Below are 72,089 nucleotides of genomic sequence, written 5' to 3'. Positions count from 1 at the left end.
TTGAAAAATCCACCCAAAACCTAAAAAAATTGAAATTTTTATATGAAAAACTTCTTTTGCCCATATCTCCTTAAATATGCGTCCTAGAGCGAAAAGGACTTTAATTCGTGACCACCCCCAAAAAATTGAAAAATCCACCCAAAACCTAAAAAAATTGAAGTTTTTATATGAAAAACTTCTTTTGCCCATATCTCCTTAAATATGCGTCCTAGAGCGAAAAGGACTTTAATTCGTGACCACCCCAAAAAATTTAAAAATCCACCCAAAACCTTAAAAAAATTGAAATTTTTATATGGAAAACTTCTTTTGCCCATATCTCCTTAAATATGCGTCCTAGAGCGAAAAGGACTTTAATTCGTGACCACCCCCAAAAAATTGAAAAATCCACCCAAAACCTAAAAAAAATTGAAATTTTTATATGAAAAACTTCTTTTGCCCATATCTCCTAAACTAAGCGTCCTAGAGCGAAAAGGACTTTAATTCGTGACCACCCCCAAAAAATTAAAAAATCCACCCAAAACCTAAAAAAATTGAAATTTTTATATGAAAACCTTCTTTTGCCCATATCTCCTTAAATATGCGTCCTAGAGCGAAAAGGACTTTAATTCGTGACCACCCCCAAAAAATTTAAAAATCCACCCAAAACCTAAAAAAATTGAAATTTTTATATGAAAACCTTCTTTTGCCCATATCTCCTTAAATATGCGTCCTAGAGCGAAAAGGACTTTAATTCGTGACCACCCCCAAAAAGTTGAAAAATCCACCCAAAACCTAAAAAAATTGAAATTTTTATATGAAAAACTTCTTTTGCCCATATCTCCTTAAATATGCGTCCTAGAGCGAAAAGGACTTTAATTCGTGACCACCCCAAAATATTGAAAAATCCACCCAAAACCTAAAAAAAATTGAAATTTTTATATGAACAACTTCTTTTGCCCATATCTCCTTAAATATGCGTCCTAGAACGAAAAGGACTTTAATTCGTGACCACCCCCAAAAAATTGAAAAATCCACCCAAAACCTAAAAAAATTGAAATTTTTATACGAAAAACTTCTTTTGCCCATATCTCCTTAAATATGCGTCCTAGAGCGAAAAGGACTTTAATTCGTGACCACCCCCAAAAAATTGAAAAATCCACCCAAAACCTAAAAAAATTTAAATTTTTATATGAAAAACTTCTTTTGCCCATATCTCCTTAAATATGCGTCCTAGAGCGAAAAGGACTTTAATTCGTGACCACCCCCAAAAAATTGAAAAATCCACCCCAAAAAACCTAAAGAAATTGAAATTTTTATATGAAAACCTTCTTTTGCCCATATCTCCATAAATATGCGTCCTAGAGCGAAAAGGACTTTAATTCGTAACCACCCCAAAATATTGAAAAATCCACCCAAAACCTAAAAAAAATTGAAATTTTTATATGAAAAACTTCTTTTGCCCATATCTCCTTAAATATGCGTCCTAGAGCGAAAAGGACTTTAATTCGTGACCACCCCAAAAAATTGAAAAATCCACCCAAAACCTAAAAAAATTGAAATTTTTATATGAAAAACTTCTTTTGCCCATATCTCCTAAACTAAGCGTCCTAGAGCGAAAAGGACTATAATTCGTGACCACCCCAAAAAATTGAAAAATCCACCCAAAACTTAAAAAAATTGAAGTTTTTATATGAAAAACTTCTTTTGCCCATATCTCCTTAAATATGCGTCCTAGAGCGAAAAGGACTTTAATTCGTGACCACCCCCAAAAAATTGAAAAATCCACCCAAACCCTAAAAAAATTGAAATTTTTATATGAAAACCTTCTTTTGCCCATATCTCCTTAAATATGCGTCCTAGAGCGAAAAGGACTTTAATTCGTGACCACCCCCAAAAAATTGAAAAATCCACCCAAAACCTAAAAAAATTGAAATTTTTATATGAAAACCTTCTTTTGCCCATATCTCCTTAAATATGCGTCCTAGAGCGAAAAGGACTTTAATTCGTGACCACCCCCAAAAAATTGAAAAATCCACCCAAAACCTAAAAAAATTGAAATTTTTATATGAAAAACTTCTTTGGCCCATATCTCCTTAAATATGCGTCCTAGAGCGAAAAGGACTTTAATTCGTGACCACCCCCAAAAAATTGAAAAATCCACCCAAAACCTAAAAAAATTGAAATTTTTATATGAAAAACTTCTTTTGCCCATATCTCCTAAACTAAGCGTCCTAGAACGAAAAGGACTATAATTCGTGACCACCCCAAAAAATTGAAAAATCCACCCAAAACCTAAAAAAATTGAAGTTTTTATATGAAAAACTTCTTTTGCCCATATCTCCTTAAATATGCGTCCTAGAGCGAAAAGGACTTTAATTCGTGACCACCCCCAAAAAATTGAAAAATCCACCCAAAACCTAAAAAAATTGAAATTTTTATATGAAAACCTTCTTTTGCCCATATCTCCTTAAATATGCGTCCTAGAGCGAAAAGGACTTTAATTCGTGACCACCCCAAAATATTAAAAAATCCACCCAAAACCTAAAAAAAATTGAAATTTTTATATGAAAAACTTCTTTTGCCCATATCTCCTTAAATATGCGTCCTAGAGCGAAAAGGACTTTAATTCGTGACCACCCCCAAAAAATTGAAAAATCCACCCCAAAAAACCTAAAGAAATTGAAATTTTTATATGAAAACCTTCTTTTGCCCATATCTCCATAAATATGCGTCCTAGAGCGAAAAGGACTTTAATTCGTGACCACCCCAAAAAATTGAAAAATCCACCCAAAACCTAAAAAAATTGAAATTTTTATATGAAAAACTTCTTTTGCCCATATCTCCTAAACTAAGCGTCCTAGAGCGAAAAGGACTATAATTCGTGACCACCCCAAAAAATTGAAAAATCCACCCATAACCTAAAAAAAAATTGAAATTTTTAAATGAAAAACTTCTTTTGCCCATATCTCCTTAAATATGCGTCCTAGAGCGAAAAGGACTTTAATTCGTGACCACCCCCAAAAAATTGAAAAATCCACCCAAACCCTAAAAAAATTGAAATTTTTATATGAAAACCTTCTTTTGCCCATATCTCCTTAACTATGCGTCCTAGAGCGAAAAGGACTTTAATTCGTGACCACCCCCAAAAAATTGAAAAATCCACCCAAAACCTAAAAAATTGAAATTTTTATATGAAAACCTTCTTTTGCCCATATCTCCTTAAATATGCGTCCTAGAGCGAAAAGGACTTTAATTCGTGACCACCCCAAAAAAATTGAAAAATCCACCCAAAACCTAAAAAAACTGAAATTTTTATATGAAAAACTGCTTTTGCCCATAACTCCTAAACTAAGCGTCCTAGAGCAAAAAGGACTATAATTCGTGACCACCCCAAAAAATTGAAAAATCCACCCAAAACCTAAAAAAATTGAAGTTTTTATATGAAAAACTTCTTTTGCCCATATCTCCTTAAATATGCGTCCTAGAGCGAAAAGGACTTTAATTCGTGACCACCCCCAAAAAATTGAAAAATCCACCCAAAACCTAAAAAAATTGAAATTTTTATATGGAAAACTTCTTTTGCCCATATCTCCTTAAATATGCGTCCTAGAGCGAAAAGGACTTTAATTCATGACCACCCCCAAAAAATTGAAAAATCCACCCAAAACCTAAAAAAAATTGAAATTTTTATATGAAAAACTTCTTTTGCCCATATCTCCTAAACTAAGCGTCCTAGAGCGAAAAGGACTTTAATTCGTGACCACCCCCAAAAAATTAAAAAATCCACCCAAAACCTAAAAAAATTGAAATTTTTATATGAAAACCTTCTTTTGCCCATATCTCCTTAAATATGCGTCCTAGAGCGAAAAGGACTTTAATTCGTGACCACCCCCAAAAAGTTGAAAAATCCACCCAAAACCTAAAAAAAATTGAAATTTTTATATGAAAAACTTCTTTGGCCCATATCTCCTTAAATATGCGTCCTAGAGCGAAAAGGACTTTAATTCGTGACCACCCCCAAAAAATTGAAAAATCCACCCAAAACCTAAAAAAATTGAAATTTTTATATGAAAAACTTCTTTTGCCCATATCTCCTAAACTAAGCGTCCTAGAACGAAAAGGACTATAATTCGTGACCACCCCAAAAAATTGAAAAATCCACCCAAAACCTAAAAAAATTGGAGTTTTTATATGAAAAACTTCTTTTGCCCATATCTCCTTAAATATGCGTTCTAGAGCGAAAAGGACTTTAATTCGTGACCACCCCAAAAAATTGAAAAATCCACCCAAAACCTAAAAAATTGAAATTTTTATATGAAAACCTTCTTTTGCCCATATCTCCTTAAATATGCGTCCTAGAGCGAAAAGGACTTTAATTCGTGACCACCCCAAAATATTAAAAAATCCACCCAAAACCTAAAAAAAATTGAAATTTTTATATGAAAAACTTCTTTTGCCCATATCTCCTTAAATATGCGTCCTAGAGCGAAAAGGACTTTAATTCGTGACCACCCCCAAAAAATTGAAAAATCCACCCCAAAAAACCTAAAGAAATTGAAATTTTTATATGAAAACCTTCTTTTGCCCATATCTCCATAAATATGCGTCCTAGAGCGAAAAGGACTTTAATTCGTGACCACCCCAAAATATTGAAAAATCCACCCAAAACCTAAAAAAAATTGAAATTTTTATATGAAAAACTTCTTTTGCCCATATCTCCTTAAATATGCGTCCTAGAGCGAAAAGGACTTTAATTCGTGACCACCCCAAAAAATTGAAAAATCCACCCAAAACCTAAAAAAATTGAAATTTTTATATGAAAAACTTCTTTTGCCCATATCTCCTAAACTAAGCGTCCTAGAGCGAAAAGGACTATAATTCGTGACCACCCCAAAAAATTGAAAAATCCACCCATAACCTAAAAAAATTGAAATTTTTATATGAAAAACTTCTTTTGCCCATATCTCCTTAAATATGCGTCCTAGAGCGAAAAGGACTTTAATTCGTGACCACCCCCAAAAAATTGAAAAATCCACCCAAACCCTAAAAAAATTGAAATTTTTATATGAAAACCTTCTTTTGCCCATATCTCCTTAAATATGCGTCCTAGAGCGAAAAGGACTTTAATTCGTGACCACCCCCAAAAAATTGAAAAATCCACCCAAAACCTAAAAAAATTGAAATTTTTATATGAAAACCTTCTTTTGCCCATATCTCCTTAAATATGCGTCCTAGAGCGAAAAGGACTTTAATTCGTGACCAACCCAAAAAAATTGAAAAATCCACCCAAAACCTAAAAAAATTGAAATTTTTATATGAAAAACTTCTTTTGCCCATATCTCCTAAACTAAGCGTCCTAGAGCGAAAAGGACTATAATTCGTGACCACCCCAAAAAATTGAAAAATCCACCCAAAACCTAAAAAATTGAAGTTTTTATATGAAAAACTTCTTTTGCCCATACCTCCTTAAATATGCGTCCTAGAGCGAAAAGGACTTTAATTCGTGACCACCCCCAAAAAATTGAAAAATCCACCCAAAACCTAAAAAAATTGAAATTTTTATATGGAAAACTTCTTTTGCCCATATCTCCTTAAATATGCGTCCTAGAGCGAAAAGGACTTTAATTCGTGACCACCCCCAAAAAATTGAAAAATCCACCCAAAACCTAAAAAAAATTGAAATTTTTATATGAAAAACTTCTTTTGCCCATATCTCCTAAACTAAGCGTCCTAGAGCGAAAAGGACTTTAATTCGTGACCACCCCCAAAAAATTAAAAAATCCACCCAAAACCTAAAAAATTTAAATTTTTATATGAAAACCTTCTTTTGCCCATATCTCCTTAAATATGCGTCCTAGAGCGAAAAGGACTTTAATTCGTGACCACCCCCAAAAAATTTAAAAATCCACCCAAAACCTAAAAAAATTGAAATTTTTATATGAAAACCTTCTTTTGCCCATATCTCCTTAAATATGCGTCCTAGATCGAAAAGGACTTTAATTCGTGACCACCCCCAAAAAGTTGAAAAATCCACCCAAAACCTAAAAAAATTGAAATTTTTATATGAAAAACTTCTTTTGCCCATATCTCCTTAAATATGCGTCCTAGAGCGAAAAGGACTTTAATTCGTGACCACCCCAAAATATTGAAAAATCCACCCAAAACCTAAAAAAAATTGAAATTTTTATATGAACAACTTCTTTTGCCCATATCTCCTTAAATATGCGTCCTAGAACGAAAAGGACTTTAATTCTTGACCACCCCCAAAAAATTGAAAAATCCACCCAAAACCTAAAAAAATTGAAATTTTTATATGAAAAACTTCTTTTGCCCATATCTCCTTAAATATGCGTCCTAGAGCGAAAAGGACTTTAATTCGTGACCACCCCCAAAAAATTGAAAAATCCACCCAAAACCTAAAAAAATTGAAATTTTTATATGGAAAACTTCTTTTGCCCATATCTCCTTAAATATGCGTCCTAGAGCGAAAAGGACTTTAATTCGTGACCACCCCAAAAAATTGAAAAATCCACCCAAAACCTAAAAAAATTGAAATTTTTATATGAAAAACTTCTTTTGCCCATATCTCCTTAAATATGCGTCCTAGAGCGAAAAGGACTTTAATTCGTGACCACCCCAAAAAATTGAAAAATCCACCCAAAACCTAAAAAAAATTGAAATTTTTATATGAAAAACTTCTTTTGCCCATATCTCCTTAAATATGCGTCCTAGAGCGAAAATGACTTTAATTCGTGACCACCCCAAAAAATTGAAAAATCCACCCAAAACCTAAAAAAATTGAAATTTTTATATGAAAAACTTCTTTTGCCCATATCTCCTTAAATATGCGTCCTAGAGCGAAAAGGACTTTAATTCGTGACCACCCCCAAAAAATTGAAAAATCCACCCAAAACTTAAAAAATTGAAATTTTTATATGAAAACCTTCTTTTTCCCATATCTCCTAAACTAAGCGTCCTAGAGCGAAAAGGACTTTAATTCGTGACCACCCCCAAAAAATTGAAAAATCCACCCAAAACCTAAAAAAATTGAAATTTTTATATGAAAAACTTCTTTTGCCCATATCTCCTAAACTAAGCGTCCTAGAGCGAAAATGACTTTAATTCGTGACCACCCCCAAAAAATTGAAAAATCCACCCAAAACCTAAAAAAATTGAAATTTTTATATGAAAAACTTCTTTTGCCCATATCTCCTTAAATATGCGTCCTAGAGCGAAAAGGACTTTAATTCGTGACCACCCCCAAAAAATTGAAAAATCCACCCAAAACCTAAAAAAATTGAAATTTTTATATGGAAAACTTCTTTTGCCCATATCTCCTTAAATATGCGTCCTAGAGCGAAAAGGACTTTAATTCGTGACCACCCCAAAAAATTGAAAAATCCACCCAAAACCTAAAAAAATTTAAATTTTTATATGAGAAACTTCTTTTGCCCATATCTCCTTAAATATGCGTCCTAGAGCGAAAAGGACTTTAATTCGTGACCACCCCAAAATATTGAAAAATCCACCCAAAACCTAAAAAAAATTGAAATTTTTATATGAACAACTTCTTTTGCCCATATCTCCTTAAATATGCGTCCTAGAGCGAAAAGGACTTTAATTCGTGACCACCCCCAAAAAATTGAAAAATCCACCCAAAACCTAAAAAAATTGAAATTTTTATATGAAAAACTTCTTTTGCCCATATCTCCTAAACTAAGCGTCCTAGAGCGAAAAGGACTATAATTCGTGACCACCCCAAAAAATTGAAAAATCCACCCAAAACCTAAAAAAATGGAAGTTTTTATATGAAAAACTTCTTTTGCCCATATTTCCTTAAATATGCGTCCTAGAGCGAAAAGGACTTTAATTCGTGACCACCCCAAAAAATTGAAAAATCCACCCAAAACCTAAAAAAATTGAAATTTTTATATGAAAAACTTCTTTTGCCCATATCTCCTTAAATATGCGTCCTAGAGCGAAAATGACTTTAATTCGTGACCACCCCCAAAAAATTGAAAAATCCACCCAAAACCTAAAAAAATTGAAATTTTTATATGAAAAACTTCTTTTGCCCATATCTCCTTAAATATGCGTCCTAGAGCGAAAAGGACTTTAATTCGTGACCACCCCCAAAAAATTGAAAAATCCACCCAAAACCTAAAAAAATTGAAATTTTTATATGAAAAACTTCTTTTGCCCATATCTCCTTAAATATGCGTCCTAGAGCGAAAAGGACTTTAATTCGTGACCACCCCCAAAATTGAAAAATCCACCCAAAACCTAAAAAAATTGAAATTTTTATATGGAAAACTTCTTTTGCCCATATCTCCTTAAATATGCGTCCTAGAGCGAAAAGGACTTTAATTCGTGACCACCCCAAAAAATTGAAAAATCCACCCAAAACCTAAAAAAATTGAAATTTTTATATGAAAAACTTCTTTTGCCCATATCTCCTTAAATATGCGTCCTAGAGCGAAAATGACTTTAATTCGTGACCACCCCCAAAAAATTGAAAAATCCACCCAAAACCTAAAAAAATTGAAATTTTTATATGAAAAACTTCTTTTGCCCATATCTCCTTAAATATGCGTCCTAGAGCGAAAAGGACTTTAATTCGTGACCACCCCCAAAATTGAAAAATCCACCCAAAACCTAAAAAAATTGAAATTTTTATATGGAAAACTTCTTTTGCCCATATCTCCTTAAATATGCGTCCTAGAGCGAAAAGGACTTTAATTCGTGACCACCCCAAAAAATTGAAAAATCCACCCAAAACCTAAAAAAATTGGAATTTTTATATGAAAAACTTCTTTTGCCCATATCTCCTTAAATATGCGTCCTAGAGCGAAAAGGACTTTAATTCGTGACCACCCCCAAAAAATTGAAAAATCCACCCAAAACCTAAAAAAATTGAAATTTTTATATGAAAACCTTCTTTTGCCCATATCTCCTTAAATATGCGTCCTAGAGCGAAAAGGACTTTAATTCGTGAACACCCTCAAACAATTGAAAAATCCACCCAAAACCTAAAAAAAATTGAAATTTTTATATGAAAAACTTCTTTTGCCCATATCTCCTTAAATATGCGTCCTAGAGCGAAAAGGACTTTAATTCGTGACCACCCCCAAAAAATTGAAAAATCCACCCAAAACCTAAAAAAATTGAAATTTTTATATGAAAAACTTCTTTTGCCCATATCTCCTAAACTAAGCGTCCTAGAGCGAAAAGGACTATAATTCGTGACCACCCCAAAAAATTGAAAAATCCACCCAAAACCTAAAAAATTGCAGTTTTTATATGAAAAACTTCTTTTAGCCATATCTCCTTAAATATGCGTCCTAGAGCGAAAAGGACTTTAATTCGTGACCACCCCAAAAAATTGAAAAATCCACTCAAAACCTAAAAAAATTGAAATTTTTATATGAAAAACTTCTTTTGCCCATATCTCCTTAAATATGCGTCCTAGAGCGAAAAGGACTTTAATTCGTGACCACCCCAAAAAATTGAAAAATCCACCCAAAACCTAAAAAAATTGAAATTTTTATATGAAAAACTTCTTTTGCCCATATCTCCTTAAATATGCGTCCTAGAGCGAAAAGGACTTTAATTCGTGACCACCCCAAAAAATTGAAAAATCCACCCAAAACCTAAAAAAATTGAAATTTTTATATGAAAAACTTCTTTTGCCCATATCTCCTAAACTAAGCGTCCTAGAGCGAAAAGGACTATAGTTCGTGACCACCCCAAAAAATTGAAAAATCCACCCAAAACCTAAAAAAATTGAAGTTTTTATATGAAAAACTTCTTTTGCCCATATCTCCTTAAATATGCGTCCTAGAGCGAAAAGGACTTTAATTCGTGACCACCCCCAAAATTGAAAAATCCACCCAAAACCTAAAAAAATTGAAATTTTTATATGAAAAACTTCTTTTGCCCATATCTCCTTAAATATGCGTCCTAGAGCGAAAAGGACTTTAATTCGTGACCACCCCCAAAATTGAAAAATCCACCCAAAACCTAAAAAAATTGAAATTTTTATATGGAAAACTTCTTTTGCCCATATCTCCTTAAATATGCGTCCTAGAGCGAAAAGGACTTTAATTCGTGACCACCCCAAAAAATTGAAAAATCCACCCAAAACCTAAAAAAATTGAAATTTTTATATGAAAAACTTCTTTTGCCCATATCTCCTTAAATATGCGTCCTAGAGCGAAAAGGACTTTAATTCGTGACCACCCCCAAAAAATTGAAAAATCCACCCAAAACCTAAAAAAATTGAAATTTTTATATGAAAACCTTCTTTTGCCCATATCTCCTTAAATATGCGTCCTAGAGCGAAAAGGACTTTAATTCGTGACCACCCTCAAACAATTGAAAAATCCACCCAAAACCTAAAAAAAATTGAAATTTTTATATGAAAAACTTCTTTTGCCCATATCTCCTTAAATATGCGTCCTAGAGCGAAAAGGACTTTAATTCGTGACCACCCCCAAAAAATTGAAAAATCCACCCAAAACCTAAAAAAATTGAAATTTTTATATGAAAAACTTCTTTTGCCCATATCTCCTAAACTAAGCGTCCTAGAGCGAAAAGGACTATAATTCGTGACCACCCCAAAAAATTGAAAAATCCACCCAAAACCTAAAAAATTGAAGTTTTTATATGAAAAACTTCTTTTAGCCATATCTCCTTAAATATGCGTCCTAGAGCGAAAATGACTTTAATTCGTGACCACCCCAAAAAATTGAAAAATCCACCCAAAACCTAAAAAAATTGAAATTTTTATATGAAAAACTTCTTTTGCCCATATCTCCTTAAATATGCGTCCTAGGGCGAAAAGGACTTTAATTCGTGACCACCCCAAAAAATTGAAAAATCCACCCAAAACCTAAAAAAATTGAAATTTTTATATGAAAAACTTCTTTTGCCCATATCTCCTTAAATATGCGTCCTAGAGCGAAAAGGACTTTAATTCGTGACCACCCCAAAAAATTGAAAAATCCACCCAAAACCTAAAAAAATTGAAATTTTTATATGAAAAACTTCTTTTGCCCATATCTCCTAAACTAAGCGTCCTAGAGCGAAAAGGACTATAGTTCGTGACCACCCAAAAAATTGAAAAATCCACCCAAAACCTAAAAAAATTGAAGTTTTTATATGAAAAACTTCTTTTGCCCATATCTCCTTAAATATGCGTCCTAGAGCGAAAAGGACTTTAATTCGTGACCACCCCAAAAAATTGAAAAATCCACCCAAAACCTAAAAAAATTGAAATTTTTATATGAAAAACTTCTTTTGCCCATATCTCCTTAAATATGCGTCCTAGAGCGTAAAGGACTTTAATTCGTGACTACCCCAAAAAATTGAAAAATCCACCCAAAACCTAAAAGAATTGAAATTTTTATATGAAAAACTTCTTTTGCCCATATCTCCTTAAATATGCGTCCTAGAGCGAAAAGGACTTTAATTCGTGACCACCCCAAAAAATTGAAAAATCCACCCAAAACCTAAAAAAATTGAAATTTTTATATGAAAAACTTCTTTTGCCCATATCTCCTTAAATATGCGTCCTAGAGCGAAAAGGACTTTAATTCGTGACCACCCCAAAAAATTGAAAAATCCACCCAAAACCTAAAAAAATTGAAATTTTTACACGAAAAACTTCTTTTGCCCATATCTTCTTAAATATGCGTTCTAGAGCGAAAAGGACTTTAATTCGTGACCACCCCAAAAAATTGAAAAATCCACCCAAAACCTAAAAAAAATTGAAATTTTTATATGAAAAACTTCTTTTGCCCATATCTCCTTAAATATGCGTCCTAGAGCGAAAAGGACTTTAATTCGTGACCACCCCCAAAAAATTGAAAAATCCACCCAAAATTTAAAAAATTGAAATTTTTATATGAAAACCTTGTTTTGCCCATATCTCCTAAACTAAGCGTCCTAGAGCGAAAAGGACTTTAATTCGTGACCACCCCCAAAAAATTGAAAAATCCACCCAAAACCTAAAAAAATTGAAATTTTTATATGGAAAACTTCTTTTGCCCATATCTCCTTAAATATGCGTCCTAGAGCGAAAAGGACTTTAATTCGTGACCACCCCAAAAAATTGAAAAATCCACCCAAAACCTAAAAAAATTGAAATTTTTATATGAAAAACTTCTTTTGCCCATATCTCCTTAAATATGCGTCCTAGAGCGAAAAGGACTTTAATTCGTGACCACCCCCAAAAAATTGAAAAATCCACCCAAAACCTAAAAAAATTGAAATTTTTATATGAAAACCTTCTTTTGCCCATATCTCCTTAAATATGCGTCCTAGAGCGAAAAGGACTTTAATTCGTGACCACCCTCAAACAATTGAAAAATCCACCCAAAACCTAAAAAAAATTGAAATTTTTATATGAAAAACTTCTTTTGCCCATATCTCCTTAAATATGCGTCCTAGAGCGAAAAGGACTTTAATTCGTGACCACCCCCAAAAAATTGAAAAATCCACCCAAAACCTAAAAAAATTGAAATTTTTATATGAAAAACTTCTTTTGCCCATATCTCCTAAACTAAGCGTCCTAGAGCGAAAAGGACTATAATTCGTGACCACCCCAAAAAATTGAAAAATCCACCCAAAACCTAAAAAATTGAAGTTTTTATATGAAAAACTTCTTTTAGCCATATCTCCTTAAATATGCGTCCTAGAGCGAAAAGGACTTTAATTCGTGACCACCCCAAAAAATTGAAAAATCCACCCAAAACCTAAAAAAATTGAAATTTTTATATGAAAAACTTCTTTTGCCCATATCTCCTTAAATATGCGTCCTAGAGCGAAAAGGACTTTAATTCGTGACCACCCCAAAAAATTGAAAAATCCACCCAAAACCTAAAAAAATTTAAATTTTTATATGAAAAACTTCTTTTGCCCATATCTCCTTAAATATGCGTCCTAGAGCGAAAAGGACTTTAATTCGTGACCACCCCAAAAAATTGAAAAATCCACCCAAAACCTAAAAAAATTGAAATTTTTATATGAAAAACTTCTTTTGCCCATATCTCCTAAACTAAGCGTCCTAGAGCGAAAAGGACTATAGTTCGTGACCACCCCAAAAAATTGAAAAATCCACCCAAAACCTAAAAAAATTGAAGTTTTTATATGAAAAACTTCTTTGGCCCATATCTCCTTAAATATGCGTCCTAGAGCGAAAAGGACTTTAATTCGTGACCACCCCAAAAAATTGAAAAATCCACCCAAAACTTAAAAAAATTGAAATTTTTACACGAAAAACTTCTTTTGCCCATATCTTCTTAAATATGCGTTCTAGAGCGAAAAGGACTTTAATTCGTGACCACCCCAAAAAATTGAAAAATCCACCCAAAACCTAAAAAAAATTGAAATTTTTATATGAAAAACTTCTTTTGCCCATATCTCCTAAACTAAGCGTCCTAGAGCGAAAAGGACTTTAATTCGTGACCACCCCAAAAAATTGAAAAATCCACCCAAAACCTAAAAAAATTGAAATTTTTATATGAAAAACTTCTTTTGCCCATATCTCCTTAAATATGCGTCCTAGAGCAAAAAGGACTTTAATTCGTGACCACCCCCAAAAAATTGAAAAATCCACCCAAAATTTAAAAAATTGAAATTTTTATATGAAAACCTTGTTTTGCCCATATCTCCTAAACTAAGCGTCCTAGAGCGAAAAGGACTTTAATTCGTGACCACCCCCAAAAAATTGAAAAATCCACCCAAAACCTAAAAAAATTGAAATTTTTATATGAAAAACTTCTTTTGCCCATATCTCCTTGAATATGCGTCCTAGAGCGAAAAGGACTTTAATTCGTGACCACCCCCAAAAAATTGAAAAATCCACCCAAAACCTAAAAAAATTGAAATTTTTATATGGAAAACTTTTTTTGCCCATATCTCCTTAAATATGCGTCCTAGAGCGAAAAGGACTTTAATTCGTGACCACCCCAAAAAATTGAAAAATCCACCCAAAACCTAAAAAAATTGAAATTTTTATATGAAAAACTTCTTTTGCCCATATCTCCTTAAATATGCGTCCTAGAGCGAAAAGGACTTTAATTCGTGACCACCCCCAAAAAATTGAAAAATCCACCCAAAACCTAAAAAAATTGAAATTTTTATATGAAAACCTTCTTTTGCCCATATCTCCTTAAATATGCGTCCTAGAGCGAAAAGGACTTTAATTCGTGACCACCCTCAAACAATTGAAAAATCCACCCAAAACCTAAAAAAAATTGAAATTTTTATATGAAAAACTTCTTTTGCCCATATCTCCTTAAATATGCGTCCTAGAGCGAAAAGGACTTTAATTCGTGACCACCCCCAAAAAATTGAAAAATCCACCCAAAACCTAAAAAAATTGAAATTTTTATATGAAAACCTTCTTTTGCCCATATCTCCTAAACTAAGCGTCCTAGAGCGAAAAGGACTATAATCCCTGACCACCCCAAAAAATTGAAAAATCCACCCAAAACCTAAAAAAATTGAAGTTTTTATATGAAAAACTTCTTTTGCCCATATCTCCTTAAATATGCGTCCTAGAGCGAAAAGGACTTTAATTCGTGACCACCCCAAAAAATTGAAAAATCCACCCAAAACCTAAAAAAATTGAAATTTTTATATGAAAAACTTCTTTTGCCCATATCTCCTTAAATATGCGTTCTAGAGCGAAAAGGACTTTAATTCGTGACCACCCCAAAAAATTGAAAAATCCACCCAAAACCTAAAAAAATTGAAATTTTTATATGAAAAACTTCTTTTGCCCATATCTCCTTAAATATGCGTCCTAGAGCGAAAAGGACTTTAATTCGTGACCACCCCAAAAAATTGAAAAATCCACCCAAAACCTAAAAAAATTTAAATTTTTATATGAAAAACTTCTTTTGCCCATATCTCCTAAACTAAGCGTCCTAGAGCGAAAAGGACTATAGTTCGTGACCACCCCAAAAAATTGAAAAATCCACCCAAAACCTAAAAAAATTGAAGTTTTTATATGAAAAACTTCTTTTGCCCATATCTCCTTAAATATGCGTCCTAGAGCGAAAAGGACTTTAATTCGTGACCACCCCAAAAAATTGAAAAATCCACCCAAAACCTAAAAAAATTGAAATTTTTACACGAAAAACTTCTTTTGCCCATATCTCCTTAAATATGCGTTCTAGAGCGAAAAGGACTTTAATTCGTGACCACCCCAAAAAATTGAAAAATCCACCCAAAACCTAAAAAAAATTGAAATTTTTTTATGAAAAACTTCTTTTGCCCATATCTCCTAAACTAAGCGTCCTAGAGCGAAAAGGACTTTAATTCGTGACCACCCCAAAAAATTGAAAAATCCACCCAAAACCTAAAAAAATTGAAATTTTTATATGAAAAACTTCTTTTGCCCATATCTCCTTAAATATGCGTCCTAGAGCGAAAAAGCCTTTAATTCGTGACCACCCCCAAAAAATTGAAAAATCCACCCAAAACCTAAAAAAATTGAAATTTTTATATGAAAACCTTCTTTTGCCCATATCTCCTTAAATATGCGTCCTAGAGCGAAAAGGACTTTAATTCGTGACCACCCCCAAAAAATTGAAAAATCCACCCAAAACCTAAAAAAATTGAAATTTTTATATGAAAACCTTCTTTTGCCCATATCTCCTAAACTAAGCGTCCTAGAGCGAAAAGGACTATAATCCGTGACCACCCCAAAAAATTGAAAAATCCACCCAAAACCTAAAAAAATTGAAGTTTTTATATGAAAAACTTCTTTTGCCCATATCTCCTTAAATATGCGTCCTAGAGCGAAAAGGACTTTAATTCGTGACCACCCCCAAAAAATTGAAAAATCCACCCAAAACCTAAAAAAATTGAAATTTTTATATGAAAACCTTCTTTTGCCCATATCTCCTTAAATATGCGTCCTAGAGCGAAAAGGACTTTAATTCGTGACCACCCTCAAACAATTGAAAAATCCACCCAAAACCTAAAAAAAATTGAAATTTTTATATGAAAAACTTCTTTTGCCCATATCTCCTTAAATATGCGTCCTAGAGCGAAAAGGACTTTAATTCGTGACCACCCCCAAAAAATTGAAAAATCCACCCAAAACCTAAAAAAATTGAAATTTTTATATGAAAAACTTCTTTTGCCCATATCTCCTAAACTAAGCGTCCTAGAGCGAAAAGGACTATAATTCGTGACCACCCCAAAAAATTGAAAAATCCACCCAAAACCTAAAAAATTGAAGTTTTTATATGAAAAACTTCTTTTAGCCATATCTCCTTAAATATGCGTCCTAGAGCGAAAAGGACTTTAATTCGTGACCACCCCAAAAAATTGAAAAATCCACCCAAAACCTAAAAAAATTGAAATTTTTATATGAAAAACTTCTTTTGCCCATATCTCCTTAAATATGCGTCCTAGAGCGAAAAGGACTTTAATTCGTGACCACCCCAAAAAATTGAAAAATCCACCCAAAACCTAAAAAAATTGAAATTTTTATATGAAAAACTTCTTTTGCCCATATCTCCTAAACTAAGCGTCCTAGAGCGAAAAGGACTATAGTTCGTGACCACCCCAAAAAATTGAAAAATCCACCCAAAACCTAAAAAAATTGAAGTTTTTATATGAAAAACTTCTTTTGCCCATATCTCCTTAAATATGCGTCCTAGAGCGAAAAGGACTTTAATTCGTGACCACCCCAAAAAATTGAAAAATCCACCCAAAACCTAAAAAAATTGAAATTTTTACACGAAAAACTTCTTTTGCCCATATCTCCTTAAATATGCGTTCTAGAGCGAAAAGGACTTTAATTCGTGACCACCCCAAAAAATTGAAAAATCCACCCAAAACCTAAAAAAAATTGAAATTTTTTTATGAAAAACTTCTTTTGCCCATATCTCCTAAACTAAGCGTCCTAGAGCGAAAAGGACTTTAATTCGTGACCACCCCAAAAAATTGAAAAATCCACCCAAAACCTAAAAAAATTGAAATTTTTATATGAAAAACTTCTTTTGCCCATATCTCCTTAAATATGCGTCCTAGAGCGAAAAAGCCTTTAATTCGTGACCACCCCCAAAAAATTGAAAAATCCACCCAAAACCTAAAAAAATTGAAATTTTTATATGAAAACCTTCTTTTGCCCATATCTCCTTAAATATGCGTCCTAGAGCGAAAAGGACTTTAATTCGTGACCACCCCCAAAAAATTGAAAAATCCACCCAAAACCTAAAAAAATTGAAATTTTTATATGAAAACCTTCTTTTGCCCATATCTCCTAAACTAAGCGTCCTAGAGCGAAAAGGACTATAATCCGTGACCACCCCAAAAAATTGAAAAATCCACCCAAAACCTAAAAAAATTGAAGTTTTTATATGAAAAACTTCTTTTGCCCATATCTCCTTAAATATGCGTCCTAGAGCGAAAAGGACTTTAATTCGTGACCACCCCCAAAAAATTGAAAAATCCACCCAAAACCTAAAAAAATTGAAATTTTTATATGAAAACCTTCTTTTGCCCATATCTCCTTAAATATGCGTCCTAGAGCGAAAAGGACTTTAATTCGTGACCACCCTCAAACAATTGAAAAATCCACCCAAAACCTAAAAAAAATTGAAATTTTTATATGAAAAACTTCTTTTGCCCATATCTCCTTAAATATGCGTCCTAGAGCGAAAAGGACTTTAATTCGTGACCACCCCCAAAAAATTGAAAAATCCACCCAAAACCTAAAAAAATTGAAATTTTTATATGAAAAACTTCTTTTGCCCATATCTCCTAAACTAAGCGTCCTAGAGCGAAAAGGACTATAATTCGTGACCACCCCAAAAAATTGAAAAATCCACCCAAAACCTAAAAAATTGAAGTTTTTATATGAAAAACTTCTTTTAGCCATATCTCCTTAAATATGCGTCCTAGAGCGAAAAGGACTTTAATTCGTGACCACCCCAAAAAATTGAAAAATCCACCCAAAACCTAAAAAAATTGAAATTTTTATATGAAAAACTTCTTTTGCCCATATCTCCTTAAATATGCGTCCTAGAGCGAAAAGGACTTTAATTCGTGACCACCCCAAAAAATTGAAAAATCCACCCAAAACCTAAAAAAATTTAAATTTTTATATGAAAAACTTCTTTTGCCCATATCTCCTTAAATATGCGTCCTAGAGCGAAAAGGACTTTAATTCGTGACCACCCCAAAAAATTGAAAAATCCACCCAAAACCTAAAAAAATTGAAATTTTTATATGAAAAACTTCTTTTGCCCATATCTCCTTAAATATGCGTCCTAGAGCGAAAAAGCCTTTAATTCGTGACCACCCCCAAAAAATTGAAAAATCCACCCAAAACCTAAAAAAATTGAAATTTTTATATGAAAAACTTCTTTTGCCCATATCTCCTTAAATATGCGTCCTAGAGCGAAAAGGACTTTAATTCGTGACCACCCCAAAAAATTGAAAAATCCACCCAAAACTTAAAAAAATTGAAATTTTTACACGAAAAACTTCTTTTGCCCATATCTTCTTAAATATGCGTTCTAGAGCGAAAAGGACTTTAATTCGTGACCACCCCAAAAAATTGAAAAATCCACCCAAAACCTAAAAAAAATTGAAATTTTTATATGAAAAACTTCTTTTGCCCATATCTCCTAAACTAAGCGTCCTAGAGCGAAAAGGACTATAGTTCGTGACCACCCCAAAAAATTGAAAAATCCACCCAAAACCTAAAAAAATTGAAATTTTTATATGAAAAACTTCTTTTGCCCATATCTCCTTAAATATGCGTCCTAGAGCGAAAAGGACTTTAATTCGTGACCACCCCCAAAAAATTGAAAAATCCACCCAAAATTTAAAAAATTGAAATTTTTATATGAAAACCTTGTTTTGCCCATATCTCCTAAACTAAGCGTCCTAGAGCGAAAAGGACTTTAATTCGTGACCACCCCCAAAAAATTGAAAAATCCACCCAGAACCTAAAAAAATTGAAATTTTTATATGGAAAACTTCTTTTGCCCATATCTCCTTAAATATGCGTCCTAGAGCGAAAAGGACTTTAATTCGTGACCACCCCAAAAAATTGAAAAATCCACCCAAAACCTAAAAAAATTGAAATTTTTATATGAAAAACTTCTTTTGCCCATATCTCCTTAAATATGCGTCCTAGAGCGAAAAGGACTTTAATTCGTGACCACCCCCAAAAAATTGAAAAATCCACCCAAAACCTAAAAAAATTGAAATTTTTATATGAAAACCTTCTTTTGCCCATATCTCCTTAAATATGCGTCCTAGAGCGAAAAGGACTTTAATTCGTGACCACCCTCAAACAATTGAAAAATCCACCCAAAACCTAAAAAAAATTGAAATTTTTATATGAAAAACTTCTTTTGCCCATATCTCCTTAAATATGCGTCCTAGAGCGAAAAGGACTTTAATTCGTGACCACCCCCAAAAAATTGAAAAATCCACCCAAAACCTAAAAAAATTGAAATTTTTATATGAAAAACTTCTTTTGCCCATATCTCCTAAACTAAGCGTCCTAGAGCGAAAAGGACTATAATTCGTGACCACCCCAAAAAATTGAAAAATCCACCCAAAACCTAAAAAATTGAAGTTTTTATATGAAAAACTTCTTTTAGCAATATCTCCTTAAATATGCGTCCTAGAGCGAAAAGGACTTTAATTCGTGACCACCCCAAAAAATTGAAAAATCCACCCAAAACCTAAAAAAATTGAAATTTTTATATGAAAAACTTCTTTTGCCCATATCTCCTTAAATATGCGTCCTAGAGCGAAAAGGACTTTAATTCGTGACCACCCCAAAAAATTGAAAAATCCACCCAAAACCTAAAAAAATTTAAATTTTTATATGAAAAACTTCTTTTGCCCATATCTCCTTAAATATGCGTCCTAGAGCGAAAAGGACTTTAATTCGTGACCACCCCAAAAAATTGAAAAATCCACCCAAAACCTAAAAAAATTGAAATTTTTATATGAAAAACTTCTTTTGCCCATATCTCCTAAACTAAGCGTCCTAGAGCGAAAAGGACTATAGTTCGTGACCACCCCAAAAAATTGAAAAATCCACCCAAAACCTAAAAAAATTGAAGTTTTTATATGAAAAACTTCTTTGGCCCATATCTCCTTAAATATGCGTCCTAGAGCGAAAAGGACTTTAATTCGTGACCACCCCAAAAAATTGAAAAATCCACCCAAAACTTAAAAAAATTGAAATTTTTACACGAAAAACTTCTTTTGCCCATATCTTCTTAAATATGCGTTCTAGAGCGAAAAGGACTTTAATTCGTGACCACCCCAAAAAATTGAAAAATCCACCCAAAACCTAAAAAAAAATTGAAATTTTTATATGAAAAACTTCTTTTGCCCATATCTCCTAAACTAAGCGTCCTAGAGCGAAAAGGACTTTAATTCGTGACCACCCCAAAAAATTGAAAAATCCACCCAAAACCTAAAAAAATTGAAATTTTTATATGAAAAACTTCTTTTGCCCATATCTCCTTAAATATGCGTCCTAGAGCGAAAAGGACTTTAATTCGTGACCACCCCCAAAAAATTGAAAAATCCACCCAAAATTTAAAAAATTGAAATTTTTATATGAAAACCTTGTTTTGCCCATATCTCCTAAACTAAGCGTCCTAGAGCGAAAAGGACTTTAATTCGTGACCACCCCCAAAAAATTGAAAAATCCACCCAAAACCTAAAAAAATTGAAATTTTTATATGAAAAACTTCTTTTGCCCATATCTCCTTGAATATGCGTCCTAGAGCGAAAAGGACTTTAATTCGTGACCACCCCCAAAAAATTGAAAAATCCACCCAAAACCTAAAAAAATTGAAATTTTTATATGGAAAACTTTTTTTGCCCATATCTCCTTAAATATGCGTCCTAGAGCGAAAAGGACTTTAATTCGTGACCACCCCAAAAAATTGAAAAATCCACCCAAAACCTAAAAAAATTGAAATTTTTATATGAAAAACTTCTTTTGCCCATATCTCCTTAAATATGCGTCCTAGAGCGAAAAGGACTTTAATTCGTGACCACCCCCAAAAAATTGAAAAATCCACCCAAAACCTAAAAAAATTGAAATTTTTATATGAAAACCTTCTTTTGCCCATATCTCCTTAAATATGCGTCCTAGAGCGAAAAGGACTTTAATTCGTGACCACCCTCAAACAATTGAAAAATCCACCCAAAACCTAAAAAAAATTGAAATTTTTATATGAAAAACTTCTTTTGCCCATATCTCCTTAAATATGCGTCCTAGAGCGAAAAGGACTTTAATTCGTGACCACCCCAAAAAATTGAAAAATCCACCCAAAACCTAAAAAAATTGAAATTTTTATATGAAAAACTTCTTTTGCCCATATCTCCTTAAATATGCGTTCTAGAGCGAAAAGGACTTTAATTCGTGACCACCCCAAAAAATTGAAAAATCCACCCAAAACCTAAAAAAATTGAAATTTTTATATGAAAAACTTCTTTTGCCCATATCTCCTTAAATATGCGTCCTAGAGCGAAAAGGACTTTAATTCGTGACCACCCCAAAAAATTGAAAAATCCACCCAAAACCTAAAAAAATTGAAATTTTTATATGAAAAACTTCTTTTGCCCATATCTCCTAAACTAAGCGTCCTAGAGCGAAAAGGACTATAGTTCGTGACCACCCCAAAAAATTGAAAAATCCACCCAAAACCTAAAAAAATTGAAGTTTTTATATGAAAAACTTCTTTTGCCCATATCTCCTTAAATATGCGTCCTAGAGCGAAAAGGACTTTAATTCGTGACCACCCCAAAAAATTGAAAAATCCACCCAAAACCTAAAAAAATTGAAATTTTTACACGAAAAACTTCTTTTGCCCATATCTCCTTAAATATGCGTTCTAGAGCGAAAAGGACTTTAATTCGTGACCACCCCAAAAAATTGAAAAATCCACCCAAAACCTAAAAAAAATTGAAATTTTTTTATGAAAAACTTCTTTTGCCCATATCTCCTAAACTAAGCGTCCTAGAGCGAAAAGGACTTTAATTCGTGACCACCCCCAAAAAATTGAAAAATCCACCCAAAACCTAAAAAAATTGAAATTTTTATATGAAAAACTTCTTTTGCCCATATCTCCTTAAATATGCGTCCTAGAGCGAAAAAGCCTTTAATTCGTGACCACCCCCAAAAAATTGAAAAATCCACCCAAAACCTAAAAAAATTGAAATTTTTATATGAAAACCTTCTTTTGCCCATATCTCCTTAAATATGCGTCCTAGAGCGAAAAGGACTTTAATTCGTGACCACCCTCAAACAATTGAAAAATCCACCCAAAACCTAAAAAAAATTAAATTTTTATATGAAAAACCTCTTTTGCCCATATCTCCTTAAATATGCGTCCTAGAGCGAAAAGGACTTTAATTCGTGACCACCCCCAAAAAATTTAAAAATCCACCCAAAACCTAAAAAAATTGAAATTTTTATATGAAAACCTTCTTTTGCCCATATCTCCTAAACTAAGCGTCCTAGAGCGAAAAGGACTATAATCCGTGACCACCCCAAAAAATTGAAAAATCCACCCAAAACCTAAAAAAATTGAAGTTTTTATATGAAAAACTTCTTTTGCCCATATCTCCTTAAATATGCGTCCTAGAGCGAAAAGGACTTTAATTCGTGACCACCCCCAAAAAATTGAAAAATCCACCCAAAACCTAAAAAAATTGAAATTTTTATATGAAAAACTTCTTTTGCCCATATCTCCTAAACTAAGCGTCCTAGAGCGAAAAGGACTATAATTCGTGACCACCCCAAAAAATTGAAAAATCCACCCAAAACCTAAAAAATTGAAGTTTTTATATGAAAAACTTCTTTTAGCCATATCTCCTTAAATATGCGTCCTAGAGCGAAAAGGACTTTAATTCGTGACCACCCCAAAAAATTGAAAAATCCACCCAAAACCTAAAAAAATTGAAATTTTTATATGAAAACCTTCTTTTGCCCATATCTCCTTAAATATGCGTCCTAGAGCGAAAAGGACTTTAATTCGTGACCACCCCAAAAAATTGAAAAATCCACCCAAAACCTAAAAAAATTGAAATTTTTATATGAAAAACTTCTTTTGCCCATATCTCCTAAACTAAGCGTCCTAGAGCGAAAAGGACTATAGTTCGTGACCACCCCAAAAAATTGAAAAATCCACCCAAAACCTAAAAAAATTGAAGTTTTTATATGAAAAACTTCTTTTGCCCATATCTCCTTAAATATGCGTCCTAGAGCGAAAAGGACTTTAATTCGTGACCACCCCAAAAAATTGAAAAATCCACCCAAAACCTAAAAAAAATTGAAATTTTTATATGAAAAACTTCTTTTGCCCATATCTCCTAAACTAAGCGTCCTAGAGCGAAAAGGACTTTAATTCGTGACCACCCCAAAAAATTGAAAAATCCACCCAAAACCTAAAAAAATTGAAATTTTTATATGAAAAACTTCTTTTGCCCATATCTCCTTAAATATGCGTCCTAGAGCGAAAAGGACTTTAATTCGTGACCACCCCAAAAAATTGAAAAATCCACCCAAAACCTAAAAAAATTGAAATTTTTATATGAAAAACTTCTTTTGCCCATATCTCCTAAACTAAGCGTCCTAGAGCGAAAAGGACTATAGTTCGTGACCACCCCAAAAAATTGAAAAATCCACCCAAAACCTAAAAAAATTGAAGTTTTTATATGAAAAACTTCTTTTGCCCATATCTCCTTAAATATGCGTCCTAGAGCGAAAAGGACTTTAATTCGTGACCACCCCAAAAAATTGAAAAATCCACCCAAAACCAAAAAAAATTGAAGTTTTTATATGAAAAACTTCTTTTGCCCATATCTCCTTAAATATGCGTTCTAGAGCGAAAAGGACTTTAATTCGTGACCACCCCAAAAAATTGAAAAATCCACCCAAAACCTAAAAAAAATTGAAATTTTTTTATGAAAAACTTCTTTTGCCCATATCTCCTAAACTAAGCGTCCTAGAGCGAAAAGGACTTTAATTCGTGACCACCCCAAAAAATTGAAAAATCCACCCAAAACCTAAAAAAATTGAAATTTTTATATGAAAAACTTCTTTTGCCCATATCTCCTTAAATATGCGTCCTAGGGCGAAAAAGCCTTTAATTCGTGACCACCCCCAAAAAATTGAAAAATCCACCCAAAACTTAAAAAATTGAAATTTTTATATGAAAACCTTCTTTTGCCCATATCTCCTTAAATATGCGTCCTAGAGCGAAAAGGACTTTAATTCATGACCACCCCCAAAAAATTGAAAAATCCACCCAAAACCTAAAAAAATTGAAATTTTTATATGAAAACCTTCTTTTGCCCATATCTCCTTAATTATGCGTCCTAGAGCGAAAAGGACTTTAATTCGTGACCACCCCAAAAAATTGAAAAATCCACCCAAAACCTAAAAAAATTGAAATTTTTATACGAAAAACTTCTTTTGCCCATATCTCCTTAAATATGCGTCCTAGAGCGAAAAGGACTTTAATTCGTGACCACCCCCAAAAAATTGAAAAATCCACCCAAAACCTAAAAAAATTGAAATTTTTATATGAAAACCTTCTTTTGCCCATATCTCCTTAAATATGCGTCCTAGAGCGAAAAGGACTTTAATTCGTGACCACCCCCAAAAAATTGAAAAATCCACCCAAAACCTAAAAAAATTGAAATTTTTATATGAAAACCTTCTTTTGCCCATATCTCCTAAACTAAGCGTCCTAGAGCGAAAAGGACTTTAATTCGTGACAACCCCCAAAAAATTGAAAAATCCACCCAAAACCTAAAAAAATTGAAACTTTTATATGAAAAACTTCTTTTGCCCATATCTCCTAAACTAAGCGTCCTAGAGCGAAAAGGACTATAATTCGTGACCACCCCAAAAAATTGAAAAATCCAACCAAAACCTAAAAAAAATTGAAATTTTTATATGAAAAACTTCTTTTGCCCATATCTCCTATACTAAGCGTCCTAGAGCGAAAAGGACTTTAATTCGTGACCACCCCCAAAAAATTGAAAAATCCACCCAAAACCTAAAAAAATTGAAATTTTTATATGAAAACCTTTTTTTGCCCATATCTCCTTAAATATGCGTCCTAGAGCGAAAAGGACTTTAATTCGTGACCACCCCCAAAAAATTGAAAAATCCACCCAAAACCTAAAAAAATTGAAATTTTTATACGAAAAACTTCTTTTGCCCATATCTCCTTAAATATGCGTCCTAGAGCGAAAAGGACTTTAATTCATGACCACCCCCAAAAAATTGAAAAATCCACCCAAAACCTAAAAAAATTGAAATTTTTATATGAAAACCTTCTTTTGCCCATATCTCCTTAAATATGCGTCCTAGAGCGAAAAGGACTTTAATTCGTGACCTCCCCAAAATATTGAAAAATCCACCCAAAACCTAAAAAAAATTGAAATTTTTATATGAAAAACTTCTTTTGCCCATATCTCCTTAAATATGCGTCCTACAGCGAAAAGTACTTTAATTCGTGACCACCCTCAAACAATTGAAAAATCCACCCAAAACCTAAAAAAATTGAAATTTTTATATGAAAAACTTCTTTTGCCCATATCTCCTAAACTAAGCGTCCTAGAGCGAAAAGGACTTTAATTCGTGACCACCCCAAAAAATTGAAAAATCCACCCAAAACCTAAAAAAATTGAAGTTTTTATATGAAAAACTTCTTTTGCCCATATCTCCTTAAATATGCGTCCTAGAGCGAAAAGGACTTTAATTCGCGACCACCCCAAAAAATTGAAAAATCCACCCAAAACCTAAAAAAATTTAAATTTTTATATGAAAAACTTCTTTTGCCCATATCTCCTAAACTAAGCGTCCTAGAGCGAAAAGGACTTTAATTCGTGACCACCCCAAATTATTGAAAAATCCACCCAAAACCTAAAAAAAATTGAAATTTTTATATGAAAAACTTCTTTTGCCCATATCTCCTAAACTAAGCGTCCTAGAGCGAAAAGGACTTTAATTCGTGACCACCCCAAAAAATTGAAAAATCCACCCAAAACCTAAAAAAATTGAAATTTTTATATGAAAAACTTCTTTTGCCCATATCTCCTTAAATATGCGTCCTAGAGCGAAAAGGCCTTTAATTCGTGACCAGCCCCAAAAAATTGAAAAATCCACCCAAAACTTAAAAAATTGAAATTTTTATATGAAAACCTTCTTTTGCCCATATCTCCTAAACTAAGCGTCCTAGAGCGAAAAGGACTTTAATTCGTGACAACCCCCAAAAAATTGAAAAATCCACCCAAAACCTAAAAAAATTGAAATTTTTATATGAAAAACTTCCTTTGGCCATATCTCCTAAACTAAGCGTCCTAGAGCGAAAAGGTCTATAATTCGTGACCACCCCAAAAAATTGAAAAATCCACCCAAAACCTAAAAAAAATTGAAATTTTTATATGAAAAACTTCTTTTGCCCATATCTCCTAAACTAAGCGTCCTAGAGCGAAAAGGACTTTAATTCGTGACCACCCCCAAAAAATTGAAAAATCCACCCAAAACCTAAAAAAATTGAAATTTTTATATGAAAACCTTTTTTGCCCATATCTCCTTAAATATGCGTCCTAGAGCGAAAAGGACTTTAATTCGTGACCACCCCCAAAAAATTGAAAAATCCACCCAAAACCTAAAAAAATTGAAATTTTTATACGAAAAACTTCTTTTGCCCATATCTCCTTAAATATGCGTCCTAGAGCGAAAAGGACTTTAATTCATGACCACCCCCAAAAAATTGAAAAATCCACCCAAAACCTAAAAAAATTGAAATTTTTATATGAAAACCTTCTTTTGCCCATATCTCCTTAAATATGCGTCCTAGAGCGAAAAGGACTTTAATTCGTGACCACCCTCAAACAATTGAAAAATCCACCCAAAACCTAAAAAAATTGAAATTTTTATATGAAAAACTTCTTTTGCCCATATCTCCTTAAATATGCGTCCTAGAGCGAAAAGGACTTTAATTCGTGACCACCCCCAAAAAATTGAAAAATCCACCCAAAACCTAAAAAAATTTAAATTTTTATATGAAAAACTTCTTTTGCCCATATCTCCTAAACTAAGCGTCCTAGAGCGAAAAGTACTTTAATTCGTGACCACCCCAAAAAAATGAAAAATCCACCCAAAACCTAAAAAAATTGAAATTTTTATATGAAAAACTTCTTTTGCCCATATCTCCTTAAATATGCGTCCTAGAGCGAAAAGGACTTTAATTCGTGACCACCCCAAAAAATTGAAAAATCCACCCAAAACCTAAAAAAATTGAAATTTTTATATGAAAAACTTCTTTTGCCCATATCTCCTTAAATATGCGTCCTAGAGCGAAAAGGACTTTAATTCGTGACCACCCCCAAAAAATTGAAAAATCCACCCAAAACCTAAAAAAATTGAAATTTTTATATGAAAACCTTCTTTTGCCCATATCTCCTTAAATATGCGTCCTAGAGCGAAAAGGACTTTAATTCGTGACCACCCCCAAAAAATTGAAAAATCCACCCAAAACCTAAAAAAATTGAAATTTTTATATGAAAACCTTCTTTTGCCCATATCTCCTAAACTAAGCGTCCTAGAGCGAAAAGGACTTTAATTCGTGACAACCCCCAAAAAATTGAAAAATCCACCCAAAACCTAAAAAAATTGAAATTTTTATATGAAAAACTTCTTTTGCCCATATCTCCTAAACTAAGCGTCCTAGAGCGAAAAGGACTATAATTCGTGACCACCCCAAAAAATTGAAAAATCCAACCAAAACCTAAAAAAAATTGAAATTTTTATATGAAAAACTTCTTTTGCCCATATCTCCTATACTAAGCGTCCTAGAGCGAAAAGGACTTTAATTCGTGACCACCCCCAAAAAATTGAAAAATCCACCCAAAACCTAAAAAAATTGAAATTTTTATATGAAAACCTTTTTTTGCCCATATCTCCTTAAATATGCGTCCTAGAGCGAAAAGGACTTTAATTCGTGACCACCCCCAAAAAATTGAAAAATCCACCCAAAACCTAAAAAAATTGAAATTTTTATACGAAAAACTTCTTTTGCCCATATCTCCTTAAATATGCGTCCTAGAGCGAAAAGGACTTTAATTCATGACCACCCCCAAAAAATTGAAAAATCCACCCAAAACCTAAAAAAATTGAAATTTTTATATGAAAACCTTCTTTTGCCCATATCTCCTTAAATATGCGTCCTAGAGCGAAAAGGACTTTAATTCGTGACCTCCCCAAAATATTGAAAAATCCACCCAAAACCTAAAAAAAATTGAAATTTTTATATGAAAAACTTCTTTTGCCCATATCTCCTTAAATATGCGTCCTACAGCGAAAAGTACTTTAATTCGTGACCACCCTCAAACAATTGAAAAATCCACCCAAAACCTAAAAAAATTGAAATTTTTATATGAAAAACTTCTTTTGCCCATATCTCCTAAACTAAGCGTCCTAGAGCGAAAAGGACTTTAATTCGTGACCACCCCAAAAAATTGAAAAATCCACCCAAAACCTAAAAAAATTGAAGTTTTTATATGAAAAACTTCTTTTGCCCATATCTCCTTAAATATGCGTCCTAGAGCGAAAAGGACTTTAATTCGCGACCACCCCAAAAAATTGAAAAATCCACCCAAAACCTAAAAAAATTTAAATTTTTATATGAAAAACTTCTTTTGCCCATATCTCCTAAACTAAGCGTCCTAGAGCGAAAAGGACTTTAATTCGTGACCACCCCAAATTATTGAAAAATCCACCCAAAACCTAAAAAAAATTGAAATTTTTATATGAAAAACTTCTTTTGCCCATATCTCCTAAACTAAGCGTCCTAGAGCGAAAAGGACTTTAATTCGTGACCACCCCAAAAAATTGAAAAATCCACCCAAAACCTAAAAAAATTGAAATTTTTATATGAAAAACTTCTTTTGCCCATATCTCCTTAAATATGCGTCCTAGAGCGAAAAGGCCTTTAATTCGTGACCACCCCCAAAAAATTGAAAAATCCACCCAAAACTTAAAAAATTGAAATTTTTATATGAAAACCTTCTTTTGCCCATATCTCCTAAACTAAGCGTCCTAGAGCGAAAAGGACTTTAATTCGTGACAACCCCCAAAAAATTGAAAAATCCACCCAAAACCTAAAAAAATTGAAATTTTTATATGAAAAACTTCCTTTGGCCATATCTCCTAAACTAAGCGTCCTAGAGCGAAAAGGTCTATAATTCGTGACCACCCCAAAAAATTGAAAAATCCACCCAAAACCTAAAAAAAATTGAAATTTTTATATGAAAAACTTCTTTTGCCCATATCTCCTAAACTAAGCGTCCTAGAGCGAAAAGGACTTTAATTCGTGACCACCCCCAAAAAAATTGAAAAATCCACCCAAAACCTAAAAAAATTGAAATTTTTATATGAAAACCTTTTTTGCCCATATCTCCTTAAATATGCGTCCTAGAGCGAAAAGGACTTTAATTCGTGACCACCCCCAAAAAATTGAAAAATCCACCCAAAACCTAAAAAAATTGAAATTTTTATACGAAAAACTTCTTTTGCCCATATCTCCTTAAATATGCGTCCTAGAGCGAAAAGGACTTTAATTCATGACCACCCCCAAAAAATTGAAAAATCCACCCAAAACCTAAAAAAATTGAAATTTTTATATGAAAACCTTCTTTTGCCCATATCTCCTTAAATATGCGTCCTAGAGCGAAAAGGACTTTAATTCGTGACCACCCTCAAACAATTGAAAAATCCACCCAAAACCTAAAAAAATTGAAATTTTTATATGAAAAACTTCTTTTGCCCATATCTCCTTAAATATGCGTCCTAGAGCGAAAAGGACTTTAATTCGTGACCACCCCCAAAAAATTGAAAAATCCACCCAAAACCTAAAAAAATTTAAATTTTTATATGAAAAACTTCTTTTGCCCATATCTCCTAAACTAAGCGTCCTAGAGCGAAAAGTACTTTAATTCGTGACCACCCCAAAAAAATGAAAAATCCACCCAAAACCTAAAAAAATTGAAATTTTTATATGAAAAACTTCTTTTGCCCATATCTCCTTAAATATGCGTCCTAGAGCGAAAAGCCTTTAATTCGTGACCACCCCCAAAAAATTGAAAAATCCACCCAAAACTTAAAAAATTGAAATTTTTATATGAAAACCTTCTTTTGCCCATATCTCCTAAACTAAGCGTCCTAGAGCGAAAAGGACTTTAATTCGTGACAACCCCCAAAAAATTTAAAAATCCACCCAAAACCTAAAAAAAATGAAATTTTTATATGAAAACCTTCTTTTGCCCATATCTCCTTAAATATGCGTCCTAGAGCGAAAAGGACTTTAATTCGTGACCACCCCCAAAAAATTGAAAAATCCACCCAAAACCTAAAAAAAATGAAATTTTTATATGAAAACCTTCTTTTGCCCATATCTCCTTAAATATGCGTCCTAGAGCGAAAAGGACTTTAATTCGTGACCACCCCCAAAAAATTGAAAAATCCACCCAAAACCTAAAAAAATTGAAATTTTAAATGAAAAACTTCTTTTGCCCATATCTCCTTAAATATGCGTCCTAGAGCGAAAAGGACTTTAATTCGTGACCACCCCCAAAAAATTGAAAAATCCACCCAAAACCTAAAAAAATTGAAATTTTTATATGAAAAACTTCTTTTGCCCATATCTCCTAAACTAAGCGTCCCAGAGCGAAAAGGACTATAATTCGTGACCACCCCAAAAAATTGAAAAATCCACCCAAAACCTAAAAAAAATTGAAATTTTTATATGAAAAACTTCTTTTGCCCATATCTCCTAAACTAAGCGTCCTAGAGCGAAAAGGACTTTAATTCGTGACCACCCCCAAAAAATTGAAAAATCCACCCAAAACCTAAAAAAATTGAAATTTTTATATGAAAAACTTCTTTTGCCCATATCTCCTTAAATATGCGTCCTAGAGCGAAAAGGACTTTAATTCGTGACCACCCCCAAAAAATTGAAAAATCCACCCAAAACCTAAAAAAATTGAAATTTTTATATGGAAAACTTCTTTTGCCCATATCTCCTTAAATATGCGTCCTAGAGCGAAAAGGACTTTAATTCGTGACCACCCCAAAAAATTGAAAAATCCACCCAAAACCTAAAAAAATTGAAATTTTTATATGAAAAACTTCTTTTGCCCATATCTCCTTAAATATGCGTCCTAGAGCGAAAAGGACTTTAATTCGTGACCACCCCCAAAAAGTTGAAAAATCCACCCAAAACCTAAAAAAAATTAAATTTTTATATGAAAAACTTCTTTTGCCCATATCTCCTTAAATATGCGTCCTAGAGCGAAAAGGACTTTAATTCGTGACCTCCCCAAAATATTGAAAAATCCACCCAAAACCTAAAAAAAATTGAAATTTTTATATGAAAAACTTCTTTTGCCCATATCTCCTTAAATATGCGTCCTAGAGCGAAAAGGACTTTAATTCGTGACCACCCTCAAACAATTGAAAAATCCACCCAAAACCTAAAAAAATTGAAATTTTTATATGAAAAACTTCTTTTGCCCATATCTCCTAAACTAAGCGTCCTAGAGCGAAAAGGACTTTAATTCGTGACCACCCCAAAAAATTGAAAAATCCACCCAAAACCTAAAAAAATTGAAGTTTTTATATGAAAAACTTCTTTTGCCCATATCTCCTTAAATATGCGTCCTAGAGCGAAAAGGACTTTAATTCGTGACCACCCCAAAAAATTGAAAAATCCACCCAAAACCTAAAAAAATTTAAATTTTTATATGAAAAACTTCTTTTGCCCATATCTCCTTAAATATGCGTCCTAGAGCGAAAAGAACTTTAATTCGTGACCACCCCCAAAAAATTGAAAAATCCACCCAAAATCTAAAAAAATTGAAATTTTTATATGAAAACCTTCTTTTGCCCATATCTCCTTAAATATGCGTCCTAGAGCGAAAAGGACTTTAATTCGTGACCACCCCCTAAAAATTGAAAAATCCACCCAAAACCTAAAAAAATTGAAATTTTTATATGAAAACCTTCTTTTGCCCATATCTCCTTAAATATGCGTCCTAGAGCGAAAAGGACTTTAATTCGTGACCACCCTCAAACAATTGAAAAATCCACCCAAAACCTAAAAAAATTGAAATTTTTATATGAAAAACTTTTTTTGCCCATATCTCCTTAAATATGCGTCCTAGAGCGAAAAGGACTTTAATTCGTGACCACCCCCAAAAAATTGAAAAATCCACCCAAAACCTAAAAAAATTGAAATTTTTATATGAAAAACTTCTTTTGCCCATATCTCCTAAACTAAGCGTCCTAGAGCGAAAAGGACTATAATTCGTGACCACCCCCAAAAAATTGGAAAATCCACCCAAAACCTAAAACAATTGAAGTTTTTATATGAAAAACTTCTTTTGCCCATATCTCCTTAAATATGCGTCCTAGAGCGAAAAGGACTTTAATTCGTGACCACCCCAAAAAATTGAAAAATCCACCCAAAACCTAAAAAAATTGAAATTTTTATATGAAAAACTTCTTTTGCCCATATCTCCTTAAATATGCGTCCTAGAGCGAAAAGGACTTTAATTCGTGACCACCCCCAAAAAATTGAAAAATCCACCCAAAACCTAAAAAAATTGAAATTTTTATATGAAAAACTTCTTTTGCCCATATCTCCTTAAATATGCGTCCAAGAGCGAAAAGGACTTTAATTCGTGACCACCCCCAAAAAATTGAAAAATCCACCCAAAACCTAAAAAAATTAAAATTTTTGTATGAAAAACTTCTTTTGCCCATATCTCCTAAACTAAGCGTCCTAGAGCGAAAAGGACTATAATTCGTGACCACCCCAAAAAATTGAAAAATCCACCCAAAACCTAAAAAAATTGAAGTTTTTATATGAAAAACTTCTTTTGCCCATATCTCCTTAAATATGCGTCCTAGAGCGAAAAGGACTTTAATTCGTGACCACCCCAAAAAATTGAAAAATCCACCCAAAACCTAAAAAAATTGAAATTTTTATATGAAAAACTTCTTTTGCCCATATCTCCTAAACTAAGCGTCCTAGAGCGAAAAGGACTTTAATTCGTGACCACCCCCAAAAAATTGAAAAATCCACCCAAAACCTAAAAAAATTGAAATTTTTATATGAAAAACTTCTTTTGCCCACATCTCCTTAAATATGCGTCCTAGAGCGAAAAGGACTTTAATTCGTGACCACCCCCAAAAAAATTAAAAATCCACCCAAAACCTAAAAAAATTGAAATTTTTATATGAAAAACTTCTTTTGCCCATATCTCCTTAAATATGCGTTCTAGAGCGAAAAGGACTTTAATTCGTGACCACCCCAAAAAATTGAAAAATCCACCCAAAACCCAAAAAAATTGAAATTTTTATATGAAAAACTTCTTTTGCCCATATCTCCTTAAATATGCGTCCTAGAGCGAAAAGGACTTTAATTCGTGACCACCCCCAAAAAATTGAAAAATCCACCCAAAACTTAAAAAATTGAAATTTTTATATGAAAACCTTCTTTTGCCCATATCTCCTAAACTAAGCGTCCTAGAGCGAAAAGGACTTTAATTCGTGACAACCCCCAAAAAATTGAAAAATCCACCCAAAACCTAAAAAAATTTAAATTTTTATATGAAAAACTTCTTTTGCCCATATCTCCTAAACTAAGCGTCCCAGAGCGAAAAGGACTATAATTCGTGACCACCCCAAAAAATTGAAAAATCCACCCAAAACCTAAAAAAAATTGAAATTTTTATATGAAAAACTTCTTTTGCCCATATCTCCTAAACTAAGCGTCCTAGAGCGAAAAGGACTTTAATTCGTGACCACCCCCAAAAAATTGAAAAATCCACCCAAAACCTAAAAAAATTGAAATTTTTATATGAAAAACTTCTTTTGCCCACATCTCCTTAAATATGCGTCCTAGAGCGAAAAGGACTTTAATTCGTGACCACCCCCAAAAAAATTAAAAATCCACCCAAAACCTAAAAAAATTGAATTTTTTATATGAAAAACTTCTTTTGCCCATATCTCCTTAAATATGCGTTCTAGAGCGAAAAGGACTTTAATTCGTGACCACCCCAAAAAATTGAAAAATCCACCCAAAACCCAAAAAAATTGAAATTTTTATATGAAAAACTTCTTTTGCCCATATCTCCTTAAATATGCGTCCTAGAGCGAAAAGGACTTTAATTCGTGACCACCCCCAAAAAATTGAAAAATCCACCCAAAACCTAAAAAAATTGAAATTTTTATATGAAAACCTTCTTTTGCCCATATCTCCTTAAATATGCGTCCTAGAGCGAAAAGGACTTTAATTCGTGAGCACCCCAAAAAATTGAAAAATCCACACAAAACCTAAAAAAATTGAAATTTTTATATGAAAAACTTCTTTTGCCCATATCTCCTTAAATATGCGTCCTAGAGCGAAAAGGACTTTAATTCGTGACCACCCCCAAAAAATTGAAAAATCCACCCAAAACATAAAAAAATTGAAATTTTTATATGAAAAACTTCTTTTGCCCATATCTCCTTAAATATGCGTCCTAGAGCGAAAAGGACTTTAATTCGTGACCACCCCAAAAAATTTAAAAATCCACCCAAAACCTAAAAAAATTGAAATTTTTATATGAAAAACTTCTTTTGCCCATATCTCCTTAAATATGCGTCCTAGAGCGAAAAGGACTTTAATTCGTGACAACCCCCAAGAAATTGAAAAATCCACCCAAAACCTAAAAAAATTGAAATTTTTATATGAAAACCTTCTTTTACCCATATCTCCTTAAATATGCGTCCTAGAGCGAAAAGGACTTTAATTCGTGACCACCCCCAAAAAATTGAAAAATCCACCCAAAACCTAAAAAAATTTAAATTTTTATATGAAAACCTTCTTTTGCCCATATCTCCTTAAATATGCGTCCTAGAGCGAAAAGGACTTTAATTCGTGACCACCCTCAAACAATTGAAAAATCCACCCAAAACCTAAAAAAATTGAAATTTTTTATATGAAAAATTTCTTTTGCCCATATCTCCTTAAATATGCGTCCTAGAGCGAAAAGGACTTTAATTCGTGACCACCCCCAAAAAAATTGAAAAATCCACCCAAAACCTAAAAAAATTTAAATTTTTATATGAAAAACTTCTTTTGCCCATATCTCCTTAAATATGCGTCCTAGAAAAATCCACCCAAAACCTAAAAAAATTGAAATTTTTATATGAAAACCTTCTTTTGCCCATATCTCCTTAAATATGCGTCCTAGAGCGAAAAGGACTTTAATTCGTGACCACCCCCTAAAAATTGAAAAATCCACCCAAAACCTAAAAAAATTGAAATTTTTATATGAAAACCTTCTTTTGCCCATATCTCCTTAAATATGCGTCCTAGAGCGAAAAGGACTTTAATTCGTGACCACCCTCAAACAATTGAAAAATCCACCCAAAACCTAAAAAAATTGAAATTTTTATATGAAAAACTTTTTTTGCCCATATCTCCTTAAATATGCGTCCTAGAGCGAAAAGGACTTTAATTCGTGACCACCCCCAAAAAATTGAAAAATCCACCCAAAACCTAAAAAAATTGAAATTTTTATATGAAAAACTTCTTTTGCCCATATCTCCTAAACTAAGCGTCCTAGAGCGAAAAGGACTATAATTCGTGACCACCCCCAAAAAATTGGAAAATCCACCCAAAACCTAAAACAATTGAAGTTTTTATATGAAAAACTTCTTTTGCCCATATCTCCTTAAATATGCGTCCTAGAGCGAAAAGGACTTTAATTCGTGACCACCCCAAAAAATTGAAAAATCCACCCAAAACCTAAAAAAATTGAAATTTTTATATGAAAAACTTCTTTTGCCCATATCTCCTTAAATATGCGTCCTAGAGCGAAAAGGACTTTAATTCGTGACCACCCCCAAAAAATTGAAAAATCCACCCAAAACCTAAAAAAATTGAAATTTTTATATGAAAAACTTCTTTTGCCCATATCTCCTTAAACATGCGTCCAAGAGCGAAAAGGACTTTAATTCGTGACCACCCCCAAAAAATTGAAAAATCCACCCAAAACCTAAAAAAAATTAAAATTTTTATATGAAAAACTTCTTTTGCCCATATCTCCTAAACTAAGCGTCCTAGAGCGAAAAGGACTATAATTCGTGACCACCCCAAAAAATTGAAAAATCCACCCAAAACCTAAAAAAATTGAAGTTTTTATATGAAAAACTTCTTTTGCCCATATCTCCTTAAATATGCGTCCTAGAGCGAAAAGGACTTTAATTCGTGACCACCCCAAAAAATTGAAAAATCCACCCAAAACCTAAAAAAATTGAAATTTTTATATGAAAAACTTCTTTTGCCCATATCTCCTAAACTAAGCGTCCTAGAGCGAAAAGGACTTTAATTCGTGACCACCCCCAAAAAATTGAAAAATCCACCCAAAACCTAAAAAAATTGAAATTTTTATATGAAAAACTTCTTTTGCCCACATCTCCTTAAATATGCGTCCTAGAGCGAAAAGGACTTTAATTCGTGACCACCCCCAAAAAAATTAAAAATCCACCCAAAACCTAAAAAAATTGAAATTTTTATATGAAAAACTTCTTTTGCCCATATCTCCTTAAATATGCGTTCTAGAGCGAAAAGGACTTTAATTCGTGACCACCCCAAAAAATTGAAAAATCCACCCAAAACCCAAAAAAATTGCAATTTTTATATGAAAAACTTCTTTTGCCCATATCTCCTTAAATATGCGTCCTAGAGCGAAAAGGACTTTAATTCGTGACCACCCCCAAAAAATTGAAAAATCCACCCAAAACTTAAAAAATTGAAATTTTTATATGAAAACCTTCTTTTGCCCATATCTCCTAAACTAAGCGTCCTAGAGCGAAAAGGACTTTAATTCGTGACAACCCCCAAAAAATTGAAAAATCCACCCAAAACCTAAAAAAATTTAAATTTTTATATGAAAAACTTCTTTTGCCCATATCTCCTAAACTAAGCGTCCCAGAGCGAAAAGGACTATAATTCGTGACCACCCCAAAAAATTGAAAAATCCACCCAAAACCTAAAAAAAATTGAAATTTTTATATGAAAAACTTCTTTTGCCCATATCTCCTAAACTAAGCGTCCTAGAGCGAAAAGGACTTTAATTCGTGACCACCCCCAAAAAATTGAAAAATCCACCCAAAACCTAAAAAAATTGAAATTTTTATATGAAAAACTTCTTTTGCCCACATCTCCTTAAATATGCGTCCTAGAGCGAAAAGGACTTTAATTCGTGACCACCCCCAAAAAAATTAAAAATCCACCCAAAACCTAAAAAAATTGAATTTTTTATATGAAAAACTTCTTTTGCCCATATCTCCTTAAATATGCGTTCTAGAGCGAAAAGGACTTTAATTCGTGACCACCCCAAAAAATTGAAAAATCCACCCAAAACCCAAAAAAATTGAAATTTTTATATGAAAAACTTCTTTTGCCCATATCTCCTTAAATATGCGTCCTAGAGCGAAAAGGACTTTAATTCGTGACCACCCCCAAAAAATTGAAAAATCCACCCAAAACCTAAAAAAATTGAAATTTTTATATGAAAACCTTCTTTTGCCCATATCTCCTTAAATATGCGTCCTAGAGCGAAAAGGACTTTAATTCGTGACCACCCCAAAAAATTGAAAAATCCACACAAAACCTAAAAAAATTGAAATTTTTATATGAAAAACTTCTTTTGCCCATATCTCCTTAAATATGCGTCCTAGAGCGAAAAGGACTTTAATTCGTGACCACCCCCAAAAAATTGAAAAATCCACCCAAAACATAAAAAAATTGAAATTTTTATATGAAAAACTTCTTTTGCCCATATCTCCTTAAATATGCGTCCTAGAGCGAAAAGGACTTTAATTCGTGACCACCCCAAAAAATTTAAAAATCCACCCAAAACCTAAAAAAATTGAAATTTTTATATGAAAAACTTCTTTTGCCCATATCTCCTTAAATATGCGTCCTAGAGCGAAAAGGACTTTAATTCGTGACAACCCCCAAGAAATTGAAAAATCCACCCAAAACCTAAAAAAATTGAAATTTTTATATGAAAACCTTCTTTTACCCATATCTCCTTAAATATGCGTCCTAGAGCGAAAAGGACTTTAATTCGTGACCACCCCCAAAAAATTGAAAAATCCACCCAAAACCTAAAAAAATTGAAATTTTTATATGAAAACCTTCTTTTGCCCATATCTCCTTAAATATGCGTCCTAGAGCGAAAAGGACTTTAATTCGTGACCACCCTCAAACAATTGAAAAATCCACCCAAAACCTAAAAAAATTGAAATTTTTTATATGAAAAATTTCTTTTGCCCATATCTCCTTAAATATGCGTCCTAGAGCGAAAAGGACTTTAATTCGTGACCACCCCCAAAAAAATTGAAAAATCCACCCAAAACCTAAAAAAATTTAAATTTTTATATGAAAAACTTCTTTTGCCCATATCTCCTTAAATATGCGTCCTAGAAAAATCCACCCAAAACCTAAAAAAATTGAAATTTTTATATGAAAACCTTCTTTTGCCCATATCTCCTTAAATATGCGTCCTAGAGCGAAAAGGACTTTAATTCGTGACCACCCCCTAAAAATTGAAAAATCCACCCAAAACCTAAAAAAATTGAAATTTTTATATGAAAACCTTCTTTTGCCCATATCTCCTTAAATATGCGTCCTAGAGCGAAAAGGACTTTAATTCGTGACCACCCTCAAACAATTGAAAAATCCACCCAAAACCTAAAAAAATTGAAATTTTTATATGAAAAACTTTTTTTGCCCATATCTCCTTAAATATGCGTCCTAGAGCGAAAAGGACTTTAATTCGTGACCACCCGCAAAAAATTGAAAAATCCACCCAAAACCTAAAAAAATTGAAATTTTTATATGAAAAACTTCTTTTGCCCATATCTCCTAAACTAAGCGTCCTAGAGCGAAAAGGACTATAATTCGTGACCACCCCCAAAAAATTGGAAAATCCACCCAAAACCTAAAACAATTGAAGTTTTTATATGAAAAACTTCTTTTGCCCATATCTCCTTAAATATGCGTCCTAGAGCGAAAAGGACTTTAATTCGTGACCACCCCAAAAAATTGAAAAATCCACCCAAAACCTAAAAAAATTGAAATTTTTATATGAAAAACTTCTTTTGCCCATATCTCCTTAAATATGCGTCCTAGAGCGAAAAGGACTTTAATTCGTGACCACCCCCAAAAAATTGAAAAATCCACCCAAAACCTAAAAAAATTGAAATTTTTATATGAAAAACTTCTTTTGCCCATATCTCCTTAAATATGCGTCCAAGAGCGAAAAGGACTTTAATTCGTGACCACCCCCAAAAAATTGAAAAATCCACCCAAAACCTAAAAAAATTGAAATTTTTATATGAAAAACTTCTTTTGCCCATATCTCCTAAACTAAGCGTCCTAGAGCGAAAAGGACTATAATTCGTGACCACCCCAAAAAATTGAAAAATCCACCCAAAACCTAAAAAAATTGAAATTTTTATATGAAAAACTTCTTTTGCCCACATCTCCTTAAATATGCGTCCTAGAGCGAAAAGGACTTTAATTCGTGACCACCCCCAAAAAAATTAAAAATCCACCCAAAACCTAAAAAAATTGAAATTTTTATATGAAAAACTTCTTTTGCCCATATCTCCTTAAATATGCGTTCTAGAGCGAAAAGGACTTTAATTCGTGACCACCCCACAAAATTGAAAAATCCACCCAAAACCCAAAAAAATTGAAATTTTTATATGAAAACCTTCTTTTGCCCATATCTCCTTAAATATGCGTCCTAGAGCGAAAAGGACTTTAATTCGTGACCACCCTCAAACAATTGAAAAATCCACCCAAAACCTAAAAAAAATTTAAATTTTTATATGAAAAACTTTTTTTGCCCATATCTCCTTAAATATGCGTCCTAGAGCGAAAAGGACTTTAATTCGTGACCACCCCCAAAAAATTGAAAAATCCACCCAAAACCTAAAAAAATTTAAATTTTTATATGAAAAACTTCTTTTGCCCATATCTCCTAAACTAAGCGTCCTAGAGCGAAAAGGACTATAATTCGTGACCACCCCCAAAAAATTGGAAAATCCACCCAAAACCTAAAACAATTGAAGTTTTTATATGAAAAACTTCTTTTGCCCATATCTCCTTAAATATGCGTCCTAGAGCGAAAAGGACTTTAATTCGTGACCACCCCAAAAAATTGAAAAATCCACCCAAAACCTAAAAAAATTTAAATGAAAAACTTCTTTTGCCCATATCTCCTAAACTAAGCGTCCTAGAGCGAAAAGGACTATAATTCGTGACCACCCCAAAAAATTGAAAAATCCACCCAAAACCTAAAAAAATTGAAGTTTTTATATGAAAAACTTCTTTTGCCCATATCTCCTTAAATATGCGTCCTAGAGCGAAAAGGACTTTAATTCGTGACCACCCCAAAAAATTGAAAAATCCACCCAAAACCTAAAAAAATTGAAATTTTTATATGAAAAACTTCTTTTGTCCATATCTCCTTAAATATGCGTACTAGAGCGAAAAGGACTTTAATTCGTGACCACCCCCAAAAAATTGAAAAATCCACCCAAAACCTAAAAAAATTGAAATTTTTATATGAAAAACTTCTTTTGCCCACATCTCCTTAAATATGCGTCCTAGAGCGAAAAGGACTTTAATTCGTGACCACCCCCAAAAAAATTAAAAATCCACCCAAAACCTAAAAAAATTGAAATTTTTATATGAAAACCTTTTTTTGCCCATATCTCCTTAAATATGCGTCCTAGAGCGAAAAGGACTTTAATTCGTGACCACCCCAAAAAATTGAAAAATCCACCCAAAACCCAAAAAAATTGAAATTTTTATATGAAAAACTTCTTTTGCCCATATCTCCTTAAATATGCGTCCTAGAGCGAAAAGGACTTTAATTCGTGACCACCCCCAAAAAATTGAAAAATCCACCCAAAACCTAAAAAAATTGAAATTTTTATATGAAAACCTTCTTTTGCCCATATCTCCTTAAATATGCGTTCTAGAGCGAAAAGGACTTTAATTCGTGACCACCCCAAAAAATTGAAAAATCCACACAAAACCTAAAAAATTGAAATTTTTATATGAAAAACTTCTTTTGCCCATATCTCCTTAAATATGCGTCCTAGAGCGAAAAGGACTTTTCTTGGAAGTAAATTCCTTATATTTGTTTTTTAAGCGGAACACACAAAGATATTCAATTTTATATCAAAATTTATTATAGAGAAAAACTAAAAACTAGTTGACAAATTAGAAATCAGAAAAAAACAACTACTATCAGGAAAAAAATATTATTTGACATATTCAAATTGCAATACAAATATTTTCAAAAAGAATATGTATGTTGAAATAAACTAAGGCAAAGTATTTTAATACAAAGTGTTTTCCCAACACTCCACCACAACATGCATATTCTGGACATTTTAGAATTACTTTAAATTGATAGAATTCACAAATTTTTGATGTTTAGACTTCGCTAAGTTCTTCGTAAATATGTCGGCTACCATTTCTTCCGTTGGACAATAAACCAATTTTATTGTATTTGATTTAATCAGATCTCTGATATGATGATATTTAACATCCACATGCTTTGTCCTTTTATGGTGTACAGGGTTAGATGCCAATTGCAAAGCTCCTTGGTTATCCACGTTGATTGTAACGCACTCTTCTTTCAAAAAACCAAGTTCACGTAATAATCGGCTTAAATATACTCCTTCCTTTGATGCATTAGAAGTTGATACATACTCCGCTTCCGTACTACTTAAGGCGACCATATCTTGTTTCTTGGATTCCCAGGAAATAAAACAATTTCCAATAGAAAATACTGATCCAGAAAATGACTTTCTATCTGTAGTGCATCCTCCCCAATCAGCATCGGCATAACCAATGAGTTTTCCATTTCCACAAGTAAAATGCAATTTCATATTTTTAGTTCCTTTTAAATATCTCAGAATTTGTTTTGCTGCTGTTAAATGTTCCACGTGCGGGTCTTTGTTTCTTTGAGAAAGCTTGGTAACTGAATGGAGTATATCAGGGCGCGTTGTCAGGGCTACGTATAGCAAGGACCCGATCAATGAGTGGTATTCGGTGGGATCTGTTTTTCTGCAGTCGTTTTCACATTTAACTTGAAAACCAGGAGTTAAAGGTACCGCAGCAGGCTTACAGTTTTCCATACCGTATTCGTTTAAAATTTCATTTATAAGGGTAACTTGACTTATTTCAATATCGCCGGTTTTTCCATCCCTATATACTTCCAATCCCAGGAAATGCTCTAATAATCCCTTATCAGTAACTTCAAATGTCTTTGCAATTTCCTCCTTCAATTTCAAAATTTCTGTTTCACTTTCACATCCAATAATTAAGTCATCCACGTAGACGGCTATTAACATTAAATAACCATTTCGATTTCTCTTGTACAAACAAGGCTCATTGTCACATCTTTGAAATCCAATCTTGCACAAAAAATCATTTAACGTTGAGTTCCATTCCCGACCCGCTTGTTTAAGGCCATAAATGGATTTGTTTAAACGCAGGACTTTATTTTTGTTCTTTTCATCCGCAAATCCTTCTGGTTGACGCATATAGATTTCTTCATTCAATTTCCCATTTAAATATGCTGTGACTACGTCTAGCTGATGCAAGTGCATTTTGTGTTCTACGGCTAATGAAAGTAACAAACGAATAGTAGAATATCTTACTACAGGTGAAAATGTTTCGTTGTAATCTATGCCGAATCTCTGGCTACAACCTTTGGCGACCAGCCTTGCTTTATAGCGCTCCACCTGTCCGTTCTTATTCTTCTTTGTTGAAAAAACCCACTTGCAATTTATAGGCTTACACCCACGAGGAAGATCCATCATTGTCCACGTATTCTTGTGATCATGAGACAGCATCTCATTTTCCATGGCTTGTTTCCATTCTTTACATAATTTACTGGATAATGCTTCTTTACACGTTTTAGGTATAATATCCTCCACCACATTATTCAGTAAGTTATATTCCTTTCGCGGACGACCAGGCTTACCTGTTCTAATAATTTTTGGTCTACCTCGACCTTTTCGTATAGCTGCAGGTTCAGGGATTTCTTGCTCATCTTGAGAAATATGTTCATGAAATTCTTCGGTATCTTGATAGTTTTCATCTGAAATCGATTCTTCCCCATTGTTTTCTTCGTTCATTTCACATATATCTGTCCCGTCCACAGGTTGTTGTGTTTCAAAATTTTCCGGTGGTAAGTAAAAATACATTTCTGGCATTTCCTTTGCAGAATTGTTCGATGTCTTATTTTCATCAAATATTACATCCCGTCTTTCCACAACTTGTTTAGACTTATGGTCGTAGAGCCTATAAGCTTTTGATACTTGTGAATATCCTACCATGACCATTCGCTCACCTTTTGCTTCGAATTTGCCAGCTGCCTTTTTGTTTAGCACAACAGCTAGAGAACCAAAAACTCTCAAATGGTTCACATTTGGTTTCCGACCGGACCATACTTCCATAGGAGTAGTGTTTTCCAAACTTTTTGATGGACATCTATTTCTTAAATGTGCTGCAGTTGCCACTGCTTCGGCCCACAAACTTTGATCTAGTCCAGATTCAATAAGCAAGCAACGCCCCATTTCAACTAATGTGCGATTAGCTCTCTCTGCTATACCATTTTGTTGTGGTGTGTAGGGAACTGTTAATTGCCTTTTGATACCATTATCTTCAAGGTATTTATTGAAGTCATTACTAAGGTATTCCCCGCCATTATCGCTTCTTAAAGCTTTTATTTTGCATCCTGTTTGCAACTCCACCATGGACTTGAAAGCTTTAAACTTTTCAAAAACTTCGGACTTCTTCTTGATAAAATATATAAAAATCCTTCGGGATTTATCGTCAATGAATGTGACGAAGTACTTTGATCCACCTACTGAATCAACTTTCATTGGACCACATACGTCCGAATGAATTACTTCGAGCAAGTCCTTTGATTTACTTTCCGATTGTTTGGGAAACGATGCAACATGTATTTTTCCTCGCATACACACATCACATTTATCGCTAGTGTGGGAATCGAATTTCATTCCATTTACCAAATTCTTAGAGCTTAACTCTTTCAAGCTTTGATAATTGAGATGGCCAAATCTTCTATGCCAAAGATTATCGGAATTATTTATGGAAAAAAGTTGGTTACTTACGGGTTGAGCATTAAAAACGAACAAATCATTTTCCCTGACAGCTCTGAAAATCATACGGCCCTCATCAGTAATTATAGCACCATCTTTATGGAATTTCACCGAACATCCATTTTCCACCATCTTATTAACAGAAATGAAGTTTCCATTTAAATCAGGACAATAAATAACGTTCTTCAGATTAATGTTCGATCCATTTACTCTCAATTTGACATAACCTTTCCCTTCGGCTTTTATGACTTTCTTATCTGCCAACATTATGGTTTCATCTGATTCCTCAAGTCTTGTAAAATAGTTTCTGTGGGAGCACATATGGCTTGTTGCTCCACTGTCAACACACCATTGCATTGAATCACTTTTCCTTTGTGTTCCATCTGCTACAGCGATCATTGTGAATGATTTGTGTGCACTACCTTTGAACTTGCACTTGTTAGCGTAGTAACCCTTTTTGCCACAAACAAAACACGCTCCTTTTTTCTTTATTTTGATCACTTTTCTTACCGCTATTCGTTTTTCCTTTGAATCCAACAGCCCCAAATGCTTGCTGATTTGATGAAATACTTCCACTTGTAGTTTGTTCTCGCCTATCCCATTCTTCCAACAATTTCTGCTTCAACACGATAAGCGAAGGAAGATTATCCCTAGTTTCCATGGCTATAACGAAATTTTCATAATCTTTTTCCAGACTTGACAATAGGATTATTACTAAAAGTTCTTCTTGGATTTGTATTCCAGCCTCGCACAATTGATCTGAAATACTAGAGAATGAGTTCAAATATTCAGCCATATTCTTGCTATCCTTCATGTTAAAATTTAAGAGCTTTTTATATAAGGACACTTTTTGCATGGGACCACTAGGTTTATATATTTCTGTCAGCTTTTTCCAGGCATCATTCGACGTACTGCAATTTTTGATGTAGTTCAGCTGCGACGGCTTCACACAGAGAGTCAAAGACGCAAGAGCTTTCTCATCAACATCATCCCAAGCTTGTTTTTGTTCTGCAGTCCAAGTCGGATCTTTCTTTATATCACCTTTTACGAGTTTCCAGCATCCTGAGTGAATGAGCACACTGCGCATTTGCACGGACCATGTCTCATAATTATTTTCATCTAGCTTCTCTATCTGGAACATTGGAGACGACGCCATTATAAATCGTTCCTTTGTTATTGCGTTAACCACACAATAAAATTCCACTTAAAATTGACCACAACGTCCTGGGCCCATAACCTCTTGGAAGTAAATTCCTTATATTTGTTTTTTAAGCGGAACACACAAAGATATTCAATTTTATATCAAAATTTATTATAGAGAAAAACTAAAAACTAGTTGACAAATTAGAAATCAGAAAAAAACAACTACTATCAGGAAAAAAATATTATTTGACATATTCAAATTGCAATAGAAATATTTTCAAAAAGAATATGTATGTTGAAATAAACTAAGGCAAAGTATTTTAATACAAAGTGTTTTCCCAACAACTTTAATTCGTGACCACCCCCAAAAAATTGAAAAATCCACCCAAAACCTAAAAAAATTGAAATTTTTATATGAAAAACTTCTTTTGCCCATATCTCCTTAAATATGCGTCCTAGAGCTAAAAGGACTTTAATTCGTGACCACCCCAAAAAATTGAAAAATCCACCCAAAACCTAAAAAAATTGAAATTTTTATATGAAAAACTTCTTTTGCCCATATCTCCTTAAATATGCGTCCTAGAGCGAAAAGGACTTTAATTCGTGACAACCCCCAAGAAATTGAAAAATCCACCCAAAACCTAAAAAAATTTAAATTTTTATATGAAAACCTTCTTTTACCCATATCTCCTTAAATATGCGTCCTAGAGCGAAAAGGACTTTAATTCGTGACCACCCCCAAAAAATTGAAAAATCCACCCAAAACCTAAAAAAATTGAAATTTTTATATGAAAACCTTCTTTTGCCCATATCTCCTTAAATATGCGTCCTAGAGCGAAAAGGACTTTAATTCGTGACCACCCTCAAACAATTGAAAAATCCACCCAAAACCTAAAAAAATTGAAATTTTTTATATGAAAAATTTCTTTTGCCCATATCTCCTTAAATATGCGTCCTAGAGCGAAAAGGACTTTAATTCGTGACCACCCCAAAAAATTTAAAAATCCACCCAAAACCTAAAAAAAATTGAAATTTTTATATGAAAAACTTCTTTTGCCCATATCTCCTTAAATATGCGTCCTAGAGCGAAAAGGACTTTAATTCGTGACCACCCCCAAAAAATTGAGAAATCCACCCAAAACCTAAAAAAATTGAAATTTTTATATTAAAACCTTCTTTTGCCCATATCTCCTTAAATATGCGTCCTAGAGCGAAAAGGACTTTAATTCGTGACCACCCTCAAACAATTGAAAAATCCACCCAAAACCTAAAAAAAATTGAAATATTTATATGAAAAACTTCTTTTGCCCATATCTCCTTAAATATGGGTCCTAGAGCGAAAAGGACTTTAATTCGTGACCACCCCAAAAAATTGAAAAATCCACACAAAACCTAAAAAAATTGAAATTTTTATATGAAAAACTTCTTTTGCCCATATCTCCTTAAATATGCGTCCTAGAGCGAAAAGGACTTTAATTCGTGACCACCCCCAAAAAATTGAAAACTCCACCCAAAACCTAAAAAAAATTAAATTTTTATATGAAAAACTTCTTTTGCCCATATCTCCTTAAATATGCGTCCTAGAGCGAAAAGGACTTTAATTCGTGACCACCCCAAAAAATTGAAAAATCCACCCAAAACCTAAAAAAATTGAAATTTTTATATGAAAAACTTCTTTTGGCCATATCTCCTTAAATATGCGTCCTAGAGCGAAAAGGACTTTAATTCGTGACAACCCCCAAGAAATTGGAAAATCCACCCAAAACCTAAAAAAATTGAAATTTTTATATGAAAAACTTCTTTTGCCCATATCTCCTTAAATATGCGTCCTAGAGCGAAAAGGACTTTAATTCGTGACCACCCCAAAAAATTGAAAAATCCACCCAAAACCTAAAAAATTGAAGTTTTTATATGAAAAACTTCTTTTGCCCATATCTCCTTAAATATGCGTCCTAGAGCGAAAAGGACTTTAATTCGTGACCACCCCAAAAAATTGAAAAATCCACCCAAAACCTAAAAAAATTTAAATTTTTATATGAAAAACTTCTTTTGCCCATATCTCCTTAAATATGCGTCCTAGAGCGAAAAGGACTTTAATTCGTGACCACCCCCAAAAAATTGAAAAATCCACCCAAAACCTAAAAAAATTGAAATTTTTATATGAAAAACTTCTTTTGCCCATATCTCCTTAAATATGCGTCCTAGAGCGAAAAGGACTTTAATTCGTGACCACCCCAAAAAATTGAAAAATCCACCCAAAACCTAAAAAAATTGAAATTTTTATATGAAAACCTTCTTTTGCCCATATCTCCTTAAATATGCGTCCTTTTTCAACCGTCGAACTGAACGGACGTGTTTTCTAATAGCGGAGTATTTCATCGTAATAAGTACTTATTACGAATTTCACGTGTGGTGGAAATAATAAACCACCATGCAGCGAAATTCAAAGTCATCCACTGGGTTGCTAACTTCAGGGCCCAGTGGACGGGTAACGACTGAAGTTATAAATTTGGGCAGCGACCAAGAGTCAGGCCCAATTAGTCGACCTGTAGACGGGTCGACTGGCGGTGACACTTTGGCAAGTCGAACCTTTTCTAAGGTGACGACATCAAAAGGAGGCAATCCCTCTCGAAAGAGATTCAAGGAACGAAGAAATGCTTTGTTTATCCTAAAGAAATTAGGATCAGTCGACCCAAGCACGTTGTCGGCTAAGCAAAGCGATTCCTTAAAATGGGCTCAAGGAATTCTTGAAGCTGGAAAAAGGGAACGATCACCGGATGAGCTACCATCCTCTAAACGGGATCAAAGATCGTTTGCCTCAGTTGCAAAAGACAGCCTTGTGATGGCTATTATTAATAAAGGAGCCTTGGACGGTATGATTCCAAGGCAAAAATGGGGGGAAATTGAGAACGCGATGTCTGGTGTCTACTCAGAGGTGCGAAAAAAGTTTCCCGGACCAAGTCCTCGACAGCAAGATGCTGGATGGTATCAAGGACGATATAAGTTAATAGCTTTTGCAGACCAGAGGTCTATGGATTGCTTTAAAGCTGCATTGATGCTAATTGGTGAAGTTTGGGTAGGAGCCGCTTTGGAGTTAGTCGATAAAAAAGACATACCGGCTAAACCTAGAGCACATGCATGGATACCGGCAAACCCTCCTGATCCTGAGTCAATACTAGAGAGACTAAAAGAATGTAACCCAGATCTTCCAACCGCCGATTGGAAGGTTGGTCGTTTGGATGAGGTGGATGGACCAAGACGACATGCGGTGTTTATATTAAACATAGAGTCGCTGCCACATCTAGCCCAGACCCAAGGACGCGTAAGTTATGGCTTTCATGATATCCATATGAAGGTATACAAAAGCGATCAGCCAAAGGATACCGAAACGGACAAGCCACCGGTAGAGTCAGCAATAAAAAAATCTCCTAGCGAATCCGAAGGAGACATAAAACCGGCAGACTATGGCGAAAATCATATGCGGGAAGTTTCTACAGGCTCAAGCCTCACCAAAGCTGAACCGCGGATTGTTGCGAGAGTCACCGAGATCTGTGAAGAGGAAGCCCTTGATGACTCAGTTGAAGCGGCTGATGTGACGGTGGTTGAAAATTTGGATGGTTCTACGGTTCCTCCAGATAAATCTTCACCATTGTAAGGCCGCTTGTGCTGCCTTAAAAGTTCTCCTGATGAAAGGAGACATAGATATAGTTCTTATTCAAGAACCATACATATATAAGAACAAGATCTGTGAATTAAGCACTCCGGGTTTCAAACTTTTGCATAATACGGGTAACGATATAAATCGAGCATGTATTATTGCTAAAAACGAACTAAACTTGTTTCTACTTCCTTCATTGAGCAATGCAGACACTGTCGTAGCCAGTCTAGAGATATCCACATGCAAATATTGGGTATCTTCGGTCTACATGGGACATGATAGGGATATGCCACCCTGTGCCGTTAAGACCTTAGTTGAGGAGTCACTAAAAACAAAGACAAAACTCATTATGGGATGCGATGCAAATGCACATCATAGTATTTGGGGAAGTAGTGATACTAATGCAAGGGGAGAGTCGCTAATAGAGTTTATTTTGCGTACTAACCTGGTAGTTTGCAATAAGGGAGATGCACCAACCTTCGTCACCAGGAACAGACAAGAGGTTTTGGACGTAACGTTGACCTCTCCGGAACTGAATGATAAGATATCTGAGTGGCAAGTTTTGAGGGAACATAGCTTCTCAGATCATCGCTACATCAGTTTCAGATTGGCTGTTCGTACTTCAAAGACCATATTTCCGCCAAATGTTAGGAAAGCTGATTGGAATAGGTATAGGGAATCGTTCAATTTGATGATACCGGAAATGCCGGAGACAAATATGAGCACTGTGCAAGATATCGAACACGCAGTGGAGCGGATTACGGAGGCCTTCAACATTTCACTGAAAGCTGCTTGCCCTAGAGGAAAGCCAAGGGGAAAAAATCGGCCGCCATGGTGGACTACGGAGTTAAGTAATATGAGGAAATCCTGCAGGAAGCTCTTTAACAAAGCAAAGTCCACAAGAGCTCCGGAGGATTGGGACACTTACAAGATGAATCTGAGAGAATATAAACGAGAACTGAGAAGGTCTCAACAAAACTCTTGGGATGATTACTGTAGCATTATTGAGAATACGTCAGAGGCTTCCAGACTACGGAAGGTACTAGCATCCACTAACACCGCTCCAGGTTTCATTAAAACATCGGAGGGAAATTGGACAACGTCCAGTGAGGAGACGTTGGAGGTACTTTTGGACACACACTTCCCTGGAAATCAGACGGTTGAACCATGTTCCGGCGGTGTAACAGAGGCTCGGCGATCACTTCCTATCGAGGAAATTGTGTCGGAATCTAGAATAAAATGGGCTTTAAATAGCTTTGGACCATTCAAATCCCCCGGACCTGATGGAATTACTCCGGCGGAGTTACAGGCAGTGGCTGAAAGAATTATCCCCTGGTTGACGGTGATATATAAACAATGTGTAAACTTAGCATATATTCCAGAAAAGTGGAGGGAAACAAAAGTCGTCTTCATACCTAAAACAGGAAAAGCCTCTCACTCGAGTGCGAAGGATTTCCGACCAATCAGCTTATCCTCATTCCTACTTAAGACCCTGGAGAGGATGATAGACATGTATCTTAGAACTAGCGTGGATTCAAGTTTGCTCTCGAAACGACAGCATGCATACTCGAAGGGCAGGTCTACTGAGACCGCATTGCATGAACTGGTCAGCTTTATTGAAAGCTCACTATCTGTCAAAGAATACACAATCGTGGCGTTTCTAGACATCGAAGGGGCGTTCAATAATGTCCATCCGAGCTCGATATTAAATGGACTGACAACTCTGAATGTTGATCCAGGTATACTTAGGCTGTTAGACGAACTTCTAATAAAGAGACGTATTTCAGCCACACTAGGGCAAGCAAACATACAAAGGTATGTGAACAGAGGCACTCCCCAAGGAGGAGTTCTATCACCTCTTCTTTGGAATGTTGCTATAAACAACCTTCTGGTTTCTCTAGAAAAAGAAAGGATAAAAGTGGTGGCATACGCAGATGATGTGGCGCTAGCAGTCAGGGGAAAATTCCCATCCACAATCAGAGAGAGCTCTCCGGATGACTGAGAAATGGGCGAAAGATAATGGTCTTGGTGTAAATCCAGCAAAGACAGAAATATTCATGTACTGCAAAGATCGCAAAACTCCCACGGTTAGGCCCATTTCCTTAGGGGGTACTGAAATTCCCTTTGGTGAGTGTGCAAAATACCTTGGCGTTATTTTGGACAGGAAGCTGAATTTTAGGCTTAATATTGAAGAGAGGGCGAGAAAAGCCACGGTAGCTTTGTACTCGTGCAAAAAGGCAATAGGGAAAAAGTGGGGACTAAGACCAAAAATTGTGCATTGGCTATACACGGCAGTGGTTAGACCAATAATGCTATATGGTGTTGTAGTCTGGTGGCCGGGACTTCTGAAACCGACTTGTTTAGATAAAGTTCAGCGTATGGCGAGCTTATGTATCTCAGGCGCATTTAGTAAGACAGGAACATACTCCCTTAATGTCATGCTACATCTATTGCCTTTAGACATTTTGGCCAAACAGTCAGCTGCAACAACGGCTGTGCGGTTGCGCGAGCTATCGCTGTGGTCGGAAAAAATGTACGGTCATAGTTCGGTCCTCAAAGTAATGCCAGATGTGCCTAACGTAGTGGATTACACCCTGGCAAAACCACTTTTCGACAAAAAGTTTGAAACTCTAATTCCCAACAGTGAGGCGTGGTGTACACAGACCCCGGGGAATAAAAGATATATAGATTTCTATACTGATGGCTCCAAATTGAATGGACAAGTGGGGTTCGGAGTATATTCTAAAGATCTGGAAATTCGAATAGCGAAAAGATTACCTAATCACTGTAGTGTTTTTCAGGCTGAAATATTGGCAATAAGAGAGGTGGTGAATTGGCTGAGAAGTAATGTTCCAACAAATATTGGCATTAATATATACTCAGACAGTCAACCTGCAATAAAATCCTTGGACTCTGTGTTCCTTAACTCAAAAACGGCCATAGACTGCCGCAAATCTCTCAACGAGATGGCTGAGCAGTACAATATTCACCTAATATGGGTGCCTGGTCATAGGAACATACCGGGGAACTGTGAAGCAGATGTGTTAGCAAGGCTAGGAACTACCTTACATATTCCAGGGGAACTAGAATCTGTTGGTATGCCTCTGGCCACCTGCAAGCTCTTACTGCGTGAGAAGGCTGTTATGATGGCCAATATTCGATGGGAAAATTGCAAGGGTTGACTGTCGCAAAGTTGTAAACGTCGTAAACGTCACATACGTGTCGTAAATGTAGAAAAAGTAACAAAAGTCGCAAATTCAAAATACTTTAGTCGCGTCAGCTAGGCAGCAAATTCGATGATATCCAAGACGATGGTATGTGCGAAGAGAAGGTTTTAGTCCCCACATTTTCCCTATTGCCTTTTGCACGAGTACAGTATAACCGTGGATTTTCTCGTCCTTTCTTAGCTTTAAGTTCAGTCTCTTGTCCAATATAACCCCAAGGTATTTTGCACACTCCCCAACGGGAATTTCGATACCACCTATGAAAATAGGCTTGACCGTTGGAAAAATTTTCCAAATTTCTGCAGAAACACACAGCGAATGCTGTCAAGCTAAATTAAAAATTGTTCAGGATTTCTTCTATTCAAAATTATGTTTTCTACAGTAGGTTTACGACTTTTGCGACATACGTATTATACCGTCGCAAATGTATGTCGCAAAAGTCACAGTTTGTGACAGGCCAACCCTGATAACGGGTCGCTGCCTGATAGGCGAATTTGCAAAAACTATAGGTGCGAAGTATAATGACTATTGTATAAGCTGTCATGACGTGGAGGAAAAGGAATCAATTAAACACCTCTTGTGTGAGTGTCCTGCTTTTTGTGTAAGGCGTAAGCGAATTTTAGGAGCATATAGCTTTAGATTACTGGCTGACCTGGAAAACGTTAACTTAAGCAGTTTGTTAATGTTTTTGGAGCAATCTGGTTGGTTCCACAAAAGTAAATAATAGAGAAGGTTCAGTGGTTAAGACTAGAAGTGCCCATATGTAATAGGTACTTTTAGTTAAATGTGGTATCACAATGGACTGAATAGTCTAAGTGAGCCTGAAATTAAATCGGGCTGCCACTTTAACCTAACCTAACCTAACCTAGAGTGAAAAGGACTTTAATTCGTGACCACCCTCAAACAATTGAAAAATCCACCCAAAACCTAAAAAAATTGAAATTTTTTATATGAAAAATTTCTTTTGCCCATATCTCCTTAAATATGCGTCCTAGAGCGAAAAGGACTTTAATTCGTGACCACCCCCAAAAAATTGAAAAATCCACCCAAAACCTAAAAAAATTTAAATTTTATATGAAAAACTTCTTTTGCCCATATCTCCTTAAATATGCGTCCTAGAGCGAAAAGGACTTTAATTCGTGACCACCCCCAAAAAATTGAAAAATCCACCCAAAACCTAAAAAAATTTAAATTTTTATATGAAAAACTTCTTTTGCCCATATCTCCTTAAATATGCGTCCTAGAGCGAAAAGGACTTTAATTCGTGACCACCCCCAAAAAATTGAAAAATCCACCCAAAACCTAAAAAAATTTAAATTTTTATATGAAAAACTTATTTTGCCCATATCTCCTAAACTAAGCGTCCTAGAGCGAAAAGGACTATAATTCGTGACCACCCCAAAAAATTGAAAAATCCACACAAAACCTAAAAAAATTTAAATTTTTATATGAAAAACTTCTTTTGCCCATATCTCCTTAAATATGCGTCCTAGAGCGAAAAGGACTTTAATTCGTGACCACCCCCAAAAAATTGAAAAATCCACCCAAAACCTAAAAAAATTGAAATTTTTATATGGAAAACTTCTTTTGCCCATATCTCCTTAAATATGCGTCTTAGAGCGAAAAGGACTTTAATTCGTGGCCACCCCCAAAAAATTGAAAAATCCACCCAAAACCTAAAAAAATTGAAATTTTAAATGAAAAACTTCTTTTGCCCATATCTCCTTAAATATGCGTCCTAGAGCGAAAAGGACTTTAATTCGTGACCACCCCCAAAAAATTGAAAAATCCACCCAAAACCTAAAAAAATTTAAATTTTTATATGAAAAACTTCTTTTGCCCATATCTCCTTAAATATGCGTCCTAGAGCGAAAAGGACTTTAATTCGTGACCACCCCAAAAAATTGAAAAATCCACCCAAAACCTAAAAAAATTGAAATTTTTATATGAAAAACTTCTTTTGCCCATATCTCCTTAAATATGCGTCCTAGAGCGAAAAGGACTTTAATTCGTGACCACCCCCAAAAAATTGAAAAATCCACCCAAAACCTAAAAAAATTGAAATTTTTATATGAAAAACTTCTTTTGCCCATATGTCCTTAAATATGCGTCCTAGAGCGAAAAGGACTTTAATTCGTGACCACCCCAAAAAATTGAAAAATCCACCCAAAACCTAAAAAAATTGAAATTTTTATATGAAAAACTTCTTTTGCCCATATCTCCTTAAATATGCGTCCTAGAGCGAAAAGGACTTTAATTCGTGACCACCCCCAAAAAATTGAAAAATCCACCCAAAACCTAAAAAAATTGAAATTTTTATATGGAAAACTTCTTTTGCCCATATCTCCTTAAATATGCGTCTTAGAGCGAAAAGGACTTTAATTCGTGGCCACCCCCAAAAAATTGAAAAATCCACCCAAAACCTAAAAAAATTTAAATTTTAAATGAAAAACTTCTTTTGCCCATATCTCCTTAAATATGCGTCCTAGAGCGAAAAGGACTTTAATTCGTGACCACCCCCAAAAAATTGAAAAATCCACCCAAAACCTAAAAAAATTTAAATTTTTATATAAAAAACTTCTTTTGCCCATATCTCCTTACATATGCGTCCTAGAGCGAAAAGGACTTTAATTCGTGACCACCCCCAAAAAATTGAAAAATCCACCCAAAACCTAAAAAAATTTAAATTTTTATATGAAAAACTTCTTTTGCCCATATCTCCTTAATATGCGTCCTAGAGCGAAAAAGACTTTAATTCGTGACCACCCCAAAATATTGAAAAATCCACCCAAAACCTAAAAAATTGAAAATCTTATATGAAAAACTTCTTTTGCCCATATCTCCTAAACTAAGCGTCCTAGAGCGAAAAGGACTATAATTCGTGACCACCCCAAAAAATTGAAAAATCCACCCAAAACCTAAAAAAATTGAAATTTTTATATGAAAAACTTCTTTTGCCCATATCTCCTTAAATATGCGTCCTAGAGCGAAAAGGACTTTAATTCGTGACCACCCCAAAAAATTGAAAAATCCACCCAAAACCAAGAAAAAATTGAAATTTTAATATGAAAAACTTCTTTTGACTTTAATTCGTGACCACCCCCAAAAAATTGAAAAATCCACCCAAAACCTAAAAAAATTGAAATTTTTATATGGAAAACTTCTTTTGCCCATATCTCCTTAAATATGCGTCCTAGAGCGAAAAGGACTTTAATTCGTGACCACCCCCAAAAAATTGAAAAATCTACCCAAAAACCTAAAAAAATTGAAATTTTTATATGAAAAACTTCTTTTGCCCATATCTCCTTAAATATGCGTCCTAGAGCGAAAAGGACTTTAATTCGTGACCACCCTCAAACAATTGAAAAATCCACCCAAAACCTTTTGCCCATATCTCCTAAACTAAGCGTCCTAGAGCGAAAAGGACTTTAATTCGTGACCACCCCAAAAAATTGAAAAATCCACCCAAAACCTAAAAAAATTGAAATTTTTATATGGAAAACTTCTTTTGCCCATATCTCCTTAAATATGCGTCCTAGAGCGAAAAGGACTTCAATTCGTGACCACCCCCAAAAAATTGAAAAATCCATCCAAAACCAAAAAAAATTGAAATTTTAATATGAAAAACTTCTTTTGCCCATATCTCCTTAAATATGCGTCCTAGAGCGAAAAGGACTTTAATTCGTGACCACCCCCAAAAAATTGAAAAATCCACCCAAAACCTAAAAAAATTGAAATTTTTATATGGAAAACTTCTTTTGCCCATATCTCCTTAAATATGCGTCCTAGAGCGAAAAGGACTTTAATTCGTGACCACCCCCAAAAATTGAAAAATCCACCCAAAAACCTAAAAAAATTTAAATTTTTATATGAAAAACTTCTATTGCCCATATCTCCTTAAATATGCGTCCTAGAGCGAAAAGGACTTTAATTCGTGACCACCCTCAAACAATTGAAAAATCCACCCAAAACCTAAAAAAATTGAAATTTTTTATATGAAAAATTTCTTTTGCCCATATCTCCTTAAATATGCGTCCTAGAGCGAAAAGGACTTTAATTCGTGACCACCCCCAAAAAATGGAAAAATCCACTTAAAACCTAAAAAAAATTGAAATTTTTATATGAAAACCTTCTTTTGCCCATATCTCCTTAAATATGCGTCCTAGAGCGAAAAGGACTTTAATTCCTGACCACCCCCAAAAAATTGAAAAATCAACCCAAAACCTAAAAAAATTGAAATTTTTATATGAAAACCTTCTTTTGCCCATATCTCCTTAAATATGCGTCATAGAGCGAAAAGGACTTTAATTCGTGACCACCCTCAAACAATTGAAAAATCCACCCAAAACCTAAAAAAAAATTGAAATTTCTATATGAAAAACTTCTTTTGCCCATATCTCCTTAAATATGCCCATATCTCCTAAACTAAGCGTCCTAGAGCGAAAAGGACTATAATTCGTGACCACCCCAAAAAATTGAAAAATCCACCCAAAACCTAAAAAAATTGAAATTTTTATATGAAAAACTTCTTTTGCCCATATCTCCTTAAATATGCGTCCTAGAGCGAAAAGGACTTTAATTCGTGACCACCCCAAAAAATTGAAAAATCCACCCAAAACCAAGAAAAAAATTGAAATTTTAATATGAAAAACTTCTTTTGACTTTAATTCGTGACCACCCCCAAAAAATTGAAAAATCCACCCAAAACCTAAAAAAATTGAAATTTTTATATGGAAAACTTCTTTTGCCCATATCTCCTTAAATATGCGTCCTAGAGCGAAAAGGACTTTAATTCGTGACCACCCCCAAAAAATTGAAAAATCTACCCAAAAACCTAAAAAAATTGAAATTTTTATATGAAAAACTTCTTTTGCCCATATCTCCTTAAATATGCGTCCTAGAGCGAAAAGGACTTTAATTCGTGACCACCCTCAAACAATTGAAAAATCCACCCAAAACCTTTTGCCCATATCTCCTAAACTAAGCGTCCTAGAGCGAAAAGGACTTTAATTCGTGACCACCCCAAAAAATTGAAAAATCCACCCACAACCTAAAAAAATTGAAATTTTTATATGGAAAACTTCTTTTGCCCATATCTCCTTAAATATGCGTCCTAGAGCGAAAAGGACTTCAATTCGTGACCACCCCCAAAAAATTGAAAAATCCATCCAAAACCAAAAAAAATTGAAATTTTAATATGAAAAACTTCTTTTGCCCATATCTCCTTAAATATGCGTCCTAGAGCGAAAAGGACTTTAATTCGTGACCACCCCCAAAAAATTGAAAAATCCACCCAAAACCTAAAAAAATTGAAATTTTTATATGGAAAACTTCTTTTGCCCATATCTCCTTAAATATGCGTCCTAGAGCGAAAAGGACTTTAATTCGTGACCACCCCCAAAAATTGAAAAATCCACCCAAAAACCTAAAAAAATTTAAATTTTTATATGAAAAACTTCTATTGCCCATATCTCCTTAAATATGCGTCCTAGAGCGAAAAGGACTTTAATTCGTGACCACCCTCAAACAATTGAAAAATCCACCCAAAACCTAAAAAAATTGAAATTTTTTATATGAAAAATTTCTTTTGCCCATATCTCCTTAAATATGCGTCCTAGAGCGAAAAGGACTTTAATTCGTGACCACCCCCAAAAAATGGAAAAATCCACTTAAAACCTAAAAAAAATTGAAATTTTTATATGAAAACCTTCTTTTGCCCATATCTCCTTAAATATGCGTCCTAGAGCGAAAAGGACTTTAATTCCTGACCACCCCCAAAAAATTGAAAAATCAACCCAAAACCTAAAAAAATTGAAATTTTTATATGAAAACCTTCTTTTGCCCATATCTCCTTAAATATGCGTCATAGAGCGAAAAGGACTTTAATTCGTGACCACCCTCAAACAATTGAAAAATCCACCCAAAACCTAAAAAAAAATTGAAATTTCTATATGAAAAACTTCTTTTGCCCATATCTCCTTAAATATGCGTCCTAGAGCGAAAAGGACTTTAATTCGTGACCACCCCCAAAAAATTGAAAAATCCACCCAAAACCTAAAAAAATTGAAATTTTTATATGAAAAACTTATTTTGCCCATATCTCCTTAAATATGCGTCCTAGAGCGAAAAGGATTTAAATTCGTGACCACCCTCAAAAAGTTGAAAAATCCACCCAAAACCTAAAAAAATTGAAATTTTTATATGAAAAACTTATTTTGCCCATATCTCCTTAAATATGCGTCCTAGAGCGAAAAGGACTTTAATTCGTGACCACCCCCAAAAAATTGAAAAATCCACCCAAAACCTAAAAAATTGAAATTTTTATATGAAAACCTTCTTTTGCCCATATCTCCTTAAATATGCGTCCTAGAGCGAAAAGGACTTTAATTCGTGACCACCCTCAAACAATTGAAAAATCCACCCAAAACCTAAAAAAATTGAAATTTTTATATGGAAAACTTCTTTTGCCCATATCTCCTTAAATATGCGTCCTAGAGCGAAAAGGACTTAAATTCGTGACCACCCCAAAAAATTGAAAAATCCACCCAAAACCTAAAAAAAATTAACATTTTTATATGAAAAACTTCTTTTGCCGATATCTCCTAAACTAAGCGTCCTAGAGCGAAAAGGACTTTAATTCGTGACCACCCCCAAAAAATTGAAAAATCCACCCAAAACCTAAAAAAATTTAAATTTTTATATGAAAAACTTCTTTTCCCCATATCTCCTTAAATATGCGTCCTAGAGCGAAAAGAACTTTAATTCGTGACCACCCCCAAGATATTGAAAAGTCCACCCAAAACCTAAAAAAAATTGAAATTTTTATATGAAAAACTTCTTTTGCCCATATCTCCTTAAATATGCGTCCTAGAGCGAAAAGGACTTTAATTCGTGACCACCCCCAAAAAATTGAAAAGTCCACCCCAAAAAACCTAAAAAAATTGAAATTTTTATATGAAAAACTTCTTTTGCCCATATCTCCTTAAATATGCGTCCTAGAGCGAAAAGGACTTTAATTCGTGACCACCCCCAAAAAATTGAAAAATCCACCCCAAAAAACCTAAAAAAATTGAAATTTTTATATGAAAACCTTCTTTTGCCCATATCTCTTTAATATGCGTCCTAGAGCGAAAAGGACTTTAATTCGTGACCACCCCAAAATATTGAAAAATCCACCCAAAACCTAAAAAAAATTGAAATTTTTATATGAAAAACTTCTTTTGCCCATATCTCCTTCAATATGCGTCCTAGAGCGAAAAGGACTTTAATTCGTGACCACCCCCAAAAAATTGAAAAATCCACCCAAAACCTAAAAAAATTGAAATTTTTATATGAAAAACTTCTTTTGCCCATATCTCCTAAACTAAGCGTCCTAGAGCGAAAAGGACTTTAATTCGTGACCACCCCAAAAAATTGAAAAATCCACCCAAAACCTAAAAAAAAATTGAAATTTTTATATGAAAAACTTCTTTTGCCCATATCTCCTTAAATACCGTGACCACCCCCAAAAAATTGAAAAATCCACACAAAACCTAAAAAAATTGAAATTTTTATATGAAAAACTTCTTTTGCCCATATCTCCTTAAATATGCGTCCTAGAGCGAAAAGGACGTGACCACCCTCAAACAATTGAAAAATCCACCCAAAACCTAAAAAAAATTGAAATTTTTATATGAAAAACTTCTTTTGCCCATATCTCCTTAAATATGCGTCCTAGAGCGAAAAGGACTTTAATTCGTGACCACCCCCAAAAAATTGAAAAATCCACCCAAAACCTAAAAAAAAAATTGAAATTTTTATATGAAAAACTTCTTTTGCCCATATCTCCTTAAATATGTGTCCTAGAGCGAAAAGGACTTTAATTCGTGACCACCCCCAAAAAATTTAAAAATCCACCCAAAACCTAAAAAAATTGAAATTTTTATATGAAAACCTTCTTTTGCCCATATCTCCTTAAATATGCGTCCTAGAGCGAAAAGGACTTTAATTCGTGACCACCCTCAAACAATTGAAAAATCCACCCAAAACCTAAAAAAATTGAAATTTTTTATATGAAAAATTTCTTTTGCCCATATCTCCTTAAATATGCGTCATAGAGCGAAAAGGACTTTAATTCGTGACCACCCCCAAAAAATTGAAAAATCCACCCAAAACCTAAAAAAAATGAAATTTTTATATGAAAAACTTCTTTTGCCCATATCTCCTTAAATATGCGTCCTAGAGAGAAAAGGACTTTAATTCGTGACCACCCCCAAAAAATTGAAAAATCCACCCAAAACCTAAAAAAAATTAAATTTTTATATGAAAAATTTCTTTTGCCCATATCTCCTTAAATATGCGTCCTAGAGCGAAAAGGACTTTAATTCGTGACCACCCCCAAAAATTGAAAAATCCACCCAAAACCTAAAAAAATTGAAATTTTTATATGGAAAACTTCTTTTGCCCATATCTCGTTAAATATGCGTCCTAGAGCGAAAAGGACTTTAATTCGTGACCACACCCAAAAATTGAAAAATCCACCCAAAACCTAAAAAAATTGAAATTTTTATATGGAAAACTTCTTTTGCCCATATCTCGTTAAATATGCGTCCTAGAGCGAAAAGGACTTTAATTCGTGACCACCCCCAAAAATTGAAAAATCCACCCAAAACCTAAAAAAATTTAAATTTTTATATGAAAAACTTCTTTTGCCCATATCTCCTAAACTAAGCGTCCTAGAGCGAAAAGGACTATAATTCGTGACCACCCCAAAAAAATTGAAAAATCCACCCAAAACCTAAAAAAAAAATTGAAATTTTTATATGAAAAACTTCTTTTGCCCATATCTCCTTAAATATGCGTCCTAGAGCGAAAAGGACTTTAATTCGTGACCACCCCAAAATATTGAAAAATCCACCCAAAACCTAAAAAAAAATTGAAATTTTTATATGAAAAACTTCTTTTGCCCATATCTCCTTAAATATGCGTCCTAGAGCGAAAAGGACTTTAATTCGTGACCACCCCAAAAAATTGAAAAATCCACCCCAAAAAACCTAAAAAAATTGAAATTTTTATATGAAAACCTTCTTTTGCCCATATCTCCTTAAATATGCGTCCTAGAGCGAAAAGGACTTTAATTCGTGACCACCCCAAAATATTGAAAAATCCACCCAAAACCTAAAAAAAATTGAAATTTTTATATGAAAAACTTCTTTTGCCCATATCTCCTTCAATATGCGTCCTAGAGCGAAAAGGACTTTAATTCGTGACCACCCCCAAAAAATTGAAAAATCCACCCAAAACCTAAAAAAATTGAAATTTTTATATGAAAAACTTCTTTTGCCCATATCTCCTAAACTAAGCGTCCTAGAGCGAAAAGGACTATAATTCGTGACCACCCCAAAAAATTGAAAAATCCACCCAAAACCTAAAAAAAATTGAAATTTTTATATGAAAAACTTCTTTTGCCCATATCTCCTTAAATATGCGTCCTAGAGCGAAAAGGACTTTAATTCGTGACCACCCCCAAAAAATTGAAAAATCCACCCAAAACCTAAAAAAATTGAAATTTTTATATGAAAAACTTCTTTTGCCCATATCTCCTTAAATATGCGTCCTAGAGCGAAAAGGACTTTAATTCGTGGCCACCCCCAAAAAATTGAAAAATCCACCCAAAACCTATTAAAATTGAAATTTTTATATGAAAACCTTCTTTTGTCCATATCTCCTTAAATATGCGTCCTAGAGCGAAAAGGACTTTAATTCGAAACCACCCTCAAACAATTGAAAAATCCACCCAAAACCTAAAAAAAATTTAAATTTTTATATGAAAAACTTCTTTTGCCCATATCTCCTTAAATATGCGTCCTAGAGCGAAAAGGACTTTAATTCGTGACCACCCCCAAAAAATTAAAAAATCCACCCAAAACCTAAAAAAAATTGAAATTTTTATATGAAAAACTTCTTTTGCCCATATCTCATTAAATATGCGTCCTAGAGCGAAAAGGACTTTAATTCGTGACCACCCCCAAAAAATTGAAAAATCCACCCAAAACCTATAAAAATTGAAATTTTTATATGAAAAATTTCTTTTGCCCATATCTCCTTAAATATGCGTCCTAGAGCGAAAAGGACTTTAATTCGTGACCACCCCCAAAAATTGAAAAATCCACCCAAAACCTAAAAAAATTGAAATTTTTATATGGAAAACTTCTTTTGCCCATATCTCCTTAAATATGCGTCCTAGAGCGAAAAGGACTTTAATTCGTAACCACCCCCAAAAAATTGAAAAATCCACCCAAAACCTAAAAACATTGAAATTTTAAATGACAAACTTCTTTTGCCCATATCTCCTTAAATATGCGTCCTAGAGCGAAAAGGACTTTAATTCGTGACCACCCCCAAAAAAATGAAAAATCCAACCAAAACCTAAAAAAATTTAAATTTTTATATGAAAAACTTCTTTTGCCCATATCTCCTTAAATATGCGTCCTAGAGCGAAAAGGACTTTAATTCGTGACCACCCCAAAATATTGAAAAGTCCACCCAAAACCTAAAAAAAATTGAAATTTTTATATGAAAAACTTCTTTTGCCCATATCTCCTAAACTAAGCGTCCTAGAGCGAAAAGGACTATAATTCGCGACCACCCCAAAAAATTTAAAAATCCACCCAAAACCTAAAAAAATTGAAATTTTTATATGGAAAACTTCTTTTGCCCATATCTCGTTAAATATGCGTCCTAGAGCGAAAAGGACTTTAATTCGTGACCACACCCAAAAATTGAAAAATCCACCCAAAACCTAAAAAAATTGAAATTTTTATATGAAAAACTTCTTTTGCCCATATCTCCTTAAATATGCGTCCTAGAGCGAAAAGGACTTTAATTCGTGACCACCCCCAAAAATTGAAAAATCCACCCAAAACCTAAAAAAATTTATATTTTTATATGAAAAACTTCTTTTGCCCATATCTCCTAAACTAAGCGTCCTAGAGCGAAAATGACTATAATTCGTGACCATCCCAAAAAATTGAAAAATCCACCCAAAACCTAAAAAAAATTGAAATTTTTATATGAAAAATTTCTTTTGCCCATATCTCCTTAAATATGCGTCCTAGAGCGAAAAGGACTTTAATTCGTGACCACCCCAAAATATTGAAAAATCCACCCAAAACCTAAAAAAAAATTGAAATTTTTATATGAAAAACTTCTTTTGCCCATATCTCCTTAAATATGCGTCCTAGAGCGAAAAGGACTTTAATTCGTGACCACCCCAAAAAATTGAAAAATCCACCCCAAAAAACCTAAAAAAATTGAAATTTTTATATGAAAACCTTCTTTTGCCCATATCTCCTTAAATATGCGTCCTAGAGCGAAAAGGACTTTAATTCGTGACCACCCCAAAATATTGAAAAATCCACCCAAAACCTAAAAAAAATTGAAATTTTTATATGAAAAACTTCTTTTGCCCATATCTCCTTCAATATGCGTCCTAGAGCGAAAAGGACTTTAATTCGTGACCACCCCCAAAACCTAAAAAATTGAAATTTTTATATGAAAAATTTCTTTTGCCCATATCTCCTAAACTAAGCGTCCTAGAGCGAAAAGGACTATAATTCGTGACCACCCCAAAAAATTGAAAAATCCACCCAAAACCTAAAAAAAATTGAAATTTTTATATGAAAAACTTCTTTTGCCCATATCTCCTTAAATATGCGTCCTAGAGCGAAAAGGACTTTAATTCGTGACCACCCCCAAAAAATTGAAAAATCCACACAAAACCTAAAAAAATTGAAATTTTTATATGAAAAACTTCTTTTGCCCATATCTCCTTAAATATGCGTCCTAGAGCGAAAAGGACTTTAATTCGTGACCACCCCTAAAAAATTGAAAATTCCACCCAAAACCTATAAAAATTGAAATTTTTATATGAAAACCTTCTTTTGTCCATATCTCCTTAAATATGCGTCCTAGAGCGAAAAGGACTTTAATTCGTGACCACCCTCAAACAATTGAAAAATCCACCCAAAACCTAAAAAAAATTGAAATTTTTATATGAAAAACTTATTTTGCCCATATCTCCTTAAATATGCGTCCTAGAGCAAAAAGGACTTTAATTCGTGACCACCCCCAAAAAATTAAAAAATCCACCCAAAACCTAAAAAAATTGAAATTTTTATATGAAAAACTTCTTTTGCCCATATCTCCTTAAATATGCGTCCTAGAGCGAAAAGGACTTTAATTCGTGACCACCCCCAAAAAATTGAAAAATCCACCCAAAACCTATAAAAATTGAAATTTTTATATGAAAACCTTCTTTTGCCCATATCTCCTTAAATATGCGTCCTAGAGCGAAAATGACTTTAATTCGTGACCACCCTCAAACAATTGAAAAATCCACCCAAAACCTAAAAAAATTGAAATTTTTTATATGAAAAATTTCTTTTGCCCATATCTCCTTAAATATGCGTCCTAGAGCGAAAAGGACTTTAATTCGTGACCACCCCCAAAAAATTGAAAAATCCACCCAAAACCTAAAAAAATTGAAATTTTAATTCGTGACCACCCTCAAACAATTGAAAAATCCACCCAAAACCTAAAAAAATTGAAATTTTTTATATGAAAAATTTCTTTTGCCCATATCTCCTTAAATATGCGTCCTAGAGCGAAAAGGACTTTAATTCGTGACCACCCCCAAAAAATTGAAAAATCCACCCAAAACCTAAAAAAATTGAAATTTTTATATGAAAAACTTCTTTTGCCCATATCTCCTTAAATATGCGTCCTAGAGAGAAAAGGACTTTAATTCGTGACCACCCCCAAAAAATTGAAAAATCCACCCAAAACCTAAAAAAAATTACATTTTTATATGAAAAATGTCTTTTGCCCATATCTCCTTAAATATGCGTCCTAGAGCGAAAAGGACTTTAATTCGTGACCACCCCCAAAAATTGAAAAATCCACCCAAAACCTAAAAAAATTGAAATTTTTATATGGAAAACTTCTTTTGCCCATATCTCCTTAAATATGCGTCCTAGAGCGAAAAGGACTTTAATTCGTAACCACCCCCAAAAAATTGAAAAATCCACCCAAAACCTAAAAACATTGAAATTTTAAATGACAAACTTCTTTTGCCCATATCTCCTTAAATATGCGTCCTAGAGCGAAAAGGACTTTAATTCGTGACCACCCCCAAAAAATTGAAAAATCCACCCAAAACCTAAAAAAATTTAAATTTTTATATGAAAAACTTCTTTTGCCCATATCTCCTTAAATATGCGTCCTAGAGCGAAAAGGACTTTAATTCGTGACCACCCCAAAATATTGAAAAGTCCACCCAAAACCTAAAAAAAATTGAAATTTTTATATGAAAAACTTCTTTTGCCCATATCTCCTAAACTAAGCGTCCTAGAGCGAAAAGGACTATAATTCGTGACCACCCCAAAAAATTGAAAAATCCACCCAAAACCTAAAAAAAATTGAAATTTTTATATGAAAAACTTCTTTTGCCCATGTCTCCTTAAATATGCGTCCTAGAGCGAAAAGGACTTTAATTCGTGACCACCCCAAAATATTGAAAAATCCACCCAAAACCTACAAAAAATTGAAATTTTTATATGAAAACCTTCTTTTGCCCATATCTCCTTAAATATGCGTCCTAGAGCGAAAAGGACTTTAATTCGTGACCACCCCAAAATATTGAAAAATCCACCCAAAACCTAAAAAAAATTGAAATTTTTATATGAAAAACTTCTTTTGCCCATATCTCCTTCAATATGCGTCCTAGAGCGAAAAGGACTTTAATTCGTGACCACCCCAAAAAATTGAAAAATCCACCCAAAACCTAAAAAAATTGAAATTTTTATATGAAAAACTTATTTTGCCCATATCTTCTAAACTAAGCGTCATAGAGAGAAATGGACTATAATTCGTGACCACCCCAAAAAATTGAAAAATCCACCCAAAACCTAAAAAAAATTGAAATTTTTATATGAAAAACTTCTTTTGCCCATATCTCCTTAAATATGCGTCCTAGAGCGAAAAGGACTTTAATTCGTGACCACCCCCAAAAAATTGAAAAATCCACACAAAACCTAAAAAAATTGAAATTTTTATATGAAAAACTTCTTTTGCCCATATCTCCTTAAATATGCGTCCTAGAGCGAAAAGGACTTTAATTCGTGACCACCCCCAAAAAATTGAAAAATCCACCCAAAACCTAAAAAAATTGAAATTTTTATATGAAAACCTTCTTTTGCCCATATCTCCTTAAATATGCGTCCTAGAGCGAAAAGGACTTTAATTCGTGACCACCCCCAAAAAATTGAAAAATCCACCCAAAACCTAAAAAAATTGAAATTTTTATATGAAAAACTTATTTTGCCCATATCTCCTTAAATATGCGTCCTAGAGCGAAAAGGATTTAAATTCGTGACCACCCTCAAAAAGTTGAAAAATCCACCCAAAACCTAAAAAAATTGAAATTTTTATATGAAAAACTTCTTTTGCCCATATCTCCTTAAATATGCGTCCTAGAGCGAAAAGGACTTTAATTCGTGACCACCTCCAAAAAAATTGAAAAATCCACCCAAAACCTAAAAAAGTTGAAATTTTCATATGAAAACCTTCTTTTGCCCATATCTCCTTAAATATGCGTCCTAGAGCGAAAAGGACTTTAATTCGTGACCACCCCCAAAAAATTGAAAAATCCACCCAAAACCTAAAAAAATTGAAATTTTTTATATGAAAAATTTCTTTTGCCCATATCTCCTTAAATATGCGTCCTAGAGCGAAAAGGACTTTAATTCGTGACCACCCCCAAAAAATTGAAAAATCCACCCAAAACCTAAAAAAATTGAAATTTTTATATGAAAAATTTCTTTTGCCCATATCTCCTTAAATATGCGTCCTAGAGCGAAAAGGATTTTAATTGGTGACCACCCCCAAAAAATTGAAAAATCCACCCAAAACCTAAAAAAATTGAAATTTTTATATGGAAAACTTCTTTTGCCCATATCTCCTTAAATATGCGTCCTAGAGCGAAAAGGACTTTAATTCGTAACCACCCCCAAAAAATTGAAAAATCCACCCAAAACCTAAAAACATTGAAATTTTAAATGACAAACTTCTTTTGCCCATATCTCCTTAAATATGCGTCCTAGAGCGAAAAGGACTTTAATTCGTGACCACCCCCAAAACATTGAAAAATCCACCCAAAACCTAAAAAAATTTAAATTTTTATATGAAAAACTTCTTTTGCCCATATCTCCTTAAATATGCGTCCTAGAGCGAAAAGGACTTTAATTCGTGACCACCCCAAAATATTGAAAAGTCCACCCAAAACCTAAAAAAAATTGAAATTTTTATATGAAAAACTTCTTTTGCCCATATCTCCTTAAATATGCGTCCTAGAGCGAAACGGACTTTAATTCGTGACCACCCCCAAAAAATTGAAAAATCCACCCAAAACCTAAAAAAATTGAAATTTTTATATGAAAAACTTCTTTTGCCCATATCTCCTAAACTAAGCGTCCTAGAGCGAAAAGGACTATAATTCGTGACCACCCCAAAAAATTGAAAAGTCCACCCAAAACCTAAAAAAAATTGAAATTTTTATATGAAAAACTTCTTTTGCCCATATCTCCTTAAATATGCGTCCTAGAGCGAAAAGGACTTTAATTCGTGACCACCCCAAAATATTGAAAAATCCACCCAAAACCTAAAAAAAATTGAAATTTTTATATGAAAAACTTCTTTTGCCCATATCTCCTTAAATATGCGCCCTAGAGCGAAAAGGACTTTAATTCGTGACCACCCCCAAAAAATTGAAAAATCCACCCCAAAAAACCTAAAAAAATTGAAATTTTTATATGAAACCCTTCTTTTGCCCATATCTCCTTAAATATGCGTCCTAGAGCGAAAAGGACTTTAATTCGTGACCACCCCAAAATATTGAAAATTCCACCCAAAACCTAAAAAAAAATTGAAATTTTTATATGAAAAACTTCTTTTGCCCATATCTCCTTCAATATGCGTCCTAGAGCGAAAAGGACTTTAATTCGTGACCACCCCCAAAAAATTGAAAAATCCACACAAAACCTAAAAAAATTTAAATTTTTATATGAAAAACTTCTTTTGCCCATATCTCCTTAAATATGCGTCCTAGAGCGAAAAGGACTTTAATTCGTGACCACCCCCAAAAAATTGAAAAATCCACCCAAAACCTAAAAAAATTGAAATTTTTATATGAAAACCTTCTTTTGCCCATATCTCCTTAAATATGCGTCCTAGAGCGAAAAGGACTTTAATTCGTGACCACCCTCAAACAATTGAAAAATCCACCCAAAACCTAAAAAAAATTGAAATTTTTATATGAAAAACTTCTTTTGCAATTGAAAAATCCACCCAAAACCCAAAAAAAAATTGAAATTTTTATATGAAAAACTTCTTTTGCCCATATCTCCTTAAATATGCGTCCTAGTGCGAAAAGGACTTTAATTCGTGACCACCCCCAAAAAAATTGAAAAATCCACCCAAAACCTAAAAAAATTGAAATTTTTATATGAAAAACTTCTTTTGCCCATATCTCCTAAACTAAGCGTCCTAGAGCGAAAAGGACTATAATTCGTGACCACCCCAAAAAATTGAAAAATCCACCCAAAACCTAAAAAAATTGAAGTTTTTATATGAAAAACTTCTTTTGCCCATATCTCCTAAAATATGCGTCCTAGAGCGAAAAGGACTTTAATTCGTGACCACCCCAAAAAATTGAAAAATCCACCCAAAACCTAAAAAAATTGAAATTTTTATATGAAAAACTTCTTTTGCCCATATCTCCTTAAATATGTGTCCTAGAGCGAAAAGGACTTTAATTCGTGACCACCCCCAAAAAATTGAAAAGTCCACCCAAAACCTAAAAAAATTTAAATTTTTATATGAAAAACTTCCTTTGCCCATATCTCCTTAAATATGCGTCCTAGAGCGAAAAGGACTTTAATTCGTGACCACCCCAAAAAATTGAAAAATCCACCCAAAACCTAAAAAAATTGAAATTTTTATATGAAAACCTTCTTTTGCCCATATCTCCTTAAATATGCGTCCTAGAGCGAAAAGGACTTTAATTCGTGACCACCCCCAAAAAATTTAAAAATCCACCCAAAACCTAAAAAAATTGAAATTTTTATATGGAAAACTTCTTTTGCCCATATCTCCTTAAATATGCGTCCTAGAGCGAAAAGGACTTTAATTCGTGACCACCCTCAAAAAATTGAAAAATCCACCCAAAACCTACAAAAATTGAAATTTTTTATATGAAAAATTTCTTTTGCCCATATCTTCTTAAATATGCGTCCTAGAGCGAAAAGGACTTTAATTCGTGACCACCCCCAAAAAATTGAAAAATCCACCCCAAAAAACCTAAAAAAATTGAAATTTTTATGTGAAAACCTTCTTTTGCCCATATCTCCTTAAATATGCGTCCTAGAGCGAAAAGGACTTTAATTCGTGACCACCCCAAAATATTGAAAATTCCACCCAAAACCTAAAAAAAAATTGAAATTTTTATATGAAAAACTTCTTTTGCCCATATCTCCTTCAATATGCGTCCTAGAGCGAAAAGGACTTTAATTCGTGACCACCCCCAAAAAATTGAAAAATCCACCCAAAACCTAAAAAAATTGAAATTTTTATATGAAAAACTTCTTTTGCCCATATCTCCTTAAATATGCGTCCTAGAGCGAAAAGGACTTTAATTCGTGACCACCCCAAAAAATTGAAAAATCCACCCAAAACCTAAAAAAATTGAAATTTTTATATGAAAACCTTCTTTGCCCATATCTCCTTAAATATGCGTCCTAGAGCGAAAAGGACTTTAATTCGTGACGACCCCCAAAAAATTGAAAAATCCACACAAAACCTAAAAAAATTGAAATTTTTATATGAAAAACTTCTTTTGCCCATATCTCCTTAAATATGCGTCCTAGAGCGAAAAGGACTTTAATTCGTGACCACCCCCAAAAAATTGAAAAATCCACCCAAAACCTAAAAAAATTGAAATTTTTATATGAAAACCTTCTTTTGCCCATATCTCCTTAAATATGCGTCCTAGAGCGAAAAGGACTTTAATTCGTGACCACCCCAAAATATTGAAAAATCCACCCAAAACATAAAAAAAATTGAAATTTTTATATGAAAAACTTCTTTTGCCCATATCTCCTTCAATATGCGTCCTAGAGCGAAAAGGACTTTAATTCGTGACCACCCCCAAAAAATTGAAAAATCCACCCAAAACCTAAAAAAATTGAAATTTTTATATGAAAAACTTCTTTTGCCCATATCTCCTAAACTAAGCGTCCTAGGGGGAAAAGGACTATAATTCGTGACCACCCCAAAAAATTGAAAAATCCACCCAAAACCTAAAAAAAATTGAAATTTTTATATGAAAAACTTCTTTGCCCATATCTCCTTAAATATGCGTCCTAGAGCGAAAAGGACTTTAATTCGTGACCACCCCCAAAAAATTGAAAAATCCAAACAAAACCTAAAAAAATTGAAATTTTTATATGAAAAACTTCTTTTGCCCATATCTCCTTAAATATGCGTCCTAGAGCGAAAAGGACTTTAATTCGTGACCACCCCCAAAAAATTGAAAAATCCACCCAAAACCTATAAAAATTAAAATTTTTATATGAAAACCTTCTTTTGCCCATATCTCCTTAAATATGCGTCCTAGAGCGAAAAGGACTTTAATTCGTGACCACCCTCAAACAATTGCAAAATCCACCCAAAACCTAAAAAAGATTGAAATTTTTATATGAAAAACTTTTTTTTGCCCATATCTCCTTAAATATGCGTCCTAGAGCGAAAAGGACTTTAATTCGTGACCACCCTCAAAAAATTGAAAAATCCACCCAAAACCTAAAAAAAATTGAAATTTTTATATGAAAAACTTCTTTTGCCCATATCTCCTTAAATATGCGTCCTAGAGCGAAAAGGACTTTAATTCGTGACCACCCCCAAAAAATTGAAAAATTCACTTAAAACCTAAAAAAATTGAAATTTTTATATGAAAACCTTCTTTTGCCCATATCTCCTTAAATATGCGTCCTAGAGCGAAAAGGACTTTAATTCGTGACCACCCTCAAACAATTGAAAAATCCACCCAAAACCTAAAAAAAATTTAAATTTTTTATATGAAAAATTCCTTTTGCCCATATCTCCTTAAATATGCGTCCTAGAGCGAAAAGGAGTTTGATTCGTGACCACCCCCAAAAAATTGAAAAATCCACACAAAACCTAAAAACATTGAAATTTTTATATGAAAAACTTCTTTTGCCCATATCTCCTTAAATATGCGTCCTAGAGAGAAAAGGACTTTAATTCGTGACCACCCCAAAATATTGAAAAATCCACCCAAAACCTAAAAAAATTGAAGTTTTTATATGAAAAACTTCTTTTGCCCATATCTCCTAAACTAAGCGTCCTAGAGCGAAAAGGACTATAATTCGTGACCACCCCAAAAAATTGAAAAATCCACCCAAAACCTAAAAAAATTGAAGTTTTTATATGAAAAACTTCTTTTGCCCATATCTCCTAAAATATGCGTCCTAGAGCGAAAAGGACTTTAATTCGTGACCACCCCAAAAAATTGAAAAATCCACCCAAAACCTAAAAAAATTGAAATTTTTATATGAAAAACTTCTTTTGCCCATATCTCCTTAAATATGCGTCCAAGAGCGAAAAGGACTTTAATTCGTGACCACCCCCAAAAAATTGAAAAGTCCACCCAAAACCTAAAAAAATT

Source organism: Haematobia irritans, chromosome 3 (assembly GCF_050003625.1).
Source record: "Haematobia irritans isolate KBUSLIRL chromosome 3, ASM5000362v1, whole genome shotgun sequence".
Lineage (NCBI taxonomy): Eukaryota > Metazoa > Arthropoda > Insecta > Diptera > Muscidae > Haematobia > Haematobia irritans.
This window is presented reverse-complemented; position numbering follows the sequence as displayed.